At 38.2% G+C, this 72,089-nt stretch overlaps 3 protein-coding genes, 1 long non-coding RNA gene and 1 pseudogene across 16 annotated transcripts in view; 3 read left to right on the top strand and 2 right to left on the bottom strand.

Moving 5' to 3' along the window:
- Nucleotides 1-22,864: 22,864 nt before the first annotated feature.
- On the bottom strand, nt 22,865-29,999 carry LOC110891416. 9 transcript variants are annotated; one of them, XM_035980360.1, is made up of 6 exons: nt 27,637-29,999; nt 27,289-27,329; nt 26,017-26,288; nt 23,942-24,026; nt 23,562-23,710; nt 22,865-23,192 (listed from the first exon to the last, which is right to left on the bottom strand). In XM_035980360.1, exon 1 carries the CDS (start codon nt 29,731-29,733, stop codon nt 28,216-28,218), a length of 1,518 nt encoding a protein of 505 aa, XP_035836253.1. In that variant the 5' UTR covers nt 29,734-29,999; the 3' UTR covers nt 22,865-23,192; nt 23,562-23,710; nt 23,942-24,026; nt 26,017-26,288; nt 27,289-27,329; nt 27,637-28,215. The 9 variants fall into 9 exon arrangements, with proteins under 9 accessions (XP_035836253.1, XP_035836254.1, XP_035836251.1 ...); XM_035980361.1 differs by lacking the exon at nt 26,017-26,288 and having other exon boundaries at nt 27,311-27,329; XM_035980358.1 differs by lacking the exon at nt 26,017-26,288 and having other exon boundaries at nt 23,562-23,623.
- Nucleotides 30,000-49,463: 19,464 nt separating this feature from the next.
- On the top strand, nt 49,464-49,871 carry LOC110888965. The gene has a single exon (XM_022136458.1). It carries the CDS (start codon nt 49,464-49,466, stop codon nt 49,869-49,871), a length of 408 nt encoding a protein of 135 aa, XP_021992150.1.
- A 3,524-nt stretch (nt 49,872-53,395) lies between these two features.
- Nucleotides 53,396-56,430, bottom strand: LOC110887472. The gene is made up of 2 exons (XM_022135083.2): nt 54,010-56,430; nt 53,396-53,525 (listed from the first exon to the last, which is right to left on the bottom strand). The coding sequence occupies exon 1, from the start codon at nt 55,064-55,066 to the stop codon at nt 54,257-54,259; it is 810 nt and encodes a 269-aa protein (XP_021990775.1). The 5' UTR covers nt 55,067-56,430; the 3' UTR covers nt 53,396-53,525; nt 54,010-54,256.
- A 2,963-nt stretch (nt 56,431-59,393) lies between these two features.
- On the top strand, nt 59,394-60,633 carry LOC110888966 (annotated as a pseudogene).
- Nucleotides 60,634-60,890: 257 nt separating this feature from the next.
- LOC110891417 overlaps nt 60,891-72,089 on the top strand; it is a 17,361-nt gene continuing 6,162 nt past the window's right edge. For 4 of the 5 annotated variants that reach the window (XR_004873320.1, XR_004873322.1, XR_004873321.1 and 1 more), the window contains exons 1-2: nt 60,893-61,492; nt 61,808-62,359. This is a non-coding gene — a long non-coding RNA (uncharacterized LOC110891417). Of the gene's footprint in view, nt 61,493-61,807; nt 62,360-72,089 lie in introns of all 5 variants that reach the window. The other variant, XR_004873323.1, reaches the window with a different exon arrangement.

Here is a 72,089-nt window from a genome sequence, read left to right on the forward strand (position 1 = left end):
TGGTTACCTTAATCGTGATCTGAAAGCAGAAACTCGAGCCGCGTCCCTTCTCCTCGTCATCCTCACACTCCGCTCGAACTCTATCTCTCTCTTTTGATAACTGTCGTAGCTTTACACTTAGGGTTTTCTTAAAACAAGCATGATGATTACAATTTGCACAATAGCCCCTACATTTAATAAGAAACTAAAGTGGTCCGTTGGTTTATGTGACCATATTTAATAAGGCCCCTTCTAATTTTTTTTTTATGCCTTTGAACCAACGAAGTTAGTTGACAGCGCACACTTATCGTGTCTATATTACGAATATACAAACCGAACGCAAAACTAGAAATTCAGGGCGTTACACACCAACCAAATGTTTAATCCTTTTGAAAACATTTACATTACCGGTGTAATGATGCGAGAAAAAGTTACTGACATACCATATATCCTTCCACTGGCTGCCTTATGTGCCAGTTACTATCATTTCACCCCGATCTTCTGCATCCCTCCTTTGTGTTTGGATTCCGGTATTAACCGCTTGGTTAACAAGTTGTGTTGCTTCATCGTGTTCTTTGGATTTGCATGAATAGATTTGATGCCCTGGACGGTGACAATAGAAACATAATTTCACCCTTCGTTTGTTTTTCTCCCTTTCATGTTGTTCGTCATAGCAGTGTTGGCATGGTAGTGTTGTAGATGTGTTTCTGATTTCTGCAGGGGTTCCTGATGTGGCTCTGATACCCACATTGTTGGACTCCGGTTAAGTTTGCAGCGGACAAACAGGAACTTGATACATCAGTGGACATGTTTGTTGATGTATTACAGTGAGCGGAAACGAAAGAACAAGTTTGAATGATGAGGAACAATTGAATGGACAGAATGGTAATGAAATAAACTGTCTTGGTACCGGAAATAGTTACCGGTCATTACATATATATATATGTGTGATTATGGCGGTTAATTTTGGCGGCAAAAACTGTCATTTGGCAGTTTGAAATTACCCGCTCATGATCCGAACCAACATTTGTCACACAATATCCGAATATTACATATCGTTTACTGCATAAAATACAAGTATCATAAACATAATAAAGTTTAATTATCCATCATTAACACCCTCCCTTAAAATTAACACCCTCCCTTAAACGTAATTATGGCTTCATCATCACGCTCCTGTTGGCTTCGTATACCGCTTTACGTGCTTCACTGAAATTAAAACAACGACGCTTCTTGTGCAGATTCCAAGACCCTTCCCAGCTATTCCCGGCATACAAAGCATAATGCTCTGTTGCCCTATCTTCCAGCATTGGATCGGCATCAGCACTCTTACATCTTCTTCCTCGAACATTTCCAGCCATGGAGCTTTCTTCTTGTTCCACCATTTCTTTATCCTGCACTTTCTTTTGCACTGATTTGAACTTGTAATAGTATAGAAGAACGTCTATATACATAGCATAAATGACTCTAATAAAGTCACCATCTTGATATTCGAAACCGAGATCTTTCGCTATAGCCGGCCATAAGTTGTCAACCGTGACACCTTGATAACCTCCATCTCTTTTAACCATAATATACAGGCTGAGTAAGTCTATTCTTCTTCCATCATCTAAAAGCGGGGGTATGGATCTTGATGTTATCCCCATTTTTTCTTTCAGAAACCAACCCACCATGATTTCGAACTTCATTTCAAGATCATGCTTGTATTTAAATACGAAGTCTCGATCATCAATCATGTCTAACAGGGCTTTACAGTCGGAGAATTCATTGAATTCTAACGCCCTTATGATCATTCGACTCCAATCAAATTCATTTTCATTCGAAACATTTAAGGTTTCGAAGTATGAATTTAAATAATCATTCTTATACTTTTCGTTCACATCATTCAGGTTTAACACTTTCTGTATTTCTTTCAATCCTAACTCATCTTCTTTTGACAAACCAGTAACTTCGTTTACATTGTTTATCATTGGAGACGAAAACATCGGGTAAATCCTACAAGTATCACCGTTTTTATTGACGGTAAATACTTGAAATGTTAATTAATTCATACTCAGGACGTTTCTATCCAATTCCGGGGTATAAAAGACACTTTGTATCTTTAATTTTTCATTGTTAGACTTGATTTCAACATTCCCAAAACCCCGGATGTACAAGAAATTGTTTTCCCCAATACTTGTATCAACACCAACCAAATGTTTAATCCTTTTGAAAACATTTACATTACCGGCGTAATGATGCGAGAAAAAGTTACTGACATACCATATATCCTTCCACTGGCTGCCTTATGTGCCAGTTACTATCATTTTACCCCGATCTTCTGCATCCCTCCTTTGTGTTTGGATTCCGGTATTAACCGCTTGGTTAACAAGTTGTTTTGCTTCATCGTGTTCTTTGGATTTGCATAAATAGATTTGATGCCCTGGACGGTGACAATAGAAACATAATTTCACCCTTCGTTTGTTTTTCTCCCTTTCATGTTGTTCGTCATAGCAGTGTTGGCATGGTAGTGTTGTAGATGTGTTTCTGATTTCTGCAGGGGTTCCTGATGTGGCTCTGATACCACATTGTTGGACTCCGGTTAAGTTTGCAGCGGACAAACAGGAACTTGATACATCAGTGAACATGTTTGTTGATGTATTACTGTAGGATCGTGTTTGTTGATGTATTACCGGTGCGGAAAACAAGCAATCAACATAGGAACAGCTAGTACTTCATTTTAAACACTCTATTTCATTAAGATATAACCGATTACAGGCAGTTCTCGATCCGGCAACACTTCGGTACAAGTTTCTTCAAAGATTACAATGAGATTCGCTGATGTGACCCTTTATAGGTTGTTAGGTCCGCTCCAAAGGACCATGTCCGTATAAGCGGACCTCCTTTGGACATAAAAGCGGTCCTAAAAACTTGACATAAAAGCGGACCTAACATGTCCACAAAAGCGAACCTGTCTCTAAACAACAATACAATTTCCTATTTTCTCGTACAACATGCCCTGATCTAACACTCTAAGACTATGACTCGATCCAAGACGAAATCAACAGATGTAGTGCACCAACAGACTCCCCCTCAGATGTTGATGGAGTCGTCCATCGAGTCTCCACACTGTTGAGTCTTCACATCTTCAGTCTTGATCAGTCACTGGGCTTCTCTCTCTATATCTTCATCTCTTTCTCTTCATCACCAACAAACTCTCTCACTTTGAAATTTGACATCTTTAGAGTTTATCAAATCCCAACATGTGCTCCCCCTCAAATATTACATATTCTCCCTCAGATGTTGATTTTTCCTGCATAAACTCTACCACAAACATAAATTTTATGACAAACATTTAAGCACATAATCATCATCAATCACACACTAATCAACCAATCAGTTGCTAATGAACCATTTGGAATTGTGACATTTTTGATTAAAAAACAAACACAATTACCCAAACCAAATGTTCATCATGTTTACCTCTTTGAATTTTGAAAATCAGTTTTTCAATACCAGTTGTCGAAAATCTTTTTGACTTTTCAAAATTTATGCTAAAACACACTAAAAATCTTTTTGGATTTTTCTGTAAGAAAATAAAATGCAGAAATAAACTATTTACAAACAATATTTTTGTGAGTTCGTGCAAGAGGATCATATCAGTTTTGAGACATATCACTAACACCGTTAAGCTTTAAACATTCTCAGTTCTAAACAATTTAACTAGATTGTCAGTATGTTTGTCCACTTAAATTTTCACACAGACTTCAATTGATTCGAGATACGATATTAATGTTTTAGAGACTTAAACTTAATTGCGTATCACTCCACTTGAATATACTCCTGTATCCAGATCCCAAATATTCAGTCTTACAGGTGAGTATACCACAACTGATATCTGTAACGGGGTTATGTGCGAGGGCCGTGAGAGCTCAGGTCGATACTTCCGTATACGCAGAGAGATGACGGCTTCGACTTTAGGTGGGTCCCCTTTAGAGGATCTTTTATTACAACAGCAGCGACTATCAATTTTATTGTTTCATCAGCTTACTGAGGGCGATGCTATGTTTCAAGCATTTTGCGAAAAGCATTATCCGGGGACTAGGTCAGTACTTCCATACAGCAGAAGTCCCGGGATAATACCCCAGATATCACTGAGTATAAAGACCTAGTATCTCAGAATACGGGACCTTTCAAACAAGATTTCGGGGGTTACCCATATATTCAAGAATAGTTACCCACAAATCAAGCAAGTTTGATTTAGGTTTATATCTCGTTTCAATTTACTAAATGTGTGGAAATCTACTGACACATCCGCAGTAAGATTGTTTATCACTTTTAAACTTTCCAATTCTTTAGCATCTTGTGATAGTCCACTGATGTACTATCATTTCCTCTTTTTCGCAACAAAACTCATTTTTGATTTTATCATGTTTTTGGCTTTTTCAAATTTTCTAATGTTTTTGGATTTTCTGAAATTTTCTTACTCCCCCTAAAATGCAAACACATTAACGAAAATATGAAAACAAACTGTACAAAAACATGACAACCGATATCAAATCACCTCAAATCGCCATTCACTAGGCATAAACAATCAGAACTCCCCCTATCAACAAACTATTTTCCCATTTAGATTTCAAAACACTTAAGTTTGTTTTAATCAAAATGGTTTTTCCGGAAAATAAGTTTGATTAATTTTACCACTTGTAGATTTATCAAACAAATGTTCGGGGATGTGGTTCATCATCTTGTCTTCCAACCAAAAGTAGGAAAATACAAGTACAACTTAATGTCCTTGATTTACCATATGCAATCAAATCATCTAACCACTTGTAATTATAACCAACAAACATAAACAAACCTCTTTACCGTTTGTATGATTGACGTTACCGAATTAAATTCAAGAAAGATGCCGATTCATGCTCCACGCTTACCAACCTGGGAGCTCCGGCAAGTCCTGAGACTTACTGTTCATAATATGTACCATCCCGGTCACAAACCAGGGATGGTTCAACCTTTTCTTTCTTTGTTTTCTTCTCATAAAATTCTTTAACCCCTTTGACTTTTCGATCAATCATCTTGCCAAAGATATGTTTTACCTTGGGGTTAAAGACCTTCTCAGCATCAAATTCCTGTTCATTATGATAAAATTGGTTAGAAATTTCAACTTTACCAATTTTCTTTTTATAATTCTCAGCCCAAAGTAATGGAAACTCCTCATCATTAACAATCGGAACTGATTTTTCAACTTTTACATCAGCTTCACATTTTGAAACAACTTGTGGCTCAACTGACTTTGTGGAATCAGTTTCATCGCCAGAAGATAGCTCCTCTGATTTCGACCTATCAGAATCATCGCTAGAGCTTTCACCAACACTCTTAACAACCCATTTCTGTTTGTCAGATTTTACTTTCTTTTTGTAAAACTTGTTCGAACTCTCACCAATTTCAAAAATAGAATCTTTAAACAGTTTTGTTCTATAAAGTGGTGATTCAAACACAAATACTTTCTCTTTAATTTTACGAAATACTCCCTGTTTTGATTGTATCGCATTCGAACAATCTTTTGCAATGTGTCCAACAGTGTTGCATCGGTAACAGGTTCTTGTATCTCGCTTCTGTTCGTCTTGCTTCTTCCCAAGGAACTCTTTATTTGATTCTCTCCAGAAACTTGTCTTTTCTTCTTCATCAGTTGACGTACCTGAAACAAATGACATTTTAGATTTAAAATCACGAACATATTTTTCATTTTTCTGTTTTTCTGTAGGAATAAACCCTAAACCTTTCTTTTTGAAATTACCGTTATGGTTTGATTTCTTTTGGAAACCTAACCCAGAACTGTAGTTCTTTTTCTTGTTTAATCTTTGTTGTACTCTTGAGGTGTAATATCTTGGTTTTTCATTAAGACATAAGCCTTTTATTTCAGAAATATTAATTTCTGTGAGTACGAAAACCTTGTTTATCAATTCAGTTTTGACACCTCTTATTGGAAATTCTTCACCAGAATATAATTTGTCAGAATCATTCAAAGTATAAGCAACTTTAAACAATCGATCATCCAAATTAGATTTTGACAATAGAAATTTTCTATCATAAACTAATTTGCCCTGTTTTTCTGTTTGACACTTTGTGCTTGACCCAGACTTTGACTCTGACGTGGACTCCGACTTTGACTCCTCTATCTCATCGTTTTCTAACACATGATCCACGACTTTCTTCATTAATTGAGACTTTTGATCAGTGTCATACGATGTAAACACAACATCAATACTATCTGGAAGATTTACTGACAACTCTGACTCCCACTGTAAATTTGTGGCCTTTTTGACTCTTTCATCGTTTGGATTTCTAGGCAAATATCCATTTTCCAGCGGGGGTGGACACTTGTTATAGCTGACACCGTTCTTCTTACCAGATGACGTTGTGTCCTTTTTCTTGTCATTCTTTTTCTTATCAGCAATCTTTTCATCAGCACTTTTTCCAGCTTCTTTCTCTTCAGTTACCTCATCATCTTCCCATACCTTCATACTTTCAAATGTCGGATAAATCCTGTCAATAACATAGGAAGTACATGAGTAACTTTTTAATAAACGATTTACTCGTTCAGTTTCAATTCTTTGCAACTCAAGCTTTTGTTCCAAAGCAGCACATTTCTCAATGTAATTGTTTACAACTTTTGCTTTGTCATAAAAGCTCCCTGAAGTGTCTTCATTGCTGTGGCTTGTTCTTCACTCGTTTGATTGTATTGATTCATCGTTTTGTTAAGCACATCATAAGACTCTTTCAAACTGTTCAAATTGTAGATCAATGTGTTGTTCTGCTTCTTTACAGCTTCACAATTTTCACACTTCACCGGAATCTTTTTCGCATCAACTTCTTCATCAACTTTGAATTTTGGAACTTCTTTCACCTTTTGTCTTCTTACCACCGGCACCTCTTCATCATCACTGCTCACCGGTGTCTTGATCTTTTTCTTTTTCTTCTTGGCTTTTTCATCTTCACTATCACTTTCAGCAAGCAACTTCATATCTTCTTTATATTTTCTTGCCCAATATTCCGTATCATCATCACTATCATCTACAACCTTTGCCGTAAAAGCAGTGTAAGCTGTAGTTTGATCAGGAATATAATCATCCCAAGTGAAATTTGCCCAGCTAAAACCCTTTGGTAATCTCTCATCATCTTGATCAATCAAACAAGCTTTCCTATTATCTGGAATATATTTATCCCAGTTAAACGACTGCTTTTGATCTTGATTCACCACACATGCTCTCTTTCCAGTTTCTTCAATCACATCTCTTCCATGTGCAGTTTGAGCTTGATGTTTTTGTTGTTGAAATGATTGACCAACTTGGTGATAGATGGCTTTGCGATAGTAATCGTTGTTGTTGTTGAACGGATTTTGAGCTCCACTTGCTTCTCGGTTTGTGCACTCTTTCCCTGCACCGAAAACAAGTGACTTTAGATTTGTCAAAACCTATAGTAGAAACATTCGCATCACGAAGATCATCTCTCCCCGTCATTTGTTTGAATTTCTCAGCTCTCCGTAAAACACTAGCCAGACACCATTTTATGTCCATTAGTTCCATCTCTTCAGCGTCTATCTGGTCGTAATCTTCTCTGGTTAACATTGGATTCCCGATACGACCTGCAACAAAACAAGTGTAAGATTCCAAAAACATTCCTAATAAAGACATTTGGTTTTTGGCAACTTCCTCAGAATAATCTTGATCATTTTCAAGATTTAACACAATGTTACACTGTAATTTTCTCCCGTTTTTAGTTGCTGAAATATTTGGATCAAAAGATGAAAATGGTGTGAAACTGGTTTTGTTGTTTGATCCAGATGATGGACTTCCAGATGAATTCTTGGCACTGTAGGCAGTCTCAACCTTTGGAGATAGATTTGAAGATTTCTTTTCATTAACCCCTGCCTTATAATATAGTCCGATGTCCTGTTCTCCATCGAAATCTTTCATTCTGATAACTTTCCATTGTTCCATTTCCTGAGCCTCTATCTTTTCAATGAACTTACTGAGCGTCAGATTGCTAAAACCTTTCTTGTTTCTGAGCATCATCAAGTATGTGCCCCAAGTCTCATATGGCAACGCATCAGCAAGTTTCTCGATCAACTCATCAGTACTCTTCTCAATACTTAACCTTTTCATGTTAGCAAGCAAATTACAATATCGTTCAATAATCTCTCTCGTACTCTCATTCTTTAACCCTCGAAATAAATCAAACTCTTTCTTTAAAAGTGACTTTTTACTCTTAACTATTTCTTCACTTCCTCTAAACTTTGATCGCAAAGCTTTCCAAATCGAATATGATGTTCCATTGTGTTGTAAAAGAACCATGATATCCTCTTTCACTGCCTGTTGAAGAAGACTTAGCATCATTTTCTCATCTTTGTACTTCTTCCTAGCATCAGCAGTAAGATCTTTTATCGGAACGGGTTCTTCATCATCATTCAAAGGTCTAACATACTTTGTCTCGACACATTCCCAAGCATCAAGATAGTTTGCTTGCACCCAATTCTCAAACCTACCTTCCCAACCTTTAAATTCTTCGATGTTTTTGGGGGGCTTTTGCATCGTCCCTGTTTCGTTTTCGAGCATTGTGGTTTGAACAGCAGTGATTGGGGTACTCGGTGTAGCGAATGCGTTGTAGAAATCCTCGTCCATTTTAAAAATCTTCAAAATTTGTTCAAATCAGCCTTAAAAGCGAACCAGATTGCTTGTTGTTGTCACAAAAGCGAACCAGAATGCCAAGTGGACACAAAAGCAGACCAAACTTGTACTATGAGCGGACCAGAATGTTATTCAAGCGGACCAGATAATTTCCTTAAAAGCGAACCAGCTGATTTCGAGCGGACCAGAATTGTCTCTATCAGCGAACCAGAAAGTGATCTTTCGAGCGAACCTTTCGAGCGGACCAAACAATAATCCTTCGAGCGAACCTTTCGAGGGGATCTCTCACTTGACCGTAAAAGCGGATCTCATTTGGACATCCATTTGACCCATTTAGACTTCGAATTTTGACACCAAACTTTCGAGGGTTTATCACTGTACTATTGCGCACAATCCTTGAAACTTTGAGCCGATTTTGACCGTTGAAATTGTCTGAAATGAAATAAGAAGGTGTAGAAGACAAGAAACTTGATGAAATTCAGCTATTCTCTGCAGAACTCCTCCTCCTGAAGCTCTGATACCAATTGTAGGATCGTGTTTCGACCCGATTAAGTCGATCAGAGGAGTTTTTGTCAATTACAGGTGCGGAAAACAAGCAATCAATGTAGGAACAGCTAGTACTTCACTTTAAACACTCTATTTCATTAAGATAGAACATATTACAGGCAGTTCTCGATCCGGCAGCACTACGGTACGAGTTTCTTCAAAGATTACAATGAGATTCGCTGATGTGACCCTTTTATAGGTTGTTAGGTCCGCTCCAAAGGACCATGTCCTTATAAGTGGACCTCCTTTGGACATAAAAGCGGTCCTAAAAACTTGACATAAAAGCGGACCTAACATGTCCACAAAAGCGAACCTGTCTCTAAACAACAATACAATTTCCTATTTTCTCGTACAACATGCCCTGATCTAACACTGTAAGACTATGACTCGATCCAAGACGAAATCAACAGATGTAGTGCACCAACAATTACAGCGAGCGGAAACGAAAGAACAAGTTTGAATGATGAGGAACAATTGAATGGATAGAATGGTAATGAAATAAACTTTCTTGGTACCGGAAATAGTTACCGGTCATTACATGTATATATGTTTGATTATGGCGGTTAATCTTGGCGGCAAAAACTGTCATTTGGCAGTTTGAAATTACCCGCTCATGATCCGAACCAACATTTGTCACACAATATCCGAATATTACATATCGTTTACGACATAAAATACAAGTATCATAAACATAATAAAGTTTAATTATCCATCATTAACACCCTCCCTTAAACTTAATTATGGCTTCATCATCACGCTCCTGTTGGCTTCGTATACCGCTTTACGTGCTTCACTGAAATTGAAACGGCGACGCTTCTTGTGCAGATTCCAAGACCCTTCCCAGCTATTCCCGGCATACAAAGCATAATGCTCTGTTGCCCCATCTTCCAGCATTGGATCGGCATCAGCACTCTTACATCTTCTTCCTCGAACATTTCCAGCCATGGAGCTTTCTTCTTGTTCCACTATTTCTTTATCCTGCACTTTCTTTTGCACTGATTTGAACTTGTAATAGTATACAAGAACGACTAAATACATAGCATAAATGACTCTAATAAAGTCACCATCTTGATATTCGAAACCGAGATCTTTCGCTATAGCCGAACATAAGTTGTCAACCGTGACACCTTGATAACCTCCATCTCTTTCAACCATAATATACAGGCTGAGTAAGTCTATTCTTCTTCCATCATCTAAAAGCGGGGGTATGGATCTTGATGTTATTCCCATTTTTTCTTTCAGAAACCAACCCACCATGATTTCGAACTTCATTTCAAGATCATGCTTGTATTTAAATACGAAGTCTCGATCATCAATCATGTCTATCAGGGCTTTACAGTCGGAGAATTCATTGAATTCTAAAGCCCTTATGATCATTCGACTCCAATCAAATTCATTTTCATTCGAAACATTTAAGGTTTCGAAGTATGAATTTAAATATACATTCTTATACTTTTCGTTCACATCATTCAGGTTTAACACTTTCTGTATTTCTTTCAATCCTAACTCATCTTCTTTTGACAAACCAGTAACTTCGTTTACATTGTTATCACTGGAGACAAAAACATCGGGTAAATCCTACAAGTATCACCGTTTTTATTGACGGTAAATCCTTGCAATGTTAATTAATTCATGCTCAGGACTTTCTATCCAATTCCGGGGTATAAAAGACACTTTCTATCTTTAATTTTTCATTGTTAGACTTGATTTCGACATTCCCAATACCCTGGATGAACAAGAAATTGTTTTCCCCAATACTTGTATCAACACCAACCAAATGTTTAATCCTTTTGAAAACATTTACATTACCGGCGTAATGATGCGAGAAAGAGTTACTGACATACCATATATCCTTCCACCGGCCGCCTTCTGTGCCAGTTACTATCATTTCACCCCGATCTTCTCCATCCCTCCTTTGTGTTTGGATTCCGATATTAACCGCTTGGTTAACAAGTTATGTTGCTTCATCGTGTTCTTTGGATTTGCATGAATAGATTTGATGCCCTGGACGGTGACAATAGAAACATAATTTCACCCTTCGTTTGTTTTTCTCCCTTTCATGTTATTCGTAATAGCAGTGTTGGCATGGTAGTGTTGTAGATGTGATTCTGATTTCTGCAGGGGTTCCTGATGTGGCTCTGATACCACATTATTGGACTCCGGTTAAGTATGCAGCGGACAAACAGGAACTTGATACATCAGTGGACATGTTTGTTGATGTATTACAGCGAGCGGAAACGAAAGAACAAGTTTGAATGATGAGGAACAATTGAATGGACAGAATGGTAATGAAATAAACTGTCTTGGTACCGGAAATAGTTACCGGTCATTACATATATATATATATGTGTGTGATTATGGCGGTTAATCTTGGCGGCAAAAACTGTCATTTGGCAGTTTGAAATTACCCGCTCATGATCCGAACCAACATTTGTAACACAATATCCGAATATTACATATCGTTTACTACATAAAATACAAGTATCATAAACATAATAAAGTTTAATTATCCATCATTAACACCCTCCCTTAAACTTAATTATGGCTTCATCATCACGCTCCTGTTGGCTTCGTATACCGCTTTACGTGCTTCACTGAAATTGAAACGGCGACGCTTCTTGTGCAGATTCCAAGACCCTTCCCAGCTATTCCCGGCATATAAAGCATAATGCTCTGTTGCCCCATCTTCCAGCATTTGGATCGGCATCAGCACTCTTACATCTTCTTCCTCGAACATTTCCAGCCATGGAGCTTTCTTCTTGTTCCACCATTTCTTTATCTTGCACTTTCTTTTGCACTGATTTGAACTTGTAATAGTATACAAGAACGTCTAAATACATAGCATAAATGACTCTAATAAAGTCACCATCTTGATATTCGAAACCGAGATCTTTCGCTATATCCGGCCATAAGTTGTCAACCGTGACACCTTGATAACCTCCATCTCTTTCAACCATAATATACAGGCTGAGTAAGTCTATTCTTCTTCCATCATCTAAAAGCGGGGGTATGGATCTTGATGTTATTCCCATTTTTTCTTTCAGAAACCAACCCACCATGATTTCGAACTTCATTTCAAGATCATGCTTGTATTTAAATACGAAGTCTCGATCATCAATCATGTCTAACAAGGCTTTACAGTCGGAGAATTCATTGAATTCTAACGCCCTTATGATCATTCGACTCCAATCAAATTCATTTTCATTCGAAACATTTAAGGTTTCGAAGTATGAATTTAAATAATCATTCTTATACTTTTCGTTCACATCATTCAGGTTTAACACTTTCTGTATTTCTTTCAATCCTAACTCATCTTCTTTTGACAAACCAGTAACTTCGTTTACATTGTTTATCACGGGAGACGAAAACATCGGGAAAATCCTACAAGTATCACCGTTTTTATTGACGGTAAATCCTTGCAATGTTAATTAATTCATGCTCAGGACGTTTCTATCCAATTCCGGGGTATAAAAGACATTTGTATCTTTAATTTTTCATTGTTAGACTTGATTTCGACATACCAATACCCTGGATGAACAAGAAATTGTTTTCCCCAATACTTGTATCAACACCAACCAAATGTTTAATCCTTTTGAAAACATTTACATTACCGGCGTAATGATGCGAGAAAGAGTTACTGACACACCATATATCCTTCCACTGGCCGCCTTCTGTGCCAGTTACTATCATTTCACCCCGATCTTCTGCATCCCTCCTTTGTGTTTGGATTCCGGTATTAACCGCTTGGTTAACAAGTTGTGTTGCTTCATCGTGTTCTTTGGATTTGCATGAATAGATTTGATGCCCTGGACGGTGACAATAGAAACATAATTTCACCCTTCGTTTGTTTTTCTCCCTTTCATGTTATTCGTCATAGCAGTGTTGGCATGGTAGTGTTGTAGATGTGATTCTGATTTCTGCAGGGGTTCCTGATGTGGCTCTGATACCACATTGTTGGACTCTGGTTAAGTTTGCAACGGACAAACAGGAACTTGATACATCAGTGGACATGTTTGTTGATGTATTACAGCGAGCGGAAACGAAAGAACAAGTTTGAATGATGAGGAACAATTGAATGGACAGAATGGTAATGAAATAAACTATCTTGGTACCGGAAATAGTTACCGGTCATTACATATATATATATGTTTGATTATGGCGGTTAATCTTGGCGGCAAAAACTGTCATTTGGCAGTTTGAAATTACCCGCTCATGATCCGAACCAACATTTGTCACACAATATCAGAATATTACATATCGTTTACTACATAAAATACAAGTATCATAAACATAATAAAGTTTAATTATCCATCATTAACACCCTCCCTTAATCTTAATTATGGCTTCATCATCACGCTCATGTTGGCTTCGTATACCGCTTTAGGTGCTTCACTGAAATTGAAACGGCGACGCTTCTTGTGCAGATTCCAAGACCCTTCCCAGCTATTCCCGGCATATAAAGCATAATGCTCTGTTGCCCCATCTTCCAGCATTGGATCGGCATCAGCACTCTTACATCTTCCTCCTCGAACATTTCCAGCCATGGAGCTTTCTTCTTGTTCCACCATTTCTTTATCCTGCACTTTCTTTTGCACTGATTTGAACTTGTAATAGTATACAAGAACGTCTAAATACATAGCATAAATGACTCTAATAAAGTCACCATCTTGATATTCGAAACCGAGATCTTTCGCTATATCCGGCCATAAGTTGTCAACCGTGACACCTTGATAACCTCCATCTCTTTCAACCATAATATACAGGCTGAGTAAGTCTATTCTTCTTCCATCATCTAAAAGCGGGGGTATGGATCTTGATGTTATTCCCATTTTTTCTTTCAGAAACCAACCCACCATGATTTCGAACTTCATTTCAAGATCATGCTTGTATTTAAATACGAAGTCTCGATCATCAATCATGTCTAACAAGGCTTTACAGTCGGAGAATTCATTGAATTCTAACGCCCTTATGATCATTCGACTCCAATCAAATTCATTTTCATTCGAAACATTTAAGGTTTCGAAGTATGAATTTAAATAATCATTCTTATACTTTTCGTTCACATCATTCAGGTTTAACACTTTCTGTATTTCTTTCAATCCTAACTCATCTTCTTTTGACAAACCAGTAACTTCGTTTACATTGTTTATCACGGGAGACGAAAACATCGGGAAAATCCTACAAGTATCACCGTTTTTATTGACGGTAAATCCTTGCAATGTTAATTAATTCATGCTCAGGACGTTTCTATCCAATTCCGGGGTATAAAAGACATTTGTATCTTTAATTTTTCATTGTTAGACTTGATTTCGACATACCAATACCCTGGATGAACAAGAAATTGTTTTCCCCAATACTTGTATCAACACCAACCAAATGTTTAATCCTTTTGAAAACATTTACATTACCGGCGTAATGATGCGAGAAAGAGTTACTGACACACCATATATCCTTCCACTGGCCGCCTTCTGTGCCAGTTACTATCATTTCACCCCGATCTTCTGCATCCCTCCTTTGTGTTTGGATTCCGGTATTAACCGCTTGGTTAACAAGTTGTGTTGCTTCATCGTGTTCTTTGGATTTGCATGAATAGATTTGATGCCCTGGACGGTGACAATAGAAACATAATTTCACCCTTCGTTTGTTTTTCTCCCTTTCATGTTATTCGTCATAGCAGTGTTGGCATGGTAGTGTTGTAGATGTGATTCTGATTTCTGCAGGGGTTCCTGATGTGGCTCTGATACCACATTGTTGGACTCTGGTTAAGTTTGCAACGGACAAACAGGAACTTGATACATCAGTGGACATGTTTGTTGATGTATTACAGCGAGCGGAAACGAAAGAACAAGTTTGAATGATGAGGAACAATTGAATGGACAGAATGGTAATGAAATAAACTATCTTGGTACCGGAAATAGTTACCGGTCATTACATATATATATATGTTTGATTATGGCGGTTAATCTTGGCGGCAAAAACTGTCATTTGGCAGTTTGAAATTACCCGCTCATGATCCGAACCAACATTTGTCACACAATATCAGAATATTACATATCGTTTACTACATAAAATACAAGTATCATAAACATAATAAAGTTTAATTATCCATCATTAACACCCTCCCTTAATCTTAATTATGGCTTCATCATCACGCTCATGTTGGCTTTGTATACCGCTTTAGGTGCTTCACTGAAATTGAAACGGCGACGCTTCTTGTGCAGATTCCAAGACCCTTCCCAGCTATTCCCGGCATATAAAGCATAATGCTCTGTTGCCCCATCTTCCAGCATTGGATCGGCATCAGCACTCTTACATCTTCCTCCTCGAACATTTCCAGCCATGGAGCTTTCTTCTTGTTCCACCATTTCTTTATCCTGCACTTTCTTTTGCACTGATTTGAACTTGTAATAGTATACAAGAACGTCTAAATACATAGCATAAATGACTCTAATAAAGTCACCATCTTGATATTCGAAACCGAGATCTTTCGCTATATCCGGCCATAAGTTGTCAACCGTGACACCTTGATAACCTCCATCTCTTTCAACCATAATAGACATGCCGAGTAAGTCTATTCTTCTTCCATCATCTAAAAGCGGGGGTATGGATCTTGATGTTATTCCCATTTTTTCTTTTAGAAACCAACTCACCATGATTTCGAACTTCATTTCAAGATCATGCTTGTATTTAAATACGAAGTCTCGATCATCAATCATGTCTAACAGGGCTTTACAGTCGGAGAATTCATTGAATTCTAACGCCCTTATGATCATTCGACTCCAATCAAATTCATTTTCATTCGAAACATTTAAGGTTTCGAAGTATGAATTCAAATAATCATTCTTATACTTTTCGTTCACATCATTCAGGTTTAACACTTTCTGTATTTCTTTCAATCCTAACTCATCTTCTTTTGACAAACCAGTAACTTCGTTTACATTGTTTATCACTGGAGACGAAAACATCGGGTAAATCCTACAAGTATCACCGTTTTTATTGACGGTAAATCCTTGCAATGTTAATTAATTCATGCTCAGGACGTTTCTATCCAATTCCGGGGTATAAAAGACACTTTGTATCTTTAATTTTTCATTGTTAGACTTGATTTCGACATTCCCAATACCCTGGATGAACAAGAAATTGTTTTCCCCAATACTTGTATCAACACCAACCAAATGTTTAATCCTTTTGAAAACATTTACATTACCGGCGTAATGATGCTAGAAAGAGTTACTTACATACCATATATATCCTTCCACTGGCCGCCTTCTGTGCCAGTTACTATCATTTCACCCCGATCTTCTGCATCCCTCCTTTGTGTTGGATTCCGGTATTAACCGTTTGGTTAAAAAGTTGTGTTGCTTCGTCGTGTTCTTTGGATTTGCATGAATAGATTTGATGCCCTAGACGGTTACAATAGAAACATAATTTCACCCTTCGTTTGTTTTTCTCCCTTTCATGTTATTCGTCATAGCAGTGTTGGCATGGTAGTGTTGTAGATGTGATTCTGATTTCTGCAGGGGTTCCTGATGTGGCTCTGATACCACATTGTTGGACTCTGGTTAAGTTTGCAGCCGACAAACAGGAACTTGATACATCAGTGGACATGTTTGTTGATGTATTACAGCGAGCGGAAACGAAAGAACGAGTTTGAATGATGAGGAACAGTTGAATGGACAGAATGGTAATGAAATAAACTGTCTTGGTACCGGAAATAGTTACCGGTCATTACATATATATATATATATATATATGTGTGATTATGGCGGTTAATCTTGGCGGCAAAAACTGTCATTTCGCAGTTTGAAATTACCCGCTCATGATCCGAACCAACATTTGTCACACAATATCCGAATATTACATATCGTTTACTACATAAAATACAGGTACCATAAACATAATAAAGTTTAATTATCCTTCATTAACACCCTCCCTTAAACTTAATTATGGCTTCATCATCACGCTCCTGTTGGCTTCGTATACCGCTTTAGGTGCTTCACTGAAATTGAAACGGCGACGCTTCTTGTGCAGATTCCAAGACCCTTCCCAGCTATTCCCGGCATACAAAGCATAATGCTCTGTGGCCCCATCTTCCAGCATTGGATCGGCATCAGCACATTTACATCTTCTTCCTCGAACATTTCCAGCCATGGAGCTTTCTTCTTGTTCCACCATTTCTTTATCCTGCACTTTCTTTTGCACTGATTTGAACTTGTAATAGTATACAAGAACGTCTAAATACATAGCATAAATGACTCTAATAAAGTCACCATCTTGATATTCGAAAACGAGATCTTTCGCTATAGCCGGCCATAAGTTGTCAACCGTGACACCTTGATAACCTCCATCTCTTTCAACCATAATATACAGGCTGAGTAAGTCTATTCTTCTTCCATCATCTAAAAGCGGGGGTATGGATCTTGATGTTATTCCCATTTTTTCTTTCAAAAACCAACCCACCATGATTTCTAACTTCATTTCAAGATCATGCTTGTATTTAAATACGAAGTCTCGATCATCAATCATGTCTAACAGGGCTTTACAGTCGGAGAATTCATTGAACTCTAACGCCCTTATGATCATTCGACTCCAATCAAATTCATTTTCATTCGAAACATTTATGGTTTCGAAGTATGAATTTAAATAATCATTCTTATACTTTTCGTTCACATCATTCAGGTTTAACACTTTCTGTATTTCTTTCAATCCTAACTCATCTTCTTTTGACAAACCAGTAACTTTGTTTACATTGTTTATCACTGGAGACGAAAACATCGGGTAAATCCTACAAGTATCACCGTTTTTATTGACGGTAAATCCTTGCAATGTTAATTAATTCATGCTCAGGACGTTTCTATCCAATTCTGGGGTATAAAAGACACTTTGTATCTTTAATTTTTCATTGTTAGACTTGATTTCGACATTCCCACTACCCTGGATGAACAAGAAATTGTTTTCCCCAAGACTTGTATCAACACCAACCAAATGTTTAATCCTTTTGAAAACATTTACATTACCGGCGTAATGATGCGAGAAAGAGTTACTGACATACCATATATCCTTCCACTGGCCGCCTTCTGTGCCAGTTACTATCATTTCACCCCGATCTTCTGCATCCCTCCTTTGTGTTTGGATTACGGTATTAACCGCTTGGTTAACAAGTTGTGTTGCTTCATCGTGTTCTTTGGATTTGCATGAATAGATTTGATGCCCTGGACGGTGACAATAGAAACATAATTTCACCCTTCGTTTGTTTTTCTCCCTTTCATGTTATTCGTCATAGCAGTGTTGGCATGGTAGTGTTGTAGATGTGATTCTGATTTCTGCAGGGGTTCCTGATGTGGCTCTGATACCACATTGTTGGACTCCGGTTAAGTTTGCAGCGGACAAACAGGAACTTGATACATCAGTGGACATGTTTGTTCATGTATTACAGCGAGCGGAAACGAAAGAACAAGTTTGAATGATGAGGAACAATTGAATGGACAGAATGGTAATGAAATAAACTGTCTTGGTACCGGAAATAGTTACCGGTCATTACATATATATATGTGTGATTATGGCGGTTAATCTTGGCGGCAAAAACTGTCATTTGGCAGTTTGAAATTACCCGCTCATGATCCGAACCAACATTTGTCACACAATATCCGAATATTACATATCGTTTACTACATAAAATACAAGTATCATAAACATAATAAAGTTTAATTATCCATCATTAACAGAGAGAGTGTCAACATGGTTGGTACATACACACACATATATATTCAAAAATCACGGGAAGTTTACGATGATATTTGCTTACAATTTCCTGGAAGATGTGATCCAGATTTTTTTTTTTTTTGCAATGTCGTTTCTTGAATCCGTCTCAAGGGTCCTGGCCGGCAGTAAATAATAATTTGTTAATATGATTGAAAGGCTAGCAATGCACTATTTTGCCAAGGAACAAAAAGAACTGGGCTAAAAAAGCTTCACAAATATTGTGTTGAATCCGAATATATTTCCCATCAAACATCTTTTGAAATGTTGAATTTGATGAATAGTTTAACATGATTATTTCGTTTCAACTACAACCAAAATAAAGACCCACTCTATATTTCTATTTCTCCATAATAGCAAATAGCAACGTGCAGATAATAGCAATAGCAATAGCAATAGCAATAGCAATAGCAATAGCAATAGCAATAGCAATAGCAATAGCAATAGCAATAGCAATAGCAATAGCAATAGCAATAACAATAACAATAACAATAATATTAATAATAATAATAATAATAAATATTATTATTATTATTGTTGTCGTCAAAATACATGGATTATCAATAAAATCGAAAGATTTTAACAAACCAATGAATCCGCTGCTATACACACTCACACAATTTACAACTACAAGATCTGGGATTAAAACCCTAAATCATAACTAGAACAAACCCTAGATATGAGAGTAGTACATGATGAGAGAGACTCAAAAGATTTGAAACCCTAAAGAGAGAACGTAGTGAATCGTATCCCAATGATCTGAAGTAACACTCTGATATATTATAGTGCCAAAGGCCAAGGCCCATGTCGTGCAATCCAACTCCAACAATACAGCAGCCCACGAACAGTAATAAGTCCACGAACTGCAACTCAGCTTCAAGCCAACATTGCATAAGCCCACGAACATCCATATTTAATATTCACAATAGAAATAAAGAAATATTAGCCAAATAACATGAAACAAACTAAAACAAACATTTCTTACTAATATAAATGATTATATATAATTGCCATGGGAATTGCATATATTTCAACAGTTATTATTATTATAAGTCTGTAACCAAACAAAATATAATCGAACTGAATAAAAAAATCGAGGCATCTTAGAACATTTATGCCTAGATAAATCATTAGAAGAAAGACACAACTCTTTCCCCCATCCCCAATTTCATATAAGGCTATACGGTATGGGGATCGGCTTTGGACCGTCCCCTACCGTCGCCGATCCAACCTCCATGCCGCCCCCCTCCGTCTTCATCCCGTCAGCATCTTCACCGTCGACATACCGACGTCCAGGACGATCCAAATGGTGGGCCCCTTATGTTTGTTTGTGAATGGCATTTGTACTAACCAGAAGATTTTCCGGCGGTTTACCGGCGACAACCAGAAGATTTTCCAAGCGGTTTCGAGTGAGGAAGAGAGAGGAATAAACATAGAGAGAGGAAGGTGATGGTCAACTTTATCTATATATATAATATTTTTTTGCTGTACATTTTTTTTTATTTTAGGTTATATTATTTTTTAAAATTAGTGACAATTATAATAGAATATTTAATTATATTGCTGTACATTTTTTTATTTTAGGTTAATTATAATAAAATATTTTTGTTAGTTTATTTGTTAAATATTTTATGTTTATGTAATGTGGGTTTAATATTAATGAAAATATTTTGCTAGTATATTTGTTAAATATTAAAAAAAAATAGAACACTAAAAAAAATAAAAAAACATAAAAAGTAGTGGAGGACTATGACTAGGACCATCCTACCATGCCCTCTAGTTTTGAAGGATGGACCATCTTTGAGAGGAATATGACGTGGCGCCTACGTGGCGGATCATCCTCCAAGGATGGTCCATCACCATACCCACTAGCCTAAGGGGGTGATGTACATCATTTCGAGTTCATTTTAAAGCACTTAAATTAAAGCATATATGTTATTAGATGAATTCACTTACGATCAGGTATAGAACCGGGTTGCTGGGGTACTGATTGCCTGCAATGTTCAATAATCAGTCATAAACCATGATGAGTGTTAAATATCAGAACATGATGTACCTGAAAAGATATACAAACTTGAAATTTTCAGTAAAAACGTGTTAGTATGTGTATAAGCGAACCACAAACTACCTCCTGCGTGCTGCTGCACCGTTACCCCCTTCCTTACGCCCAGTAAGTTATACCTTGTTAATGATAGAGGGGGAGAACTACAATACAATATGATATACAATGAAGCAATTTTTAGAATGCCTTAAAATAGGTCGGGTTGTGCATCCAATTTTAACCATTATAACAATATAATATATCCCAATCTGATCCATGTTTACTTCAAATGAAAAAAGTTAGTCGTCTACCAAGTACCTTTCATATTTTGTGGAGCATGATCTAATAAAGCATGACCCCTTTCAACAAGATTCCTTCAGATATGAACTAAATTAATAGCCTCTGCCAAGTCCTCCAACACACAAGCTTCAGCACCCCTCAATTTCAAACAAAATTCCATTGATTCCAACAACAAAAAATAAATCGAATATGAAGATAGCACAGATCCACCCAACTGACTCGCTGATTATGACTGCGTTATGAAGTGAAGACCGAGGTCAAGATATCCTCCTATCTTGACCCGGTACGATATTTAGATTGTGTTTCATGTAAAACAGCTGCGCATGTGCAGTCTGTTAGTTGTTAATGATTTGTTTGCTACTGTTCTGCAAGTTCTGCATGGTTTGTATGTTTGCAGCCAATCCCACGAAGAACTACTTCTTCGTGGGAGTATCTTTCACGAAAGAACATCATAGGCGAAGAAGGTTATTCGCCCATATGAAACTCACGAATGTCTGTCTACGAAAAACCCAAGTATGCATGGCCGAAGAACATCTTTCGTAGTCATGGTTGTTCAAGGATGTTGCTCACGAAGAATCATATTCTTCGTGGGTTTGTATCTTTCGTGGGCCTATGTATGGCCTAGTAACATCTCTCGTTGGTTTACTGGATGTTTGGCTATAAATTCAAGACTTGCAGAACAGAACAACTGTTGGAAATCCGAATTAACATCATGGTGAATAACTGGATTTCCAATATCACTTGCAACGGAATTGATCGAATGGAAAACAGACATTTTAATGGATATCAAACAGCAACAAGGAAATTGAGTTTACAAACAAGAAAAATAAAGGATTGAGAGGACAATTCTATGGCATATAAAATTGTCTTGGTAACCCCGGGTAGTTCCCGGTAAAACGATATTTAAACATACAATTCACTACTAGAAAACATGGTTTTTGTCATGTAAATTTTGGTTACAAAATGGTAACAATTTACTTATTGTCACCAGTTTGCCACCGAAAATACAGTGACAAAAACACCCGTGTCAATTGCCCTAATGCCACCAAATTGCCACCATTTTTATATTTTGCTACCTTATTTTACCACCACAAAATTGGTCAAAATTATTTGCCACCGCTTCATGTTTGCTACGCTCCGCCTTGTTTGCCACCGAGTTGTGACGCATTTTCATACCATTTAGCCACCGATTTGCCACCATTTAACCATCGTTTTGATACCATTTAGCCACCGATATTGCCACCATTTAGCCCCATTTAGCCACCGATATTGCCATCATTTAGCCACCGATATTGCCACCATTTAGCCACCGTTTAGCCATCAGTTTTTGCACATTTTGATACCATTTAGCCACCTATATTGCCACAATTTGCGAGTTTTGATACCATTTAGCCACTGATATTGCCACCATTTAGCCACCATTTTTTACACAATTGCAACCATTTGCTACCATTTATTTGCTACCATACTGATTACCAGAATATTGGTTTTAAATTCAGATTTCTTTTCTCCCTGCTATTTTCATCAAAATTACATATCAATAAAACTACAAATAATATAAAAAAAAGTCTAATAAAATCCCAAAATTATATAAAATATCTTGTTTTCAAAAGCATATAAAAAATACCAACTAAAATATAAACTAACTAAAATTATCCTAATAAGATTAAACATATAAACATTCAAAACCAAGTGTTTATAGCCTATCTTCGAACTGCAGTTGTTAACATAGCTTCAATTTGTGACATCCTATCAAGCAACGCATCTTTATCCCCCTTATCTTTTTCTTTGTCAGCCAACAACGCCGCAATAATTCCATTGAACGTTTCTTTTTCTTCATCTTTTTCTTCATCTTTTTCCTTAACGAGCTCCTTGATAACTAAGTTCAACTTTTCAATCTACAAAATAACCAATGAATAGAATCAAGAAATCAGAATTAACGAAAACTACGAATGGGTCAAGTTGGTTGCAAAGAAAACAAAATACAACTGTGGGCTACAATTCAAGTGCTAGAAGCGAAATAGCATGTTCCAGTTTAATTACATATTAAGAAGGAAATTATACCTAATTTTAAAAACATTTTTTTGTATGAAACAACCCGTAAAGAAGGTGTAATCAAATCATTATGAAATTCCTTAACATTCTCACTAATTTAAGAGCATCAAACCTAACAATAAAAAACAAGCATCTCAAACCAAACACACATAATAACAGTGGGAAACGATACAAATGCACAAAAGTTATTAGTCTAAAAGGATTAAAAATACCTCAGGGTCTTCTCTGCTATGTACACACGTGTCACTATCATTGCCTAACCCGTACACTTTTCCTTTATTAATAATAGCATATTAAGTTAGCCCATGTTTTGGCTTCTTCTTTCTATAACACACAATTAGCAGTCCTGCCATTGGAGCCGCTACATTTTACAGAGACCACCAAAACAAAAATACGATCATTCCAACTTAATACTTCAATCTTCTCCCTTACAAAACTTGTTAATTGTTATTATAGCTTGTATATGTGTGTGTGTGTTACAAGTCACTATCCAAAAACCTAAATATCAAATATTATGTAGACATATATGTTCTGTACATTCAAGTGATCGAACTAAAAAAGTCACAGATGAAAAAATCATGTACTAGGTAACCTGTTGGGTTTTCTGATGGGAACAAATTTCTCGCCAAGAGCCAATGCAATAGGAGGACCAAATATGAACCCTCTTGCTTGAACACCTGCATTATGACACTAAATTCAGTTAGCAAAATCAACTAGAAATTTTTTTTTGATTTTTTTTTAATTTTTTTAATTTTTAAAATTTTTTTTATTTATTTATATTTTTAGTCCGTTTTGTTCGTCGAAGATTCAAATCGGCAGAAAAGTTATCAGATTATTATTGAAGTTTTGAGCGACGGTGAAATGCCATATTACATTATTTCGTTAACCGACGAACTGGGAAAAAGTTTGTTTTTATACGTCGGTTCACACCCGTCATGTCGGGTAAGATAATATACCCTGGACCGGGTCGAAAACTGGGCCCGAGCGGGAACTGCGACAACCCGTGGTGCGGGACGCCAGTTCTGATCACGAGCCCGGTTGGCAAAACAGTAGTAGACATGATCAGGTTGGGTCAATTCGGGTCAGATGAAGCTATTTGATGTTGTCACGATTGCTTATCGACAGCTAGCACTGCTGGCATTAGACATGGCGACATTAGACCCGAAAACAGTAATCTGTGTAACGTCAAGTACAACGCAACAACCTTACTGTTTTCGGGTCTAATGTCGCCATGTCTAATGCCAGCAGTGCAATTTCAGGCCTTTGAAAATTACAAGTATATGCAGTTCATTGACACTGCTAACTCAAAGTGTCCCATCAAAACCAACTGTGGAATTTCAAGCACCAACATTCAGTGAGATATCTCTATATTCTAATCAACTGTGTATTGTTCAAATCCGAGGTGGCACCACTGTTTAGTCATATGCATGGACTATGTGTATGCTTAGAGTTGTTTCTTATTTTCCTATGCTCAAATATTAATCAGTGTATGAATGCATAAAGTTTGTACTACAATCAATGATAATAAATCGATATTTCTAAATGCATAGGTCTAGGTAACCTGATTAACCAGTTAGTTATACAACAAAATTGAACTATATTAAATTTAATTCAGTGTATAACTAAACCATGTAAAATAGGTCGTTTTAATGGATAACGAGAAAGCATCTATCGAACGAGAAGCGTCCAAACATGTTAATTTGTAGAACAGGCAAACGGGTCGGGTCGGGTCAGAACGGGTCATGGGTCAGAACGGGTTAGGGTCGGAACGGGTTAGGGTCGAAATGGGTCAAATTAAACTGAATCGAAACCAGCCAAAACGAAACAAGAAACCGAATCGAAACTGGCCAAAACGAAACAAAAAACTAAAAAAATAGAAACCGAACCGAAAAAGCGACCCAAACAAAACAAAAAAAACGAACTGAAACCCGTCTCGTGCTAAAATCCGTCCCAACTCAAGACTCGTCCCGTGCGAAAACTCATTTCGGCCTGAAACCCGTCCCGTGCGGAAACCCGTGCCGACCCGAAATCCGATCCGAACCAACTACGTTCCAATCCGAAACTCGTCCCGGCCGCCTGAAACTCAATCCGAACCGACATTGATCCATTTCTTTGAAGTTGTCGACCCGTTTTGACCCGAAAATATTTGAGATGGAATTTTAGTTGACCCATTTTGACCCATTGAGTGAAAATATCTTACCCAAACCAACCCATATAATTTAAAAAGCAACCAAAATTGACCCACTTGGAAGGCTTTGGGTCAAGATTGCCCCCTCTATTAATTTGTGTAGCATATAGTTATTTATCATGTAGTTGTTTACTAAAAGTGAGACCAATGATATATAGACAACTCTATGCTTATTCTCCTAACCAAAGAACAAGATAATCTGGCCGGAAAAAATGAACATAAAATTGACCGTTTGACTATTTTATGTGCACTTGTATAGTCAAACATATCATAAGATCTAATTGTTCAACTTAAAACCACATCCAATATTTGGAGCCATTAAAAAAGATGAATGATAAGAACTATGGGGACTGGTCCAGCATAAGATTTGATTATTTAAACATTCTCAACATTTTCTGTTTGTTCTTTTGCACTCTAAGGGCTGTGTACATATATAAATACACACTCCAATAGTCCTGCTGGGTATACAACGCAACAACCTTACTGTTTTCGCCTTTTCGGGTCTAATGTCGCCATATCTAATGCCAGCAGTGCCAGCTGTCGATAGAGCCGATAAGCAATCGTGACAACATCTAATAGCTTCATCTGACCCGAATTGACCCAACCTGATCATGTCGGCTACTGTTTTGCCAACCGGGCTCGTGATCAGAACCGGCGTCACGCAGCACGGGTTGTCGCAGTTCCAGCTCGGGCCCGGTTTTCCACATGATCATGACACTCTAAAAGGTCTTTCTTATGAAAAAAACTCCGGCTGAAAATCGTTTGAACAGGACATACAATTATGTTCGGCTTTAGATATACAAAAATAGAATGGTTTATCAGAGAAATGTAAATAAATAGAGAACAAAAATACATATACTAAATCTCCATTATAAGAGTCTAATGTGTTTATGCAGACGCAGCCGCTGTTGTGTTTCAGCAGCCGGCGCTGCTACGTTAAAACATTAAAACAACCTCAAATGGACTGCAGGGTTACCCATTAAAACAACCTCAAACGGCCTACTGTCACGACCCATTAAACAACCTACTATTACAACCCATTCACTGCAGTCGCTGTTGCTGCGATTCACTACTGCGGCTTTTAATTGTAACCCATTAATCACTAAAACAACTAGTTTTACAACAGCTATAATTGTGACCCATAAACTCTGCTAGTTTTAAAGAGAAAATTAAGACTTAATTATGAGTCATGTTTTAAAACTCTGTGATTTACTACTGCAGCTATTAATTGTCGATCGGCCCTGTTGCAGCTGCTGCTGCTGCGTATCTGCAGCAGCGCGCTGCGTTTCGGTAATAAAAATTAGTTATTTTACATATATATGTAATATATTAATGAAAAATTAAATAAACATTCGGCACGATTAGGCTCGCGAGTCGGCTCGAGCTCGATAAGTGAAGCTCGGGCTCACTTACTAAACGAGCTTGTTTTTAGGTTCGGGCTCGGGGTCGAGCTCGGCTCGTTCAAGCTTTCTACACCCCTTAGAAGCAGCAGCCAAAAGACACACACAGGGACAAAGGACTACTTTCCTTTTACAAAAAAACTTCCACACGTACTTAATCACTCGTTAGATAAAAGCAGCTCTCATCCATGTATAATCTCTCTAAACGATGATGACATGAGTACATGACACATGAATACACATCAACTCAAAAATATCAAAACCCCTATCTGATCAATCACAAACCCAATCATCATCTGAACATTCAATAATCCATAAAACAAACACTCAAAAAAATGAAATAAAAGTTACCTGTCAAAAGCACAAACAGAACCTCAATCCTGCAGTAGCAACTGGAAAATAAATAAAACGATTGTTAACCATCTATTGAAAAGAAAAAAAAAACTCAATTACACATAAAGAAGGTCGTACATACCAGAACTCTAAAATAATTGATATTCCAATACTATGTAGATGATTAATTACACATCAATTGATATTTTGAATAAAAGAATTCCATCAAGGAGAAAAGGAAATTGCATTCAATTAGGGTTCTAGGGTCTCAATTGGAAATTAGCTTGTTGGAGTTGACGATGATTATAATCAATTGTTAGATAATGCATATGATATATAAATAAGTCATAGGAACAAGAATCATACCTTCTGCAAAGTTCCAGTTCTTCGATTCATTTGATGGAAAACCCTAATTACGGAAGAGGCCAGTTATGTGAGTTAATTATAGATAATATATGGCGCCCTAAAAGTAAAAATAATCCCGCTCAAATTACATGGTCACTAATACGGTGGCAATTCAACCCTTAAATTGAATTATAATGTTGCTACCGCTTCCCTGGTCACAATTACGAAAATCTGGCCCACCAATTTCGTTAGGCACGATTTTAAGGCCAAATTTAAATAAGTTTCCCACGAATTTGTGATGTGAAATAAATGGTGGCAAAATTTGCAACCACTTAGCTACCATATCCTATAAGCACGCTTAATTTGCTAGATTGCTACCTTCTTTTTTTTCGGTGGCAAAACTTTGGTGACAATTGCTTAATTTTCTAGTAGTGATTTGGCGGTTAAATTTAGGCGGGTAACTGCCATGACGGTTTGATCACCCGCTTATCACTTATCCGCATATCATCCTATCTAATATAACGAGTACATATCATAATATAACGGTTCTAATAATAACATAACTAAGTTTAATAATTTGATATTTCTAACACAACCCCCTTAAACTTTGGTTATGTTATAACTGTGTTCCATGACACTGCGATTAGCATCATCCACAGCCTTCCTGACGTGATCAAAGTTAAAACGTTTCCTCCTTTTGTGAACGTTCCAGTCATCCACACTGCCCTTCCGAGTAAATAATGCATAATGTGTTGTATCTCCATTGCCTTGATCTTGAACTGCTGCATCTTCTGCACTTTTGGTTCTCCTGTGATGACCCCCTTTGACTTCTGCTGCATCATTCATCATTTCCTTTACATGAACTTCCTCTTGGACTGACTTGAACTTGTAGTAGTATTCCAGAACGTCGAGATACATGGCGTATATAATCCTTATGTAGTCTCCATCTTGATATTCAAATCCCAAGTCTTTAGCGATGATCGGCCATGTGTTGTCAGTAGTAATCTCTCGGTATCCTCCATCTCTTATGACCAAGATAAACAGACTTAACAAGTCAATCTTCCTTTGGTTCGGAGAATAAGGAGGGATTGGCCTGGACGTTACTCCCATGTATACACTCAAGAACCAACGAACCATTTCTTCAAACTTCTTTTCCAGATCTAATTTGTACTTGAAAACATATTCCCTATCATCTAGCATATCTATTAATGCTTTGCAATCTGCAAATTCATTAAATTCTAATGCCTTCAAGATAAGTAAATTCCAGTCAAGTTCATTCTCATTCGAAACATTTAGTGTCTCAAAATAAGAATTCAGATATTCGGCTTTGAATTGTTCGTCTACAGTTCCCAGTTCCTGCAGTCTTCGTTTCTCATTTGCACTCAATTCTTCCTCCTTCGTTAAACCAGTTTTATCGTTTATTGAGTTTATTACCGGGGTTGAAAACATGGGATATATCTTACATTTATCACCGGATCTTTTGACCGTAAAACCTTGTAATGTAAGTTGATCAAGGCTTAAGACATTACGATCAATTTCCGGTGAATAATATACACTTTGAATGTTCAGCGTTTCATTCCCTGTTTTCAAATCAACCGACCCTACTCCTCTTATAAACAGAAAATTGTTCATACCCGATCTTGTCTCTACACCCATCATGTGTTTCACCCTTTTGAAAACATTTATATTGCCAGAAAAATGATGGTTGAACGTCGGATTAACATACCATATTCCTGCCCATTGTCCGCCTTCAGTGCCGGTGACAATCATCTCATCTTTGCAGTGAACATCTTCTTCTTTCCGTCTGATCCCAACATTGATGGCCTGCTTTAACAGTTGGGATGTTTCATCATTATCTTTCGCCATACAGTTGTAAATCTGATGGCCTGGTAAGTGACAATAATAACACAGGCGAACACGTGGAATTCGCTTGTTCCTTTCATTAATTTCATCGGTGCAATGTTGACAAGGAAGAGTGGTAGAGGTTTCAATGATTTCGGTTTGTTTTCCATGAGTGGCTCTGATACCACTATGTTGGAAATCCGAATTAACATCATGGTGAATAACTGGATTTCCAATATCACTTGCAGCGGAATTGATCGAATGGAAAACAGACATTTTAATGGATATCAAACAGCAACAAGGAAATTGAGTTTACAAACAAGAAAAATAAAGGATTGAGAGGACAATTCTATGGCATATAAAATTGTCTTGGTAACCCCGGGTAGTTCCCGGTAAAACGATATTTAAACATACAATTTGGCGGTTAAATTTAGGCGGGTAACTGCCATGACGGTTTGATCACCCGCTTATCACTTATCCGCATATCATCCTATCTAATATAACGAGTACATATCATAATATAACGGTTCTAATAATAACATAACTAAGTTTAATAATTTGATATTTCTAACAACAACTATGAGAGCAGACTCCAGAGAGTTGAGAGGTTTCTTGTATAAACTTTGTACTGTTACTCTGTTGTACTGTTACTCTGCTGGAATATACACTTGAGCTTAAACTTTGAATCTTTTCTTGTGTTTGTGTTCTTTGGCTTGGTTTACATACCCACTTGGATTTCGCACTCGTGGGTGTGTTATAGAACAAGGAAGTAGGTTTATCTTGATCCTCCGAGTGGACCTACAGAGATATATGATATTACAAAGTGAACCGGTAACGAAAATGAATCAAAGGCGGACTGAAATTGAAGCCATAGTTTCTGGTTTGCGTTCATCACCAAATCGACCACCAGACTGAAATTGAAAACCAAGCTAACCATTCTCAACACCAATCCTCAAGCCCTAGATCTACAAATCAAAACTGGGAACAGGTTTTACCTTGATCACTTGGTGATTCAAACGAACGTTAGAGATTCAGAGGGTGAAGTAGAGAGACGCGAGGAAGTGGTAGAGATGCATCTCTTGTTAATGAACGATACATTCAATTCTGAGAATAAATGTGTCTATTGGCTATGTCTGATTCCGATAAATAAAGGCTGTCTCCAATCCATTCCGGCGTCTTACTCTCAGCGTCTTAATTCAGAGGAGATACAAGAGAATATATGAAGGCAGTGGCAGCAGCACAACACAGAAATTAGAAAAATAAAAATCCTATGATACAAATTGATTAATAGCAATTACAAATTGTTAGACATACTTAATTATGCTGATTATGTTTGTATTAGTATTAGAACTTATATTTCCGATATGTATGATAACTTATGGTGATGGTGATAAGCGGGTATAATTTAAACTGCTATAGGCAGTTATTCCCGCCAAATGAAACCGCCAAACCTATGTATATATATATGATATCCGGCAACATGTTCCGGGATTAAGACAATATTCTGTTTCTTTAGAATTGTCCTCTCATTCTCTTCGATTACCCTTGATTCTTCACTGTTTCTGCATATCCATTTCTTGTTAACCATGAATACCGATTCAAGTCTATCACATAATTCCGCTGCAAATGTGACTGAATCCCAACATAGTGGTATCAGAGCCAGAGCCACGTTGCCAAGGAATGCAGAGATCAAACCAACATCAACGATAATGCCCTATCAACACTGTCTCGATGAAAAGAATGAAAAAGAAAGAAAAATTCCTCGTGTAAGGCTTTGTTACTATTGTCATCAACCAGGCCATCAGATATATTCGTGCAAAGCGAAAGAAAATGATGAAGCCACTCAACTGATAAATCAAGCAATCAATGCCGGAATTCAGGAACAAAAGGAAGAAGTTGTCTGCCGGAATGAAATGAATGTTACTGGACCAGAGGGTGGCCAGTGGGGCGATATCTGGTATGTAAGTCCAACATTTAATCATCACTTTGCCGGTAATTTAAACGTTTTAAACATATCAAACATTTGGTTGGGGTAGAAATGAAATCGGGGGAGAATAATTTTCTTTTTATCCGGGGAATTGGGGCAGTGGAAATAAGATCTGGTAACGATATGTTACGGATGCAAAGTGTGTTTTATTCACTGGAACCGAAACATACTAAGCCTTGATCAATTAACGCTGCAAGGATATACGGTTAAAAAATCCGGTGATATGTGTAAGATTTTTCCCATGTTCTCTGCACCAGTCGCTAATTCGGTGAATGATGTTAACGGTTTAACCAAGGAAGAAGAACTTGGTTTAAGAGAAAAACAAAAGGTGATAGAGTTAAGTGCTGTGAATGAAGAACACGAAGAAAATTATCTAAATTCTTACTTCCAAAATTTGAATCTATCCACTAATGAACCCGATTGGAGTCGAATGATTATCCGGGCTATGGAATTTCATGATTTCTCCGATTGCATGTCTCTGTTGGATATGATAGAAGATGGTGAATTTGTGTTTAAATATAAACATGAATTGGAGGGAAAGTTTGAAGAGATGGTGACATGGTTTATAAATGTCAAACTGGGAATTTCTTCAAGACCCATTCCACCCTTCGCGGCAGATAACAGGAAGGTAGATCTGCTGGGCTTGTATGTGGTGGTTGAACGTGATGGTGGGTATCGGAATGTCACAAATAATAATCTATGGCCAGTGGTTGCGAAAGACATGGGGTACGAGTATCATGACGGCGAGTTCATGAGAATCATTTATGCAATGTACCTAGACATGAGGGTTTACTACTACAAATTCAAGGGAGTGTAGGTGATCGATAAGCAGGTGGATGAACAGAATGCAGGTCCGTCGGAAGTCAGCCATGAAAGGAGGAGGAGTGATAGTGATGTTCGTGATGAAGAAGCCTATCAACACTATGGCCTATTCGCCGGAAATGACTGGGAAGGTGTGATGAAGATGCGTAAGAAACGACGTAGATTTGACTTCAATCAAGCAAGGAAGGCTGTAGATGAAGCCAACCAGAGTGTCTTGATGTATGCTGCAAAGCATAATCAAGTTTAGGGGTTGTGTTAGACATATAATTAAACTTGATTATGCTGATTATGTTTGTATTAGTATTAGAACTTATATTTCCGATATGTATGATAACTTATGGTGATGGAGATAAGCGGGTATAATTTAAACTGGTATAGGCAGTTATTCCCGCCAAATGAAACCGCCAAACCTATGTATATATATATATATATATATGATATCCCGCAACATGTTCCGGGATCAAGACAATATTCTCTTTCTTTAGAATTGTCCTCTCATTCTCTTCGATTACCCTTGATTCTTCACTGTTTCTACATATCCATTTCTTGTTAACCATGAATACTGATTCAAGTCTGTCACATAATTCCACTGCAAATGTGACTGAATCCCAACTGTAGGTCCGGCTAGGAGGATCTAGTCGCCTAAACCTTGTATACAAACCACCCCGGTTGTGCGGAATCCAACCGAGATAGGACACGCAAATAAACAACACACAAGAATAACCGATTAACACCTCTGTATTAATACGTATGAAAGGTCAGTTACAAGCTCAATGTTTACAAATGTATTATGTAAACTCTCAAAGTTCTCTCGTGTGTGTGTGCTCTGTATTCTCTCTGTGTTCTCACTATTCTTGTGTCTTATCCAGAGACTGACTATTTATAGTCACAGCACCACGAAACGGACTTGGCAAATCAGAAACACGGCGAAACTCAATCTCCATCGATGAAACAAGTGGAACATGCGACGAAAAGGAAACAGGTCGACCAAACAAATGTGTTTCGTCGACACTCTATATGTTTCGCCGGCTTGGGCTTCGGCCCAGAACATAGAAGGCCCAAACTTGTGATTTCCCATCTTTGTTATAAGCCCATGTTTGATTCGCCTAGTTTGTTTAGCCCAAGGACCAAAGCAGAGTCCTTTATGTCTTGATCCAACATTGATCTTGAAGCATACGATGGAGGAAAGTCGTTGCTAATCTGAATCACGTCACGTCGAGTCGCGTCCACAAATCGTGTATCAACAAACTCCCCCTTGGACGCTACTCGCGGGATTCGCCTTTCATGTCTTCTATGTCGGAGGATCTTCAAGGTCTTCACGTCTTGAAAGCAGAAAGTGTATCACGTCTTGAAAGCAGGAAGTGTGTTGACAAACTCCCCCTTAACATAAGCTCCCCCTTGAGTTATGCTCGTGAATCTTTTGATCTTCAATACTAGAGATCCTTGTGGTTTTGATGATTGGTCAGCGGCAACTCGATCATCTTCATCTTTTGAGTGCCTTCATTCCGAAGCTTGTCATCGACCATGTTCTCCTTGCCTTTAGCATCTGCACATGCAAGAAATCTAAACGCGTAATGAGAACACCTGCTTGGAATATAGTTAACATAACAAACGACACACGTATGACCATGTTTCAAACAACTACCGTCCGACAGTTTGAAGGTTTAATAAATTTATCAATTTTTAGTTTCTAACTTTTAAAACTTGCAAATTTCGACCGTTTATGAAGATTTAGTCAATTCGGTTTTTGTTCAGGTTTCAGGCAACGAAGACTCGAGATCCAACATCGTACGATCGAAAATAAGATAGAAGAAAAATCTTTTTGGCTTTTAGAAAGTTTATATTAAAACACACCTAAATTTTTTTTTTCGAATTTTTTTTTAAATATTTCGAATGTAAAGACTGAAAGCAGTAAATAAATATTTACAGACATTCTTTTTGCGAGTTTCGAGGGTAAGAGAATCATATCAGTGTACGGTCATGTCAAAACGCTCTTGTTGTTCAATTAGTTAACATTTAGATAAGCATCCTATAACAATTATCAGTATTGTTGTCCACTTAAGCTCAACTTATCAGATGTAATCATATTTAGGGGATACGTTAAAGTATGATTTATACTTACCGACCGGTGTTCATCCACATCACGACACATTTCCGTATCAAGGTATGCACGAGGGTTCATCTTACCGGTGAGTATACCGATTATCATCTGTTTGACCGTATATGATGTGAGATTCTCACTTATTTTGATTGAAAACAAGCCCTATGTGATAGAATCACTTATTGATGAGGAACTTGATTTTCGATGCATGAGGGCACAGGAGCAAGTCCGTGAACAGGTCAGTACTTTCGTACAGCAGAGAGACGAACTTGACTCCCGGATAAATGTGATATATTATCACTTATTTATTTGGACATGTGATTGTTTATCACTTATTGAGGTCGAATGCAGTATGTACACCTATGTATGGTATCATGGAAGATCTAGACTTGCGTCCCCTTTTATTTTTCGGTAAAAGATACAACCATGATACCCAGATGATAAGCAGCATAAAGACCGAATATCTCAGAACCTCGGCAATCTGTCAAACGAAATTTCGGTACTAAGACCATATGCCAATGAATGGTTCCCACCTGGTCTTCAGTCGATTAAGATTTATATCACCCTGCACACTTTAAAATGATTGTGAGCCTATCGATACATCTTATATAGAGCTGCTTATCGTTTTTCATTTAAGGTTTGGATAGACCACTGATGTACTATCATTTTCTCTTTTGCTCGCCAGGAAACTCATTTTTGTTTTTCTATTGTTTTTGTGTTTTTGAAATTTTTCGATGTTTTTGGATTTTTCAAATTTGGATTTACTCCCCCTAAAATCAACAAACTAAGATGAATTTAAAAGACACAAAGATATTTACAAAAATGATTTTCCGATGTTGGTTTTACTCTTGCTTGACCTTAATGCCGTTTACCAATAATAAAAAGTCAAATCTTGATTTGTCAAATGCTTTGGTAAAAAGGTCGGCACGTTGGTTATCGGTGTGGACCTTAACAACATCGATTAGCCTTTTCTCAAAGCAATCACGTATGAATTGATATTTGATTTCGATGTGTTTGGTCTTTGAGTGCTGCACAGGATTTCTAGTGATTTGTAAAGCAGCAGAATTATCAACGTAAATAGGAGTAGTTAGGAATTCAAAACCGTAGTCGCGCAATTGTTGTTGGATCCACAGGTCTTGGGAGCAACAACTTGAGGCAGCAATGTATTCAGCTTCTCATGTTGATGTAGCGACACAAGTCTGCTTCTTGCACTGCCATGTGACTAGGAGATTTCCCAAAAACTGACATCCAGCCGTTGTGGATTTGCTATCGATTTTACATCCGCCGAAATCAGAATCACTGGAAGCGATCAAGTCAAAGTTATTATCCCTAGGGTACCATAGACCGGTGTCAGGGTAACCCTTAAAATAACGAAAAATCCTTTTTACAGCTGCAAGATGTGAGGCCTTCGGGTTGACTTGATATCTGGCAAGCAGGCACGTTGGGTACATTATATCTGGTCTTGATGCTGTGAGGTACATAAGAGATCCGATCATCGCACGGTAGTATGAGGGGCTAACAGATTCACCCTTCAAGTCTGGAGTAATTCCGTGATTTTGCGGCAATGGGGTACCAATGGGCGTTGTATCAGACATCTGGAACCGGCTCAAGATGTCACCAACATATTTAATCTGATGGATGAATATCCCAGACTTGGTTTGTTGCACTTGTAGGCCCAAGAAGAAGGTCATTTCCCCCATAGCACTCATCTCGAATTTATCCTGCATAATACGCTCGAAATTCCTACACAAAACATCATTAGTAGAACCAAAAATAATATCATCAACGTATACCTGTACCAGTAGAAGATCTCCATCTTGTTATTTGATGAAAAGAGTACAATCGATTAGACCTCTGCGAAAACCATTCTCCAGCAGATAGTTAGATAAGGTTGCGTACCAAGCTCGCGGTGCTTGATGTAGACCATAGAGAGCTTTGTTGAGCAACCAAACCCGATCGGGATGGATAGGATCTTCAAAACCTGGAGGCTGTTCGACGTACACCTCTTCTTCTACCACACCATGTAAGAATGCACTTTTGACGTCCATCTGGTAAACCTTGAATCCTTTGAATGAGGCATAAGCCAGAAAGATCCGAATTGCTTCCAGACGTGCAACAGGTGCATAAACTTCGTTGTAGTCGATCCCTTCAATCTGACGAAAACCTTGAACGACTAATCTTGCTTTGTTTCGGATAACTACACCACGGTCATCCTTTTTGCATTTGAAAACCCAACGGGTACCAATCTTCTTGTAACCAGCAGGTTTCTCTACGAGTTTCTAGACACCAAGCTTCTGGAATTGTTGCAGTTCTTCCTGCATTGCTTCAACCCAAGAGTTATCTTTCATAGCTTCTTTCCAAGTTCTTGGTTCTTCCTGTGAGACATAACACGCGAAAGACCAATCATTTTGTTGCCCGGATTCTCGAATAGCTGCATACAGGCCTGCATTGTTGTTGTTCCGCAACATGTTTCTTGTTTGAATGCCACTTTGTACATTTCCGATGATGTTTTGTTGAGGATGGGTATTATGAATCCTTGTTTCAGGATTATCCTAAACAGGAATATCTGTACCCAGATTGTTGAAATTGAGATCAACAACCAATTCAATGCCCGGAATTGACGAAGAGGATGACGCAGTAGCTTCAGCTGTTCTAGGGGCATCCACTGGAGGAGTACCCTCTGAAGTACCATGAACTGCTGTTGTTGGAGCTTCTTGATCTGCATCTAGAAATTCATCATCCTCTGAAGATTCGTTCAATTCGGTAGCATCATGAAAATCCTCATTGTCGAGAGCATTATTGTTCACTGAAGATGGTTCTTGATTGACAAGAATTGGACGAACCACCGGTGAAACTGTTGCGTTGTCACTCTCGAAAAACATTCTTGTCGCAGCATTTTCTTCAACGGCTTCAACAATGATCGAATTGAAAAAGTCATCGTACTCAAACATCCATGGCTGACCAGGACACTTGACTGGCAAAGTGTGCCTTTGAACTCTGACTTCAGACCATTCCTCGACCCTTTTGGTCTCTAGATTCCAGACTCTTAAGTTCGGGGTGGCATACCCAAGAAAGTATCCCTTAATTGCTTTTGCCCCAAACTTTCCATTAGGATCGATTATTGTACATGGAGCTCCAAACGGTTCAAGATACGACAAATCTGGTTTCCGTTTGTGAAGAAGCTCATAACAGGTCTTGTTGTGCCTTTTGACTGTAAGGACTCGGTTCAATGTATAACATGCAGAGGCCATAGCTTCACTCCAGAACGGAATGGGCAACTGCGACTCTACCAACATAGTCCTAACAGTCTCGACCAATGTGCGGTTCTTACGTTCAGCGACGCCATTCTGTTGAGGAGTATAAGCTGCACTAAATTCATGAAGAATACCTTTTGAGGTGCAAAACTCCGCCATGGCATGATTCTTAAATTCAGTACCATTGTCGCTACGTATCCGCCTAACCTTCAACTTATACAAATTCTCAATCTGAATGATCAAGTTTTTGATAATACCAAAGGTTTCACTCTTGTGTGCCTGAATGCCACCCAAGAAAATCTTGAATAATCATCCGTTATCACGAGGCAATATTGATCATTCCAGATGCTTTTGTGCTTGACAGGACCGAACAAATCCATGTGCAAACGTTCAAGCGGAACGGCCACCGTGTTAATCTTCTTAGTCGGGTGTCGCTTCTTTGTTTGTTTTCCTTTCTGGCACGAAACACAGACGTCTTGAAGATGGAAATTTTTAAGAGGAACACCATTCACCAATTCATTTGACACTAAATGATTCATTTTGCGTAAGTGAATGTGACCCATTCGTCTGTGCCAAGAGATTGAGTCTTTTTCTGTGGCTTTGGAAACGAAACATGTTGCTTGTGCAGACGTAGTGATAGCTTGGCTCATATCAAGGACGTACAAATCATTAATCCTTGGAGCAGATAAGAGAATCCATTCTTTAGGAATTTTGAAGCCGGGTTTCAGCACGTAACATCCATTTGCATCAAAGTGTACTGAGAACTGCTTGTCACAAATTTGAGAAACGCTGAGAAGATTGTGATCAAGTTGTTGCACGAAGTTGATCTTATCAAAGCTGACAATCCCATTGGATATCATTCCTTCACCCGTAATATATCCGCCCTTATCTCCAGCAAAAGCAACATAACCTCCTCTAATAGATTTGACGTCGTAGAGAAGCTTCATGTCGCCTGTCATGTGCCTGGATGCCCCACTATCAACAATCCAATGACTACTGATAGTTCCTCCTGGAACACCCTGCACATGAACTCACTTGATTAGTTGGAGATGGGGACCCAAGCCATTGTGGTCTTGGGTCTTCCATTTTCATCAACAACAATAACTTCTATTCTTTGATGATTCGTAAATTGTGATGATCCCCCTGATTCAATAACCGTTTTTGGTTTCCAGGTCTGTTTTGTTATACCAGTGTTATTCTTTAAAACTTTAACTTCATGGTTATCTGAAGTTTTTGAATTGTCTGGTTTGACAGAAACAGATGTTTTGTTAACCACATCGGTTTTAATCGCCTTTTCAATTTTCTTGACCTGTTGGTGTTTCTGTTTCTTTTCCCTTTCTTTTACAAGACGGGGATCTGGTTTTGATGAAACAGATCACTTGCGGTCAATTTGGTCACGGGGAACATCAACCTTGGCTTTCAACTTATGAAGATATGTACAATTTCGAATTATATGTCCAATTGTACCACATTCAAAACATGATCTTCGTTCAACAAACCCCGAAGTATCATGTGATCGTCTTGCCGATGATGATGAACTCTGTGATCCCGAGGTACTAGGTTTTGAACAGTTTGGTTCATTTCTTTTCAACATTGTTGCTTGTTTAACAAAATCTAAGTTAGATTTGTTTTCAAACGTTTCAATTTTGTCCGTTCCCTTTGATTTCACAAAGTCCACCTTCTTGTTCTTCTTTTGAGTCTGTTTCTTCTGACCCTGAGTCGGTGATTTTCTCTTTGGTTTGGTATGAATTGGCTGCTTTTTCTCTGTTGGTAATTTCTGATTGCCATATTGTTTTCGAACTTCGGCCTTTGGAATAGGAGGACACTGTGTTACTGTAACATGTGATCCTGTCTTTCCCAAAAACTTACTTGTCGAGTTTTCAAAGACTTTACTGATTAAAGATTGATTAACATTCGTAATAGGAAAATCTTTGTCAGAATAAATTTTATCATCACCAACAAGAGTGTACAGCAAATTCACACTCTCCGACTCGTTTGCAGACGAGGACTTGATTGCAACAGTCTTAGCGGGTTTTGCAGGAGGATCACATAGAATATGATTCTCAAGAGGTATGTCCTCTTCTTTGATTTCCGCATCAGACTTTGCTGCGTTAGTATCATCGGATTCATCATAAGAAGAATCAGCATCCTCAATAACAACTGGAAGATCCTGATTTGTTTCAGCAGAAGACACGCATGTATCTGCTGATACATCTGAATCTGATGATACTTCTTTCTTGTATCCAAGTCCTGTTGCAAATTCCTTAATGTCTAGAGGAACAAATGGTTCAAAGAAAGTTCTATCCTCCTCATCAGGCATGGCATCATAATTGTGTCTCACAGGTGGTGGACATTTCTTGTAACCTATGCATGTGACATCCCGTTTCTCTTTCTGAACGTCAATGATGTGATCCAACACATAGCTAGAGCTCAAATAACTGTCTAGCTTAAGTTGGATCGCCTCACTTTCCGTTTTCACACAAGCCATCTCTTTTTGCATTATCTCAAGGCGAGTTATATACAAATTAATGTCAGTTTGTTTTCTGGAAACCATTTTAGTTAATTCGGTTTTATCTTTCTTTAGTTTCTCAATTACTGACTTAAACTCCTTTTCATGGTTTTCATAAAACATGTTGGCTTCAGTGCACTTCGAAAGATCCACGGTTAACTTTTGGTTGTGGATGAATGTCACATCATACTTGTCTTGCAAAGCCTCGTGTTTGCTTTGCAACTCACACCACTTATCATTCAGCGAAACATGTTTGTCTTGCAAGTCAAACAAACTAGCTTGTAAAGCATCATGTTTGCCTTGCAACTCAGACATGTTTGCCTCTAAATCAGCACATTTAACATTCAATCTATCACAATTATCACGAATAACAGCAGTGGGTTCATCGACACATACCTGACTTGATGAACTGTCGACATTAGCCATAAAGGCTGAATGGAGAGAAGACGAAGAATAAGCAGCTTGATCCACCAAAATAGATCTTCTATTAGTTCCTGCTGCAGCTTCCTCCAAAAGCTCATCAATATCTGCATCAACTGACGCACTAGATGTCTCACCCACATGATCATCACCTGAACTCGAGGATTCTTCATCTGAACTTCTGCTGTACCCAGAAGAGTCTTCATCCTTAGAAGATTCACCACCATTGGCGGAAGATTCTCCACCACTGGCGTGATTTAAATCCTTCACAACTTCAGCAAAACAGGCTGTTCCATCCGGAGCATCACTACTCAACTGAATTGACCAATCACAACCTTCATCTACTTGAACCACAAGTGCCTGGTTGGCATTTGATGGTCCTGCTTGGCTTTGGTTGTTGACAGGTATCAACGTACGTTCATTGTTCCTGTTCTGATTCTGCTGGTTGCCTTGGTTTCTGAAAGGATTCTGGTTCCCATGCTGTGCTGGCCTTGTACATTCCCTTTGGAAGTGACCCCGTTCACCACAATTAAAGCACTTTACAGCTTGCTTGTCGAACCCATACTTGGTGTCTTTCTTGCTTTCCAAGCTGGTTCTCCCTGTTCTCTCCATGAAATCCTTTGCTCTCCTTACAGCACTTGCAAAGGCCCACTTGATGTCCATTAAATCCATCTCTTCCTTGTCAATCTGCTGATAGTCTTCTTGTGTCAGATTAATGTTGCCAATCTGACCTTCCGCTAACCCACAATACGCGCTCACCAAAGTGTTTAGCAGCTCCATGTGTTCCTTTGCTACTTCCACACTGACTTTAGAAAAGCTTGAGGTGTCGAGCCGTACTATATTCGGCTTTGATTGCTGACCGGCAGATGACGTGCTTCCATAACATGCTTGTTGTTGAGCTGGAAGTGGATTCCCATATAGATCAGTCGCTACTGTAGATGGCCGATAGGCTTGCTGTTGAGGAACTGGCTGTAGAGGATTTCCATACAGGTCTGTTGTTGGAGCTGGCTTGACAGGAACCTGTATCTGATTGCCATAAAGATCTGTGCTTGTAACAAATGTCGTCTGTAGAAGAGCATGAGAGACTGGTCTTGCAGAAGAGGTGCTGGAGGTTCCATAATACATTTCTGGATTTTGTGGAACTGGAACCTTCTTTGCCTTTAGAGTTTCTTCCTGATCCTTGTTCTCCAAAAGCTGCACGAAGTCGTTGATGTTTGCTGTAACCAAAACCCCGTTGTATTTCAGAATCTCCAAGAAACTATTCCACTGGGGTGGCAACGCATCTGCAAACTTCTTTACCACCTCTACTGGAGTTGTCACAACCCCAAAATTACCCAACTCAGTAAGCAAATGATAGAACCGACTTGTCATGTCTCCCAACGATTCCTTATCCATACACGTGAAGCCATCAAATTCTTTCTTGAGTAGATCGTGTCGCAATTGACGTGTTGCTTCATTTCCTACCCCTCTGGTCTTCAACGCATCCCACAATTTCTTCGTTGTCTTGAAACTGACAAACTGATGGTAAATATCTTTGCTTAACGCCTGAGTAAGAATGGCGTATGCTTTCTTTTCCAGATCATACGTCTTTTTCTGATCTTCTGGAAGATCGGCAAATGTAGCAGCAGATGAAGCGGCAACCTCTATCGTTTGATCAAAATCTGTGGTGAAACGTAGCCACAATTCTGTATTTTGCCCAAGCACATATGTGTAGAACCTATCAACCCATCCCGGATACTCATTTAAATGCATCAACTTTGGAGGCCGATTCAAACTTCCGGTTTCGCTCTCGCTTAATAAAATACTTTGAATGCTCGGAGTTTGATCTGATACGAATGCCCATTGACCGGTAGATATAGCATTGGCTTGTGAAGATACCGGTGCGGGAGATTCAGCCCACGAAGGAGATAAACTAGTATTCCTGTACTTTCCCTCATCCGGAGACGGAGTACCCCACCAACTTGGATTCATATTTGATAAAGAAAAATGAATACCTGAAAATCACACCTCAAACAAACAGTTAAACAACTAGTGCAAACCTTCTGTTAAAAAATAGACAAGTGTTTCGACGAAACAAGTTTCCACGAAACAGATTGTGTAACTTTAAACTTGACGAAACAGATTTTGGCTTTTGAACTTTATTTCGACGAAACTAAATTTGTAAACTCCTTTGGCGAAACAAAAGACTTGACGAAACGGCCCAAAAACAAATTAAGAGCCCAATCGACGAAATAAATCAAAAGCTCTACCGACGAAAGAAATCAAAGACCCTATCGACGAAACACAAGAAGGCCCACTATGTATTTGAAGCCCAAATAACATGCACTACGAAACTGGAAAAGGTCTTTTGGGCTTTTAGATCTTGACGAAACAAAAGGTCCTTTTTGGCTTGGCGAAACAGGAATAAAGTCTTGGGCTTCTTAATGACGAAAAAGGCCCAAACAAAGATGACGAAACAAGCCCAACACTACAAGCAACGAAACAAAAAAAAAACTTGTGTTTCGTCGTTTCTTCTGTTTCGCCAAATACCAGAATTTTGTTTCGTCTGCTGTGCGATTCGTCGAAAAGGTGACAGGGGGTTGGTAAAAAGTTGGTGACTGCTTTCGGCTGGACCTTATCTGATATGACACTAGACACAACCTCTCAAGTCATCACCATACCCAACCCACCAACCTAACAATATTTTAATCCTTTTTCACAATTTTCAACAACAAACAACTTTTACAAAAGTTTGACCAAGATCAACAGGTTGAATTTATGAATAATTGTTTGAAGATATGAAGAACACAACCCAGAAAAATAAGTTTTCCGGTGAACCGAAACTTTCCGAACACGAGTAAATGCACGAAAATTCACTAAAAACCACCTTTTAACATGTAAAAATGCAAAACAAAAAGGTTTTTATATGAAATTTCAGCAAACTACAAGGATTTTTGAAGGTTCAAACCGATTTTTCAAGAAAAAGCATAAACCTCAAAAACCCGAGACACACCCGAAAACACTCGGTTTTAACAAGGAGAAGAGCTAAGGCTAGCTAAGGCTCTGATATCACTTGTAGGTCCGGCTAGGAGGATCTAGTCGCCTTATCCTTGTATACAAACGACCCCGGTTGTGCAGAATCCAACCGAGATAGCAAACCGAGATAGAACACGCAAATAAACAACACACAAGAATAACCGATTAACACCTCTGTATTAATACGTATGAAAGGTCAGTTACAAGCTCAATTCAGAGGAGACGCAAGAGAATATATGAAGGCAGTGGCACCAGCATAACACAGAAATTAGAAAAATAAAAATCCTATGATACAAATTGATTAATAGCAATAATAGCATGGGCAGCCCCAACAACTAATTACATTTGTTCCTAAATGATATCAGAAATAATAACGATAGTAATGATATTATACATAAGAACAAAATCACAAATATAGTATCCCATACAGATAAGCAAGATCATGTGAAGATAGATTTGTTCACACTTATTACATAATACTTACTATGAGTGATTTGTTACAACTAGAAGATTCAGGTTCGATCCTAGTTGAAGAAGAACAATATGGTATCTGATCGCCATCGGGTATTTGAATTTTGGGTAGTACGCGCCAATTATCAATGTATGCCATTGAGTCAAGATCCATGTTAGGAAGTCTGCGTACTTTCAGTCTCTTAAGGATCTTCTTGGATTTACCAAGAAGCTTAGCTGCATTCCGAATGCTCTCTCCCCTTTTCTCTATTGCATGGTGATGACACTTCGATTTTATTACACGTGGTAAGTTGGTAAAGCAAGCGAATAATATGTCTGCAATAACAGTTGATATCCAATCAAAAAGATCTTCACCATTTGACCAATTTTTTTGTTCATCCCATTGTAGCAACATAGACCGGCTAATTCTATACATCGAACTTGCAAGTATGAACTTATAAGGTGATTGATCTATACTTGGCCTTTTGCTGCTCTTAAACTCTCTAACAAGTTTTTCAGCTTCATCGCCCAACCATTTAAGAATCTCCTTTGTTGTCTTTCCTTTACGAGCCATCTTTTGAAGATCGATTTGTAGCCATGAGCGGTATACTTCAACTTCTGCCCACACACGTTTTGTTGCTTTTCTTATCTCTAATGTGTCACCATCTCCATCGAGAGATTCTTCAATATTTCTAACAATTTGGATTCCTTCACTCATGCTGGAAAGTAATGACTTCACATGACCAGGTCTTATGTTAGGAAGTGCAATGGCAATTGATGTTAATGTTACTACAACAAGGCTCCAACAATTGCGAGTTTCATCCTCATATAAAGGTTGGACTTGGTTATTTTCGAACTCTACCACTCCTTTGAATCCTTTAGACTTCTCAAGAAGCATCATAAGATTGTGTGGTTCGTTCTCTTCAGATGCATTAAGGAGTTGAGTTATATAACGAAGCGTGTTTTTTAATATTCTGTCTGACAGCTTCGCATCCTCTTCAATTTGTACGACATACATAATATATTCTTCTACTTCTGAGCTCCCTTCGCTATTAGGTATGTTTGCTACTTTTAGAAACCTTTCCATACATGACTTGAATAAATGCCAGCAATAAGAGATTAAGATCAAAAATATTTTTGGAACAAGACATATTGTTTTACATATAACCAAGACCAAAATATGGAGTAATATACAAAAGTTTAAAAAGGTATTTTTTATGCTATGAAAAACTATTTTGAAATGGCGACCTGGAATGCGAGAGAAAGTATGTCTACGTTTCCATTGCTGAAGCTTTTGGATCCAATGTTTTTCGACTCGAAACACGTTTAAATGGTTCTTGCTCCATTCCTTGGAGAGACTGTAATGGCCAACAGATGAGAGACATCTAAATATTGGTGCAATACTACCTACCAAAGATCCAAGTGATTGCACCAAATATATTATCTTAAGTGACCACTTATAATCTGAAGTCTCACAATGATATCCAGATGATACAAAGTCTACAAATTGTAGACCTGAAATCAAAGAAACGTATAAGCACATAACGCCAAAAGCGGAAGAAACCGGTGAGCAAGCAATAACAAATTGGGGGTTACGAGTTTCGGTCATCATCCAATATTTTTTAACATAACTTCTCAACCCCTTAGTGGAAAACCTTTTCTCTTGATAACTTGAAATCAATCGTTGTGACTCCTTGTACCTATGCTCTAACTTTTTTCTAGATGCTGAAACTGTTAAAGCTACTGAAAATGGCCATACAAGTGCAAATATAAGTACAAGAAGTATGTATCCATAGAGAATAAGCACGTTAGTAAAAACTTGGATCCCTATATTTACAGCAATGGTGATCAAGAGGATTCCCAAGGCCACCATGTTCATTAGAAGCTCTCTGTCATCCATAAGCCCTAAAGATGGGAGAAAATTGGCTAACATCGTGAATAAGAAAAGGATTCCGATCATCTTTGTACGTTCAATCATGTAAATGCTACACACTTCAGGATCTTCAGCTGATAGATCCACTGGGAGCTTCATTGCTATTGCAATAAGAGTGAGGGTAGAAGCATTAAGAGTGAAAAAACAGTTTGGGAACCAGAGTTTCCATTGCCAAATTGCTTGAATGGCATCGACTGCCATCGCAAGGGTGCATATCAAAGATGCTAGACCAACATACATGCCCACCCACGGCATGGCGTCTTTTGGAGAATCCCAAACCATTGTGCTAGATAAGTGATACACAAATATTATGCTCGGTTTGATAGAGCAAGAGCTACCATGCTTGATATATTTATTTACATATTAGAAGAAGTTTAAGATTTGTTTACAAGTTTCTAGAAGGTGTGATCAAGATTTTTATTTTCCAATTTCTTGTGGTTGAGTGTTTCTTCCCCGTCCCTTCTCTAGGCCATTCCTGTCGGACATAATTTTTGCAATTAAGTTGTTTAAATGTACTAAATACTCGAGCCGGGGGTCTCATTGGAAGCAGTCTCTCTATTCCTACGGGATAGAGGTAAGGCTGTCTACATCTCACCCTCCTCAGACCCTACCTTAGCTTTGCTATTGGTGGGATATACTGAGTATGATGATGATGAAATGTACTAAATACTATTTTTATATTTTAGATGAGATTGATCCAAAGTAAACGCATGTTTTAAAAAACTTTTGCATTTGTTCAAATATAGAGAGAAAAAGCACCAACATATATTCGAGTTGTATACATTAATTATTTTGGTACTTATAAAATGCACACAGATTTTTTATGAAATGGATTAAACGCACATAAGTAATTAGATTATCCGTGCTTATAAACATCACTACAAGAAAAAACCCTTATAGCACTACAAGAAATAACCACTTTTAGCGGCGACACCATTAGCGGCGACAGGCCAAATGTCGCCGCTATTGGTCGATCCGCATCCCGGAGTCTGAAACCAAACCCCAGCCGTTGATCCTTATCCTGATCTAACGGTTGGGGATTTAAAGGGCATTAGCGGCGACAAGACAATAGGCATTAGCGGCGACAGTTGTCTCCGCTAAAAGTCAATCCGTGTGAAGCTTGAAAAGAGCTGATCTCTGCCCTTGATGAGAGTATGATCCAACGGTTTGGGTTCCTTCCTGCTTTCTCTTCCTTCAACAAAAACACTCACCCACAAACACAAACACAAACACAATCACCAACTCCATCATCTTCACAACAACAACAACCTGTTACCACCACCACCGGATCACCACCACCGTGAAGCAACCACCGCCATCTTCACAACCAGAGCATCGCCGGACCATTACCGGAGCATCGTCGGAGCACATGCATCTTCACCGGAGAATCACCTGCATCGCCACCGTCAACCACCACCGTAAATGACCGTCTTCTTCGTCACCGGAGCACCTTCTCCGTCAAGCTCCGACTTGTTTTTTAGTTTTATGTAGAAAATGTGTAATGTAATTTTATGTAAAAGGATTTGTTTGAGTTTATGGATGTATATATAAGATTTGAATGATAACACGGCGAGGAATTTGTGTTTATGCTTTGTTTGAGTTTATGATACATGAGATTTGAATGAAAAATTTGTGTAAAATGTTTTGTTGTTTGAGTTTATGAAGATTTGCAGGTCTCGGGCGAGCTTTCCGGCAATTCTCCGGTAAAAACATTAGCGGCGACGCTGACCTTTAGCGACGACAGGAGGCCAATAGCGTCCGACCAATACCGGCGACCATTTACCGGCGACGTGTCGCCGCTAAAGGTCAATACCGGCGACAATTTTAACCAATACCGGCGACAGCTGTCGCCGCTAAAGGTGGTCCATTCTTGTAGTGTAGGGACGACACCTTTAGAGAGGACATAAGTCGTCTCTATAGATTACCCTATAGAGACGACATGTTCTTTCTAGAGGAGTTTCGTGCTTTTTGAGTTAGGTTACCCTATAGGACGACATGTCCTCTCTATAGGGTGAAAATAAATTTTTTTTGTATTTTTTATATTCTCTAGTTTAATGAATTAGAAAACTTTAAAAAAGTTTCAACATATAGAGATGACATGTTGTCTTTATAATTTTAAATATTTTTCTTTAGATTTTCGTTTGTTAATGATCAATAAATATTGAAGATAAAAAAAAGTTTAATTTATAAAGACGATCGACATTTCGTCTTTAAAAAGTTTGACTAGTCAAATGAATTTTCATTTAGGTAGCAAAATTCCCATCATCCGACAAAAAAATTTGAAAAGAAATAATCTAACATATAGAAGAGACGACAAGTCGTCCATATAGGGTAAATAGCTTTGTTTTGTTTTTTCATTCTAAATTAATAAATAATTAAAAAAAACACACTTGTAGAGAGAATATGTCGTCCCTATAAGCCATTTTAATTTTCTTTTATTTTTTTAAAGATAAACCTATAGAGAGGACATATGGTCTCTATATGGCTTAAACATGGTTTTTTTTTAAAAAAGCTATAGCGACGACACATCGTCCCTTTAGGGAAAATAGCTTTGTTTTTTTCTTGATTAATAAAATAATTAAAATTTTAAAAACACTGGTAGAAACGACATATCGTCCCCGTAAGGCAAATTAATTTTTTTTTTCATATTTTTACCTAAAATTGTATGTATAAACCTATAGAGACGACAAATTTTCTCTAAAAATAAGTTTGACTAGACAAAATAAATTTTCATATATAGCTGCAAATTTTCCCACAATTTCAAAAAAAAAAAATTGAAAAAAGAATATCTAACCTATAAAGACAACATGTCTTCCTTATAGGAAAAAAATTTATTTTTTATTCTGGATTTTTAGTTATGTAATAATAAAAAAAAAATTCCCCTTAAATATATGTAAACTTAAACTAATTAAGTTTTTATTCTGCTTGTTTGCTTGTCTACTTAAACTAATTAAGTTTTTCTTTATTAAATCACCACCCAACTAGCTTACTTGTTTAATCTCCTCAATGACGGCTAAGAAATAATTAAGTTCTTGTGTGGATGCTTGCTTCGTTAAATTCCATCCATGAATTATTCGCCTGTTTACTTGCTCCATTCAATGATGACACAGACCCTAGTTCAATCTTGCCTACTGACCAACTACCTCCTTCGATTAAATTAAAAGTTAACAAGAAGATGTTCTTTTTTAAGATTGATTTCGAAAAAGCATACGACAATGTTTATTGAAATTTTCTGATATCGATTATGTCGCAAATGGGGTTTCCTAGCAGATGGTGTGATTGGATTATGCTAATGACTACGAGATCTTCGGTGCTAGTGAACGGCTCACCTACGTTTGAATTCCAATGCTCCAAAGGAATACGACAAGGGATCCGATTTCTCCATTTTTATTCATTTTAATTACGGAGGCTTTATCGTGTATGATTGATAAAGCTAGAGATTCAAGAGAAATTGCGGGAATTAATACCCTGGGGGTGGTCCGGTTATTTCACATCTCCTTTATGCGGACGATGCAATGACCATTGGTGAGTGGAGTAGAATGAATATTGTCAATGTTCTACGTATTCTTCGGGTTTTTCACATTTGCTCGGGTTTAAAAATCAATTTAACAAAGTCTAATATTTTTTCGTTCGGAGTGGAACCGGAGGATCTCAACGATATGGCCTCTTTGCTAGGATGTAAAGCCGGAAAGTTTCCATTCAAGTATCTTGGGTTGCTTGTCGGTGCTAACATGAACCGTGTTTCAAACTGGAAGCCGGTTTACGATTTATTTGATGTTAGACTGGCTAAATGGAAAGCGGGGCTACTTTCCATTGGGGGAAGGATTACGTTAACTAAAGCGGTGCTTGAAAGTTTGCCCATTTACTATTTTTCTCTATACAGAGCCCCGGTGCAAGTTATTAATGAGCTGGAAGCAAATTAGGATTTTTTGTGGGGAGGGGATGGTAACAATAGGAAGATGCATTGGGTTGCTTGGGAAAGGGTTTCGTTGTCTAAAGAGCTGGGTGGTCTAGGGATTAGCAGGCTTAAAAATATAAATATCGCGCTTCTTGCTAAATGGGGGTGGAGGTTTCTCGAGGATAAACGCAAACTGTGGACTAAGGTGATAAATTCAATTCATACGACGAGATCCGGGTGGGGTTCATACTGGCCAAATTTATACTGGCCAAATTTACTATGGGTGGAATTTGGTGCAATATCGCTAAATGTTTATCTAAAGTTCATATTGATGGCATCCCTTTGAGAAGGTTTTTCAAGAGTAACGTCGGGAATGGTAAGGATACGATGTTTTAGATTGACCCGTGGATTTGTAATGAACCCCTAAAAGATGTTTGTCCTGATATTTTCAAAAAAGAAGTTAACAAAAGATGTAAAGTTAAGGACAGGATCAAGGGTAATTAATGTTTTAGGTGATCGGTATGTGTGGGAGTGGATTCAACCTATTTCGGCCGGCAGGGAGGTCGACGAGTTGGTGCGATTATGCAGCAGTATTGGTGGGATTGATCTGAATAGCGAGAATGATAAATGGAAATGCATCGGGGAGGCAACCAATGTTTTCAGTGTGGCAGCGGTTAAGGATCTTCTCAACAAAAACTGGGCTGTTACTAGTAATTATGTTCCGGAATGGTGCAAGTGGATTCCGATGAAATGCAATATTTTTATTTGGCGGGCAGAGATGAAAAGAATTGCGACTGTGGAAGTCTTAAAGAAAAGGAACGTGAACGTGGCAGATTCGAATTGTTGTTTGTGTGGTGAAATTGAAGAGACAAAGGAACATTTTTTCTGTGCTTGTCTGATTGCGTCTTTGTTATGGAATCATATCAGTGCCAATGCCTGGTGTAAGATTCCGAATATTTTCGTTTTCTCATTTAGAGATTTGCTGGAAATCCATGATCATGTCGGTTTAAGTGGAATTAAAAAAGAGGCGTTATTATTCGAATAGGATGCTGGAGTATTTGGAGAGCTAGAAACGGGCGAACTTCAACAATATAGCGGTCAAATCAAAATGAGCTACTAGGGCCATAACGATCCTTAATGAATCTTTACGAGAGACAGGTGAAAACGTCTCTTGATAATCAATCCCCTCTTTCTGAGTGTAGCCTTTTGCAACCAATCTCGTTTTATAGCATTCAACGTTCCCATTCGGATCCAGTTTTGTTTTGGACACCCATTTACATCCTACAGGTTTAACACCGTTGGGTAATTCTACCAAATCCCAAACGCCAATTTTCTTCATGGATTCAAGCTCATCAATCATCGCTTTATTCCATTCAGAAGACAGGTCACTGCTAATGGCTTCATTAGAAGAGATAGGATCATTGAGCTTTCCAGCATCCATTTTAGTCAGGTAGGTAACATAATCATCCCAATTTGTAGGTCGTCTTTGCCTAGATGACCTCCTGAGTTGATTATCGGGTTCAGCGTTGTCTTGGTTTTGAGCGTTTGATGTGCCTTCGTTATGAGGTATAATGGGTTCTGATTGTGGAGATGGAATTTGTGCAGTAGTTTCAGGTGCAGTTGTTGCATTGGGTATAAGAGGAGTAAACGGAGTAATGGTAAGCGACGAGTCCCCCCCCCCCCGCGTCTTGTACTTCTTTCAATTCTTCGTAAGAGTTGGTACTTCTCCCACTGACCTTGAAATCCTCCAGGAACACGACACACTTGGTTTCAATAATACGGGTGACATAGGAAGGACAATAGAAACGATAACCCTTTGAATGATTAGGATAACCCGATAAGAAACAGGTAACTGTTTTAGGGTCAAGTTTCCTTAGGAAAGGATTATGGAGTTTTGCTTCAGCAATGCAGCCCTATACTTTCATATATTTAAGACTCGGTCCTGTCCAAAGTTCATAAGGAGTTTTAGGGACAGACTTAGAAGGAACTCTATTGAGTATATGAACAAGTGCTTTTAACGCTTCTATACAGAGGAAAAATGGTAAATTAGTGTTGGCTAACATACTGCGCACCATGTTCATAAGGGTACGATTTCTTCGTTCATCAACACCGTTCTGCTGAGGTGTACCAGGCATGGTGTATTGGTTCACAATCTCCTGGCCCTTACAAAACTCATAAAATGGACCAGGAGCTTGACCCACATCAGTATGTCTTCCATAATATTCACCGCCTCTATCTGATCTCACAACTTTAATCTGACGATCTAATTGCTTTTCACTTCAGCTTTATAATCTTTAAAAGTTGTAAGAGATTCAGACTTTTCCTTCATAAGATACAAGTACATGTAACGAGAAGAATCATCAATGAAAGTGATAAATGAAGTATGCCCTGTTATGCCAGTGATTTGGTAGGGACCACTAATGTCAGTGTGAATGAGTTCTAATAAATTAGAGCTCCTAGTGACACCTTTCTTATTCGCTAATGTCATTTTGCCTTTAAGACATTTGACACATGTTCCAAAATCAGTGAAATCAAGAAGAGGTAAGACTTCATCCTTTACGAGACGATTTAATCGTTCTCTTGAGATGTGGCCTAAACGTTGATGCCACAACATAGATGAAGTCTCTAAGTCTCGAATCTGTTTCATCTTTGTGAGTGATTCATTAATATAATATGACAACAAAGATTTGGAAAAATTATCATCTAGTTCTAATTTATAGAGACCACCATCCAGAATGCCAGTACCATAAACAACGGAATCATAGAGAATAGAGAGTTTGCGATGACCATGGGAAACGACAAATGTCACACCCCGACATTTCCACGTGTTATCGGTGGGCCCGGTGGGGAGTATCATGACGTAGTTGATATCATCATAGTCAATCAATCACAGTTTAATGCACAGCGGAAGTCTAAAAGAAATAAGATTACAAACCGAGTTGAAAGTAACATAAAATATTACACAACGAATTGTAAGTGGATCCACAGGCGGATCTAAAACAAAAAGAAATATTGTTCAACAGATTTAAGCATCAAAAGCTTGCAAGACTCTTTATTTGATACTAGGAGTAGCCAGCCCATTTCGCGTAGTACCAGCACTTAACCTTTTTGAAAAATACGTCAATTTACACTGGTAAATACAATTAACCGACTCTTTTTTAAAAGTGTTTATAAAATTGATTTAAATGCACAAGGCACAAAAATTCTTTTATAACTTGGGACAATTATTTAAGATAATCTTGTATACAGTTTTACATGTTTGTCATCCATTCGGGACCCAGTTATAAGAGCTGGATTAGATTAATTGACACACCACAAGTATATGCCCACCAGAGATGTGAGATACCGTTTATACATACGCAACTGTCAGGTGTATGCCTACACCCCATGCTTAAGCCGTGGCCATTTCTAATAAATGAGCCGAGGATATCCAGGACATGGTCATTAACCCCCCAAAGGCATTGCATCAAGCATTACAGATTAAAACAGGTTATTTCAATAGCTTAACCACTAATCGATTAAACATTCAATACCCGACCAAGCGGTATTATTATAATACTGTATCCCAAGCCCGTATAACGGAAAATAAGTTAAAAGTATTTACCTGAGCAAATTATAATTTTAATCTCAGCCGTATAACAATCAGCAAGTGCAAATAGCTTTTAATGGGCTCCTAAATCTGGAACGAAGGTTTTAATAACCTATTAGATTCCTAACGGGTATTACTTAAGTTTAAACTTAGACCGGTTAGTTTTAATGAAAGGTTTACAGTTCAAAACGCAAGATTAAGCGAAGATCGGATTAGAATGTGATTTAGACCCGACAAGTATGAAGACTTGTATAATATGGGTAAACTAAACACATTCTGGATTTTGAAGTAAAAATGATAAGGTTTGACCCGTTTCGGTTAATTTATGCAAACTAGTTACATAAACCGTACCGAACGCGAATATGCATAACGGGTAACCAACAAGAGTCATGTACAGGTTCAACAATTTAATATGCTTAAAATATATTATGATATCAGTAGGATATCTTCCATTATGCCCAAAACAAATTTAAAACCAAATTAAGCCCCGTAAGGGTATTTTGGTCATTTCGAAGTTTATAAAAGACACACTACTAGAACAACTAGCAAAACCAGATGCGAAAAGAAGACATACCTCCCATATTAGACTTCCCCTGATCTCCCTCAGACTTATCACCAGCTAAACTTATCAACTTTGTAATCTGCTCAGGAGTAAAAGGTAAAGCAAACACAACAGAACTAGAAGGACCAGATGACATACCAGACTTATTAGAATCATTACCACTATTATTCCTAGCAAATGACCCACTAGTTCTCTTTTTCATACAAGGAGGATAACCAATTAACTCAAAACACCGATCAACAGTATGACCTAACATATTTCAATTAGTACATTTTAAATTTGGATTAGGTCCCCTAAAATTTCTCCTTCTAGGGTCAAAGTTTTGATTAGACTGGTTTGACTTAGACACAAAAGACACAGACTGACCCTTTGACCCACCACTAGAAAGTCTATGTGACTCTTCTCTAGAAATCAAAGCACAAGTAGCTTTGACTGAAGGAAATGGTTCTCTTGTCAGCAAGTTTGTTCTCACAGGTTGATACACATCATCAAGACCCATGAGAAACTGCATCAGTTTTATTAAAGTTGAAAAATCATTGTAGTCTTCGGCTGCTTGACAAGAACGTGAAGGCAGATGCACCATCGCATCAAACTGCTTCCACATTGTTGTCAACTTGTTATAATATTCAGCCACAGAACTACTACTTTGTGAAATACAGTTAATTCGTTTATATAAGTCATAGACAACAGAACCATCTACCTTATCATATGTTTCTTTCAAGTTTGTCCAAACTTCTGAGGCAAGTTTGAAAAAGACTTGACCTAAGAACAACTCTTCAGACACAGAATTTAATAACCAAGTTAAGACCACAAAGTTGCATCTATCCCATTGGGCAGCTAAGACATGATCATCAGCAAGTTTTTCATATTTACCATCAATAAAGCCATACTTATTTTTAGCTTCTAGTGCAAGTTTCATTGCACTAGACCAGACAGCATAATTCTCAGTGCCCTTAAGTTTTATACTAACTATGGTTAAAGAACTTGAGTCACTAGGATGCAGATAAAGAGGATTTCCTATATCTAATTTGCTAATAAGAGTAACAGACGAACTACGAATATCACCCATATAACACAAATAGACAAGTAAATCACACAACAGATTACAAAACACAGATCAAACAGAGAACACAGGTTATCAACAAATAACAGATCACAAAAGAAAACAAACCCTAAGGCGAAGCTGAGTCAGGGACCAGATTCCAGGTTCGTCACTCTGTGGTGCCTGGACAAGCCTTTACTCAGGAGCCACAACAAACTACTACATACACTATACTCAAGAAAAACAGAACAAGTACAATACAAGTGTAGACAAACATAAAGTAATCACAAGAACAAACAAGAACAGACAAACCGTTCCTGATTACCCCGGTATCAACTGTATCAATCAATATAACGGGTCCTCACTACCCCGGCATCAACTAATCAACAACAACAAGAAAAATAATCCAGAGAAAGGTAAAGAACGATCTTACAAAGAGCGTTTAACTCCCTCCAAATAGATCTGAGATTGTAACCTTCTAGGATTACAGATCACAGATCAAGCAGCTAGAACCACAATACACACTGGTCAGTTTTCCCTGAGGCCTTCTAGGGTTTCAGAGACCAACACATTATGTAAAGAAGCACCAGAAGATGAGAAGTCAACCACCAGATCCTCCAAACCCTAACTAGGGTTTTCAACGAACCAGATCCGTAACAGCAACCTTTCAAAAGTCCAGATCTACAACTTCCTCAAGTAGTGAGGAACACAAAAACATCAAACAGAAATCACCAGAACCTAAAGAACACACGGCGGAACAAACAAAATCAGAAATCAAGCACAGATCCAGAAATCAAGAGCCACGAGGCTCTGATACCATGTTAAAACAATGGTATGAACAATAACAATGAACAAACACAAGAAATAGCGACGAAAACGGTGACAAAATCTTATTTATCCAACCCAAAACAGTTCCCCCCAAATACCCAAAGATCTTACAAACTGTAAGATCAACGATCAGTACAAAATACAACAATAACACCTGATGATCATCCACTGATGATCATCAATACCAGAAGTACAATCTCTCTAACACAAATGAGAGATATCAGCACTGATCTAACACAAAGAGGAAACCCTAATTACAGAAACAACAGAGAGAGTATGTGTAAAAGTGAAGCGGTGAATGAATGATCCAGAAGGTCTTCTAGCTTTTATATCCAGCTCAATCATAAGTTACACTTCAGCCCAGATCTATGACCAGAGATAATAGCAGCCCTTCAACATTTACATTTCACCCCTCACAGTTCCAACTGCTTACAATCTGTTACAACAACTTACTAACAGAAAACAATAAGCCCAATATAACAACCCAATATAAGTAAACATTAAGCCCATTATGAATGACAATAACAAGGGTTATTTTTAACAAAAAACCAATAAATTAACATGTATGGGAAAATGAATAACCCAAGAATTACTAACCCTGTGACAGCAAAACACAAATACCCTAGTTAAAAGCTCAACCCCATCTAATCTAATAAATTAGCATGATTCTGTGTGAATACCCCAAATTGAGTCATAAATAACACATAACCTTTTTTCTGTGTGAAGACCCTAAATTGAGTCATAAATAACACATAACCTTTTTTTAAAGAAGTTAAGAGACCAGGTGTGAGATGTTTGTTTGTTGATGTATGTTAATTCTGTTTTAAAACCCTGGATTTAATCTGGATATAAAAATTAGATAAAGAAAGACAATAAACGGAATTTAAAAGGCTCGAACAAGTGATCTATTTGGTGGTATACAAAGGGATTTCCCCTTAATAATATGGGGTCCAACTAATTATTTTTATGAGGTTCTCAATAAAATTAATATACAGGTTCTTCTAATTTTTTTAAAAAATATTGGGGTCCAGAGACCCCGACCCACACCACATGGCTCCGACCTTGGTTATGTATGTTTTAGTTAGCTGATCTAGTTTCTAGTTCTATTCTTGGGATACAATATGCATATACGCATACAGACAAAAAAAAGCTTAAATTTGTTTAGTTTTTGTTTATATTACTAGATATGTGATTGAATACTTTGTATATACATATATATATATACACACAAAATGGGTTTCAAGCTAAATTTTTTAATTTTAGTTTATATTACTAGGTATGTGATTGAATACTTTGTAGTTAACCTTTTTTCGTTTGTCGTTGGTTATGATCAGCTAGCACTTGTTGGAAGTCATGCAGTAACTCCTGAGGTGTACTGGAAGCATATGTTGGGCGTGTTTGGGATTCCTTTTCCACTTCTCCTTCTTCAAAAGTCCTTTTCAAAACAATAAGTAAGAAATTCTTACTTCTCCATTTTGACTTGTTGAAGGCATAATTGGAGCTAGAAGAACTTATTTCATGGTATTTGGGATTCCTTTTCTCTTCAAAAGGATTTCTCAGTGCAAGTTTGGGATTCCTTCTCCTTCTCAAAAGGACTTTTGGAGCTAAAAGGATTTTGAAAAGAAATCTCAAACACCCACGTTGCCAACCACAACTATGCCAGAAGCAATTAAGGAATCTTTAATAGGTTTGTATTAGTTTATTGGGTAATCACAAAAAAATATGGAATTGGGGAACGAGTAACTTTATATGTAAAAAGAATAATTTAAAAATCATTTTTACATAGAAAAAAAAATCTTTTTTACCTAATTTTTTAGAGGTTTTTTTTCATATAAACACATGTAGAAACCGTTAAAATAAAAAATTATTTAAAAAAAATAAGTTTTTACTTTTTTTTGAACTGTTTTTAAACTTTTTCTTTTAATTTTTTTATTAAAACAGCTTTTATGCAAAAGCTCCAAAGAGATTAGGTTTAAAATAAAAAAAAAAAAAAAAACTAGGATTTCCCCACCGCGTGTTGCTGCGGGGAATCCGCGTATGTACTAAACCATAAAGATCGATATGAAGATTCAAAATATAAATACGTAAAAATCTAAAATTGAAATAAAATATAATAAATGGAAGAAAAAATGGTGGCATGGTATCTATGACGTGGTGTTGCGACCTGAACAAACGAATGGAAAAAAGGTGGTGGTGACGTGGTGTTGAGCCGTTTCCAAAAAAAAAAAATCATATCGCGTATTTAGTATTTTTGTAAAAAAAAAACTAACGAATGAATAAAGAAAAATAAAAGTATAAAACTATTGGGTTAAAGACGTAATTTGTTATAATGTATAGGGCTAATTTGAAACTTAAAAAAATGCAGTCGTAAGCTAAAAGTGTAAGAATCAAAACCTTGGTGGTCAAAATATAAAACAAAACAAAACAAATTTTATGATATGGTTTAAAAAAAGCTAACAAAAGTTGAAGAGACAAAAAATATAAGAATCAAAAGATTGGTGGTCAAAACATAAAAACCAAAGAGGGAGTCTTGCCATTGGGGTAAAAAATAAAAACATCAAAATTCCATGTGGAGAAATTGAAAAGTAGGGGATAAAGAGATAAAAACACCAAGTGTGTAATCTTTAGCCAACAAATATAAAAATAGAATTTATTTTACCGACACCCACCTCTTACCAAGAGGTACCGGGTTCGAACCTTGGGGCGAACAAAGTACCCTCAAAGGGTCGGCTCGATAAGGGTATTTACTGCCAGGCTCAGGCTTGTCGGGTGGCGGCCTGGGAGGGGTTATCCCTTCCGCGGTCAGGGGTACCGTGCATTACCCTTTTTTTTAATATAAAAATAGAAAGAAAAGGAGAAAATATAATGGTTAAAATAAAAATCAATACAAAGGTGGTCAAAATAAAAATAAAAAAAAAACTTGCATGTAGTTAAAGATGTAGTTTAATAAATTATAATATAATTATGTAAAAATGAATTCTTTTATAGGTTTTTATACATGGTTCTCTGTTTCCCACTTTTTTATAAACCTTACACTATTTTGTTGTATTTTTAATTGTTTCTTTCTTTGTATATATTTTTTATAAGATGATGTTTTTTTTTTGAACGACAAATTTTATTAAAAGAACAAGAACAAACACAGACTATACAAACAGAGAGACAAACAAGAATTACATGAAATTACATGAAACTGAAAGAGCACCAATCCGACCAATCTAGAGTATGCATTTTTCCTCGGTATTTCACCCAAAGGAAGCTAGTGGCCTTGATTTCAGCAATCAGCTTGGAGATATCCACCCGAAGACTAGAGAAGATTACTTCGTTTCGCAATATCCAGATACTCCAGCAGGAGATTAGGAAAATGGCATGTACGATTTTCTTCAGAGCGGTTTATAGAATGGAGTAACGAAAAGGGCACTGCATCCTTTGACCAGCTAAAACATGATCTATTACGGTGGTTTTACACATCTTACGTTGGTGTCGGAAGAGGCATACATCCTCGAAAATCTACATTTTTTAATTACATAAAGATGATCCAAATGTCGCATTGTTTGTCTTGGAAAAAGACTTGCATCAAGGCACAGAAATGAACCTACATTTCACGAAAAAACGACCAAAAATCGATTTTTTTACCGCGAAAAGTCGCGGATTTGATACCCTTTTCATCAAACGATCTTCCAAAATCTACAACCGTTTTTCGGTTAAACCTGACTCAATGGAAGGTCAAGACATGAAGCAAACGCTTAAAAAATGCGAGGACAAAGGCATTGAAGGCGAAGAAAAATATTGTGCGACTTCGTTGGAATCCATGGTCGATTTTGTTACTACAAAGTTAGGTAAAAAGGTGAAGGCGATTTCGACTGAGGTGAATGCCAAAGAAAGCACTTCGTTACAGAAGTACGAAGTTGAGCTCGCTAAAAAGCGAGTTGGGGATAAAGTTGTGGTTTGTCATAAACAAATCTACCCATACGCGGTATTTTATTGCCATGAAACCGTTGCTACCCGAGCGTATACGGTTTCTATGGTGGGTGTGGATGGTATGAAAGTGAACGCGGTGGTGGTTTGCCATACCGATACCGCGAAATGGAACCCAAAACATTTGGCGTTTCAAGTGCTTAAAGTGAAACCAGGAATTGTTCCCATTTGCCATTTCTTAGACCGTGGGGTATGGTGGGGCTTGGGTTGGGCATTTGGTGACAAGTGTAAAGGGAGCCCCCCCCCCCCCCCCACCGCCTGGTTACGTGTCCGCGGGGTATGGCGGGGCGTGGGTTGGGCTTGGGTTGGGTGCACCGTGTGGCAGAAAAGTTTAAAAAAAATACAAAAAATTTATAAAAAACACACAACATTTATAAAAAAAAACCTACAACTTCAATAAAATTTTAAAAATTACATAATCCTAAAAATTACATAATTTCTAAAAATTACAAAATAAAAAAACCTAGAGCGTTAAAAAAATTTCAAAAAGGTCGATCTTGTCGAACGCCTTGTTTTCCTTGTTTTTAAAAAAAAAACCTAGACCGTTTGAATTTTAAATTTCAAAATTTAAAAAAACCGTCTGACGTGGCGGGTGAGCCAATGAGATTCAGCCATCTAGCATGACCATACCACCCCACGCCCGGCTTGAAAGCCAAGCCCCAAGGGGCCACGCCCCAACCCAAGCCCACCCGGGGTGGTGGCTTGGGCGTTTTACCCTAACCCACGTCCCAACCCAAACCCCATACCCCACGGCCTTACCTGAAGATCATGTTGTATGGGTTCCATATTAATAATAATAATAATAATAATAATAATAATAATAATAATAATAATAATAATAATAATAATAATAATTTGAGCAGAAAACACACATAACACAGATGTGTGTATTTACTTATTAAGGTATTGTTGAACTTTGGTTTATGAGTATTTGTAGAGTTAAGAAAGAAATACTATTTTCTTAGTCATTTGATGTTTTAAATTTTGGTAAGTCCAAACTGCTTTGCCAACTTTGCCGGTATCTATCTATTATACTAAATGAATTCTCTTAGGCCACAAGGGCTATTCTTAGCCAATCATTTTGATGATGTGGACAACCTCTTTGGCAAGATAATGGAACTTTGAGCGGCAATTTCTTTTCTCCAATTCTCCTTTCTCACTACGCTACCCTTCACACGCTCTCTCTCCGATCAATTCAATGTTGCCAAAATTATGAGTTCTTTTCTATTTCAAATCAAAAAACCCTAAATGTTAAGCAATCATCTTACAATCCAATTCGGTTCCTATCAAAAGCTTTTCCTTTCATATATACTTCTGTATACAACCCTATCACGATCTAACTGAAGTGGCCTCCTCTCCATTACACACCCCCGTTTTCTTGAAATTTCTCTCATCGTCTCTCTTCAAGAAACCTCAAATCAAAAATCGGGTGTTGAATTTTGGGGACAAATTGAAGATTATATTCGTGCAGCAGAAGAGTGGAATATCAAAAATATCAAAGTGTCCTATTTTACATCGATGTTGCAGAGTTCTAGGGTTTATGCAGATAAATTAGGGATCAAGATGGAGGCAATAAAAATAATAGATCGAACTTCGTTAAGGTGATTTGCTATGAACAAATTGAAAATTTTTGAAAACAGCTCCTGATTTGTAAGTGCCTCAAATCTCCTCTGCTTCATAGTTATGTTAAAGCAGTAACTTACACAGTTTTTTAATTGCTCATTCTCACTCTTGGGTGGTGTAGAGCACTTGCTCTATATCTCTAACCTTCAAACTTTTTTGTTGGATGACTGAATTATTGTTAAGTAGAAAGATTGTATCGGGATATAATTGTTTTAATCATTGACACCTCAAATCTTTGATATGCCTTCATAAGTAAAGGTTTTCATTTTTTCTTTTATTCATTTGATTTTTATAGTGGTAAATTGTAATCAGTGTTACTAAATTTTCAAATCTTATGATCAGGTAATGGGAAATGGATGAAACAACTGTATGCCTGGAAGACCGGCTGAGAGCTGAAGGCATCCTCATAGTTGATATAATATCACTTAGGGGGTGTTTGGGATTGCTTATAAACAACTTATTAACTTATAACTTTTTGGAAAATGAGTTTTTTAGAAAATGATGTTTGAGTAATGGGTTGAAAAGGAGGTTTTAAGGCTTTGAAAAGGAGAAATGGAAAAGTTAGGAGGGAGTGACTCTTTGGAAAAAGGAGATAAGGAGGTGGAAAAGTTTGTTTTTCATAAGCAATCCCAAACACCCACTTATATTGATTTCGAATTTATCCCGATTATGTTATCTAAGCAAATTGAATGGACCTTTTCCTCGCTTCGCTATTTGTAATCATTTACCTCTCTTCTAACTATTTATAGGTTTCTTTTTTATGTTACTGTAACCAGTCTTAGTTTTTTATGGCGCCACACCTGCTCTAAGTTGGAGAACTGTAATTTCGTGTCACTTCCATTTTGTTTGATCTCTTCATTGGTTTCAAAAACTAAATCTCATCCTTCATCAATGGTTAGTGTCACACCCCCAAAATACCACATGCACAAACCCCCGCGAGGCGTGTGACGTACCAGGATCCAAGCCACCAATCACATTGAACTCATAAATGTATTTAAGTAAAACTTTCATTCATTAGCATAAAATGTTACAAATGTTACATGACATTCATTGTATACAGCGGAAGCATAACTCATTTGTTAAGTGTTTCGTAAAACATGTGTATATAAACCATTAAGCTTGTATTGCGATTCCATGTATCTCGACCCATGACCACTCCAGCCTCCCAGACAGCAAGTTCCACAAGATATAACTCAATAGACCTGCAAGCATGCAGACAAGTGTGTCAGACGACGCTGGTGAGTTCAAAGTTTTGTTAACGCGTTTAGTTACCAGATGTGTGTTTACAACAGTTCAACATTTTGTTTTGATGTTGTTATTACTCGATTACCGTATGTGGCGACTAGATGTGAATGCCCAACCCCAATGCCTCCATTTAGGCATTGGTCATGATGTCAAGGTATCAACCAACCTTGGATAGATGTAAGGGGTCTTATATATACACGATGTGAATGCCCAACCCCAATGCCTTTAACTAGGCATTGGTCATGATGTTCAGGTAATTAGTTCATGCCCGTCCTTTCGGCCCGGTGTGAGGGTGCCAAACCTAATAGCGCTATCAACTAAATACCTCGTTGCTTCTTCAGCAACACGGTAGATGTATGGGGTCTTACATGATTTATACTATGTTCAATAACCAACATCCCAAATAAACAGTTTACCCAGTGTTCCCTTTAGAAACGTTTACCAGATGTCCCAAACCACCGGGACGCATGCTTAGAAAAGTGCAGTGAACTCACCTTAGATTGCTCGGTAGAATTAGTTAGTTGTTCACACACAATCAGTCAATGCCTATGATATTCATGTGCACGGAATCAGTTTACGTTCATGTTGTTCACGTATGTTCATAGCGTATAATTGTAGCAAGGATTATCGCATAGCAGATAACGATCATTCATAACACACATAACAGATAAGTTCACTAGTCGTATACATGTTTCACGATAACACTTAATAGTTAAGTGGGCTACTCATCATAAGCAAGTCATTTTTCCTCAACCATAGTTAACATTGTTAACAGGCAGATAATCATTCCATAAAAAAATTGACTTCACTATTAAATGCACTAGAAGTATGAAATCAATGGCCGACCAGGATTAATGTGTTTAGAAATTCTCCACATGCATTCTTGAGAAACTCTTCTGACCAACACAAGTGTAGGTTGACCACAAAAGACATATGATAGGGCCGATCGATAAATTGTCACATGGACTTGTGTTTGTTTCACGCGAATAACTTCTTAATCATGACATCACTTAACGAACTCACATGCAGTCTTACAATTCTAATTCGGCATTAATAACATGCACGCATGTTAATCTAATTAGTGCTTATCTAAATGGCTGCTTGAATTGACTTTTGGTACTTACATGGGCCGCCAAAACCATCGAATGATTGCATGATCTATCAACATCATACATGATGACAACCAACAAACAATAACACGTGAGTTTCAAATCTAGCATTAATGACATGCACACATATCATTTCTTAAACCTATGTAGACCTTGACACACATATTGGGCACATGCAATTGTCAGCATACTCAACATATAGTTTCATTTTATATATCATATATATACCCTACTGTTCCATTATATCTCATTCAAGTGATAAACCACCATTGTTTAATAAGTTTCCAGCTCCATAAGCCATGACCACGACGAAACACAAAGGGTTTCGTCAACAAGATAGACGACGAAACATCATGAACCTTCGCCATAACAAGGTTGACGAAACATTAAGGTTTCGTCGACACATGCTTAGTTTCATCGGGTTTAGTTTCGTTGCACCAGTCAACAGTTACAGGTTTTAGGGTCATCACCACAGATCAATCTAATCCATTCAATAACCATTATATGCGATCATATTCATCAACATTAACAATTATTCACACCGACCCTCAGTCTATCATATCCTATTCAGAATAATAATACAGTGATTTCAATCGTTTGTGGAATAATAGAACAACGAGGGTACGCCTCAAACCAAAAAGATTACACCTTGATTTCAAGCACATATAGACATCAATCACACAATTTAATGGTAACAAAACATACATCTAACTGATGATCATAATAACATCACATGGCTCATTCATAAACATGTGAGTGAAACGGAGATAGAATACTAACCCTTCGAACGATCAAGAGAAATCTCCGATAGTTAATCACGCAAGAAGGGTTTCACTAAGGGGTGTTGCCGTCGGGTCTTAATGAGAGAAAGGAGGAACTAGGGTTTGCATATGTTTGTGGTACATATTACGTAAACTTCATGTGTGTGCACAAATACTAATGGCCGGCCCCCAATACTAAGATCCACCTGGGCCCTACCAGGCCCAACATAAGCCAAGTGTAACTGGGCGTACATACATTCTCGGTTTGGGCTCCGGGCTTGTGTAGTTCGATCTAGGATAACATGTGTGTGTATATGGACCGAAGGGATTTAGAAACAATATCTTATAACTAAGAAGAGTATGTGGCCCAACCGTAAGCGCGACCCAATTATACACTGTGTGTGTGCGGCCCAAACGCTCGTGGCCCAACGCAACAGTCAAACACTTAGAATCTATCTACACACTCAATCATATGCGATTCCGTTTACGAAACAAGTTTAGCACAATCACAACTATAAACGGAGAATACTGAAAGTTAAAATTACGAGACCAACCTTGGAAGTTCGAGTTGTCACATCATCCCCAACTTGAAAGAAATTTCGTCCCGAAATTTGACAAGCAAAACAGAGTAGTGAAGCGAAATAAACTCTAATTAAACTATGTGTAATACTACACAAATAATCAAGCATTACACATGAACACTAATCATCTAGACAACTACACAGACACCACGAAAACCAAATTGTAAAAACAGGATTGCGAAGTCAGTTGGGTGTCACATCATCCCCAACTTGAAAGAGAATTTCGTCCCGAAATTCGTCAATGATATCAGAAGTTGATACAACCGTTTCGACAACTACGGATGCTAGAGCTTGCTCTGACCATTGCTTTTCCACGTGAACTCCGGTCCACATCTTGAGTTCTTAACAAAATTTCGTAATTGGAATCCAACTGTGTTAACGATCCTTACCTCCTCATCTATGTCTTTGATTGGCTCCTTGACAACTGCAACTTATCTAGTAAAGTCATCACAAATGTTTCATCCAACACTGCCTTAGATCCGAGACGTAATTGACATTGTGCATGTACCCAACCTGTCGGGTAACTCGAGTTTGTAGGCCACGCAACCGATTCTTAGCAGGATTCTGAATGACCCAACATATCGTAAGTTAAGCTTGTCACGTTTTCCATAGTGTATCGAACCCTCCCAGGGTGAGACTTTAGATTATCATGTGTTCGCCTACAGCGAACTCCCAGTGTTTCCTAAGCTTATTAGCTTTCCTGATGGTCACGCGTTGCCGCCAGACGATTTCCGATCTAAACAATCTCTCCATGTGGTTCGAGTAGCTTTATGACATGTTTTACCACAAGTACTACCCGCGTGCAGGGGGGGTGCAAAGATGAGTTTCTGAGCTGGAATTTGGTTGAACTCATGCGTGCCTCAAACAGAGCTGTATGCATACTAAAGTGGTAATGGCGGTATGCCCAAGGATAAGTGTTCTTCCAAATGTTTACAAAAGTCAGTCACGCACATGCTCGCAGCATACCTTCGTGTGTCAAGATGGCTCGTTGTTCCGTCCGATTGTCCTACAGCAATAAGTAATGCTCATGTCCAGACGTGGGCCAAGGGTGTTGTGTATTGCCAGTCATCCATCAGGTATAGCTCAAAATCAAAAGGTAACAGAGGCTGGCACCTTGTGCCTAAAAGCCGCCTCTCTCAGAGGAACATTCACAGCTGTAAAGACTTGTCAGTTTCCATAATCGAAAGAAAATGTGCTCGTAGCATGAGACAATCAACGATCACCCAGGTGATATTGGTTCCGTTTCGAGTTGTAAGCAGACTAGTGACAGAATCCATGGTAGTCTGTACTCATTTCCTTATGTGTGTTTCTAGTTACTGATCCTTCTCCTTGACTTTCCCACAAGTCAAGCATCATTCACATACACAGCTAGGTGGGCCTTCATGGCCGATCACCAGTGTAAGATTTATAGATCCTAGTATCTCTCATCAAAATCAAGACGATTAGGATAACAAGGCTGGTGTGCTTTGTTCAACACAAGTCCCCTATAGTTGCCATACAATGGGATCCACATTCGTTTCGTGGGGTAGCGCATATCGTCTGACTTGCCAAATGTTGCTTCTCCCTGCCTCGCCTGGGTCCAATCTCAAAAATTCTCTTCTTTCAGTTCTCCAGTTTGAACGGAGTGAGTCTGAGCAGGTAAGTCGATAGTGAGTTGCAAAGCTCGTGCACGTTCAGGTTTCACAGTCGTAATCATTCAAAAGTTCCATACAGCAATGCCATCGCATAATTAGCTCTCTCAAAACAAGGGTACACAGGAGGCCCTTGTGATCGGTCTAAATGGTGCAATTGGTACCGTCCAAATAAATCCTTCATCTTATTTCCAAGGTCCATGGCTTCTACCGCAGGTTATTACTCGTGCAATTCTTCCTGTAAATCCACTACATAAACCGTCACCTTCTCGTGCCGCATTGGCATGACTGGGTCTCTACTTTGAATCGTCATGATATACTACTAGATCATTCGCATCCTTAGGTAAAGACAATACTCTGGACATTGTAGTCTTGAGTTTCAAAAGCTTGAAGAGACGTTCTCCTGTTCCGTCTCCCACGGATACACAGCACACGGCTGTGTTAAAGAGGTTAGAGCTGCAAAATCCTTGAAAATCCTGCGATGAATCTGCGATTGTATCTTGGGAGACCAAAGGTTTACTGTACCCCCAAAGGGATCTTTGGTGTCGATCAGTTTCTAACAGAATGGATATTAACGAGATCCACGTGTATTCCCTCTTCGTCGGCTACGTGTCTAAGAAAAGTATGTATTTCTCGACTCCAGAAGTTACTCCTAACGAGACTTCGCATGTAGTGGCCACTCCCTCGGGATCTCTAAGACAGGATACAAATGCCACCCATGGTGTTCCTTTCTCCTGGAAGTGATTCAGGACATCCACAATAGATACGGTCGATTCATGTGATGTGTTGTTTATCCCAAAAGGTCATGGAATAATTCTTCTTGTGTCTCCTGACAGTGGCCACATTGCGTTCAATATGTCGTTTTAGGAACGTCCTCCCCTTGGACTTCCATCTGATGAAAGTCTGCTCGTTCGTCAATCCTCGAATGGAAGCTTGTCCTTCGCAACTGGTCAACTGGTTGCCAATACAATGGTCGAGGCAAACAGTTTTGGACTGTCACCTTGCTGAGTTCTGGATAATCAATATACATACAAAAAGGCTTACCTTCACAGGTGTAACTGGGGCTCCCCAAAGCGAAGAACTAGATCCAACAAAACTCCTGTCCAACAGTTCCGGTAGTTGGTTTGACAGTTCCAGCGACCCTCCTGGTGCAAAACGGTGGAGAGTATGAGTAATCAGGGCTACTTCTGGCGTGAGATCAGACTGAGGTTCTACCTAACAGTCATGAAAGTGAACCTGAAAGTTCCTTGGGTAGTATACCGAGGGAGATCTTGAACGATTGGTGGATCCTCGATCCTCTTTTCCTTAGCTTTACGTTAGTGACGGTTGTTAACGTGGCAGAGTAATCCCTCCATAAACACTTCTGGGCCTTCATTGCTGACATGATGGTAATCCTTACACTACTCTAACACCCTAGGTCAGGTGACGATTCTCGACTAGGAAGAGGGATACACAATGTTTTCTCCTTACAGGGTGTAGCTGCGCGATATCTGGATAACCAATCCACACTAACTACTGCTTCGAAACCGTCAAAGATAGCAGAAGGAAGGTCGGGGTCGAACACTTGTCCCACAAGGTCGAGTTTGCATCCTAACGAACTTACGAGGCTTCAATTGTCTTGCCATCAGCCGATTCCACCACAGGTTCGGTTGCAAGAAACATCAGGGTTGAACAAAACAGAGACGAAGCGATTAGTTACCAAGAACGTGCAGGCCACCATGATGCTATAATCCTGACCTCTCCCACGCCAATCCTAAATGCCCTTCCATAAGCATCATTTCTAGTGTTTTTTGTTTTCGTCACGGGTTTCCAATACTGCCGCCGTTTCCCTGGGTTGTTGTCGTCTTGGTTTAACAGCGGTCAATCCATGTCGTAGACACCTTCATTTCCATACTGTAGGCTACTATTACAAGTACATGGATGTTGCCATGACTATTTCCTCTAATGTCGTTGCTTGAATCGAAGCCCTGCGATCTTTCACCATCCAAATCCATCTTTTCACCTTCTGTGCCATGTCCTAAAGCGCTACTCACTGTGCTGGTGGTCACACATTTGACTCCCAAAAGTTACTAACTAGGGTTAAGGATTCGATTGAAGTCAATTTGCTGGTGTCCGCTGCTGGTAATCAGGGTCGTCCAAATACTGAGGTTGGTAAGGTGCTACACTCACTCCCTTGTCCATCGTTCTTGCAAGCTAATGGAGTAATACATGGTATGTTGCTAGAGTGTTACAGAAGCGATCGCACTTCGGGATCTAAGGCGCGAATACACTGAGTTCCAGCTAAAAAGAGGTGTGAGAAGGGTATCGACCAAACATTCAACGTTGCAACATCCAACTCAGGGATGTTCGTACAAGCACCTAACATTCTATCCAGTTTGCTAGGCGTTCAGATGGGTGTTCAGGTAATGCTCAATAGCATCAAGATTCGAAAGAATTCAGAGAAGGGTGAAAAGATCATGTTCGAGTAGGAGACAATTACTGTTACGATTCCTATAGACTGTTGTGTTCTCATCAATCAAATAACAGAACGGAACCCCTTTTTCACTTGTTAAGCCTCACTGGGACTCGCATGCACCCCACATTATTATTGTGTGTGCACCCACAATAATATTGCGATTTGCATGTTCATCTCAGTTCCTCCTAACTCATGTCAAATGGTTCCCCAAACTCGAGTGCCAAACAGAGGCTATCAAAACGATAAGATCACAGAAATCGCAAGGCTATGACATACCACCAAAGCATCATAATATAAGCAAGCAATTCATGTAATCGTTCTATAGTGGCAAGTGTGTGTCTGTATGCTACGTCATAAACAAATGTGTACAAGCCATGTAATGTAGGCAACACGTGAGAAAGACGAACCTTGCAATCTGGAGCTGAGTGTCATGGTCGTATTCCCGTTTTCAGAACTGTTCGGTTATAGTCTGGTTTTATAAAAACGTTGTTAAAACCAAGTTCACTATAACCAGTGGCTCTGATACCAAGCTGTCACACCCCCAAAATACCACATGCGCAAACCCCCGCGAGGCGTGTGACGTACCAGGATCCAAGCCACCAATCACATTAAACTCATAAATGTATTTAAATAAAACTTTCATTCATTAGCATAAAATGTTACAAATGTTACATGACATTCATTGTATACAGCGGAAGCATAACTCATTTGTTAAGTGTTTCGTAAAACATGTGTATATAAACCATTAAGCTTGTATTGCGATTCCATGTATCTCGACCCATGACCACTCCAGCCTCCCAGACAGCAAGTTCCACAAGATATAACTCAATAGACCTGCAAGCATGCAGACAAGTGTGTCAGACGACGCTGGTGAGTTCAAAGTTTTGTTAACGCGTTTAGTTACCAGATGTGTGTTTACAACAGTTCAACGTTTTGTTTTGATGTTGTTATTACTCGATTACCGTATGTGGCAACTAGATGTGAATGCCCAACCCCAATGCCTCCATTTAGGCATTGGTCATGATGTCAAGGTATCAACCAACCTTGGATAGATGTAAGGGGTCTTATATATACACGATGTGAATGCCCAACCCCAATGCCTTTAACTAGGCATTGGTCATGATGTTCAGGTAATTAGTTCACGCCCGTCCTTTCGGCCCGGTGTGAGGGTGCCAAACCTAATAGCGCTATCAACTAAATACCTCGTTGCTTCTTCAGCAACACGGTAGATGTATGGGGTCTTACATGATTTATACTGTGTTCAATAACCAACATCCCAAATAAACAGTTTACCCAGTGTTCCCTTTAGAAACGTTTACCAGATGTCCCAAACCACCGGGACGCATGCTTAGAAAAGTGCAGTGAACTCACCTTAGATTGCTCGGTAGAATTAGTTAGTTGTTCACACACAATCAGTCAATGCCTATGATATTCATGTGCACGGAATCAGTTTACGTTCATGTTGTTCACGTATGTTCATAGCGTATAATTGTAGCAAGGATTATCGCATAGCAGATAACGATCATTCATAACACACATAACAGATAAGTTCACTAGTCGTATACATGTTTCACGATAACACTTAATAGTTAAGTGGGCTACTCATCATAAGCAAGTCATTTTTCCTCAACCATAGTTAACATTGTTAACAGGCAGATAATCATTCCATAAAAAAATTGACTTCACTATTAAATGCACTAGAAGTATGAAATCAATGGCCGACCAGGATTAATGTGTTTAGAAATTCTCCACATGCATTCTTGAGAAACTCTTCTGACCAACACAAGTGTAGGTTGACCACAAAAGACATATGATTGGGCCGATCGATAAATTGTCACATGGACTTGTGTTTGTTTCACGCGAATAACTTCTTAATCATGACATCACTTAACGAACTCACATGCAGTCTTACAATTCTAATTCGGCATTAATAACATGCACGCATGTTAATCTAATTAGTGCTTATCTAAATGGCTGCTTGAATTGACTTTTGGTACTTACATGGGCCGCCAAAACCATCGAATGATTGCATGATCTATCAACATCATACATGATGACAACCAACAAACAATAACACGTGAGTTTCAAATCTAGCATTAATGACATGCACACATATCATTTCTTAAACCTATGTAGACCTTGACACACATATTGGGCACATGCAATTGTCAGCATACTCAACATATAGTTTCATTTTATATATCATATATATACCCTACTGTTCCATTATATCTCATTCAAGTGATAAACCACCATTGTTTAATAAGTTTCCAGCTCCATAAGCCATGACCACGACGAAACACAAAGGGTTTCGTCAACAAGATAGACGACGAAACATCATGAACCTTCGCCATAACAAGGTTGACGAAACATTAAGGTTTCGTCGACACATGCTTAGTTTCATCGGGTTTAGTTTCGTTGCACCAGTCAACAGTTACAAGTTTTAGGGTCATCACCACAGATCAATCTAATCCATTCAATAACCATTATATGCGATCATATTCATCAACATTAACAATTATTCACACCGACCCTCAGTCTATCATATCCTATTCAGAATAATAATACAGTGATTTCAATCGTTTGTGGAATAATAGAACAACGAGGGTACGCCTCAAACCAAAAAGATTACACCTTGATTTCAAGCACATATAGACATCAATCACACAATTTAATGGTAACAAAACATACATTTAACTGATGATCATAATAACATCACATGGCTCATTCATAAACATGTGAGTGAAACGGAGATAGAATACTAACCCTTCGAACGATCAAGAGAAATCTCCGATAGTTAATCACGCAAGAAGGGTTTCACTAAGGGGTGTTGCCGTCGGGT

Source organism: Helianthus annuus, chromosome 11 (assembly GCF_002127325.2).
Source record: "Helianthus annuus cultivar XRQ/B chromosome 11, HanXRQr2.0-SUNRISE, whole genome shotgun sequence".
NCBI lineage: Eukaryota > Viridiplantae > Streptophyta > Magnoliopsida > Asterales > Asteraceae > Helianthus > Helianthus annuus.

What these genes read in the sequence shown, in the direction of transcription:
- LOC110891416 (XM_035980362.1), bottom strand. Translation starts at nt 29,733, where the DNA reads ATGTCTGTTTTCCATTCGATCAATTCCGCTGCAAGTGATATTGGAAAT.
- LOC110888965 (XM_022136458.1), top strand. Translation starts at nt 49,464, where the DNA reads ATGACCATTGGTGAGTGGAGTAGAATGAATATTGTCAATGTTCTACGT.
- LOC110887472 (XM_022135083.2), bottom strand. Translation starts at nt 55,066, where the DNA reads ATGGGTGATATTCGTAGTTCGTCTGTTACTCTTATTAGCAAATTAGAT.